This window comes from Erithacus rubecula (assembly GCF_903797595.1).
Source record: "Erithacus rubecula genome assembly, chromosome: 4".
NCBI lineage: Eukaryota > Metazoa > Chordata > Aves > Passeriformes > Muscicapidae > Erithacus > Erithacus rubecula.
This window is the reverse complement of record NC_136686.1, coordinates 26155404-26227492: the sequence shown is the minus strand read 5'-3', so window position 1 is coordinate 26227492 and position 72089 is coordinate 26155404. Positions and strand designations below refer to the sequence as shown.

Below are 72089 nucleotides of genomic sequence, written 5' to 3'. Positions count from 1 at the left end.
TCTTCTGGGGTTTTTGTTTCCATAGTTACCCTCTGTGATAATTTATGTTGGTTTTTTTTTCTTCAACATGCCCAAAACTTACCTTAAGAAATAGGATTCAATTCTTAGATCATGCCTCAAGAGAATTTCCATATGCAACCTGCAGAACTGAAACTTCCCAAAGACCACCAAGTGTTATAAGTTTAGACTAATATCATGAAAGCTGGCAATTCTTGAAAACTGTGATGATCATTTCAAATCCTACTTTTAGGGACCCCAAATGGAATTTTGCAAGGAGAGCATGAGGGGACCCATTAGAGTGTGAAATGATGTGTCAAATTATTAGTCCTAATACCACACTCAGCCAATTTGAAAAGTGATATTAACTTTCCTAGCCCTAATATAGCTGTCAGAAAACCTCTCTGAAAAACAAGGTATTTTTTTCTGGTGAGAAAATATCTGTTTGCTGTCACTGAGTCTTTCCACAGGTATGCACTATTTAAATAGAATTTAAGAAAGCCTTTTTATGTTCAGGATAGAATTGCTAATTAAGTGTGAAAGAGAAAAGCAGAGAGATCTCCCACACACACCCAATTGCACGATGGTTAGAGCACACATAGCAGTGCAAGAGCTTTGTGCTAGTCCCAGGGCTAGTCCCAAGTGATCCTTGAACTTGTGTTTGTCAAATGAGAGGTAACAGCCTCAGCTCTATAGAAAATCACTATTTTGGGATGTACTGATTTCTTCTATGGCTCTTTATCATAATAATAAAATATATGAAGTCTTAGGGCCATTATAAAACCTCAAGAAATGCAGTTCCACTCAGTTGTATTTCTGGGCTCGCAAATTTTGAAATACAGAAAGGAAGTTGACCAACCCAAGTGGCAACATTTTGAATATGTTATTTTCATGGAAACAGAGGAAAAGTCAAAAGTATCTTAAATAGGACTTTATCTTAAAATGTCTTAAGATAAAGCAAAGACCAGTACCAAAGCAGGTTTCAGGATTCTGGAAGAATAGTTGACAGAAGAATCTACAGTGGGTAACAGAAAGCACAGGCTTGAAACAGGGCTTAAATAAGGTATTCTCATATTCTGGAAAGTTGTAAGAATAAACATGCCATGGACTTTCACTTTCCAAAGACAGACAAGTATAAATTAGCTTCACAGAAAAGTGTTTTCTCTGCAGCAGCCTCATACTATCCCCTAAGTAAAAATACTAATGCAGATAATGTCCTTACCTAGATATACTGTATACCCTAGCTATATATATATATATATATATATATATAAAAATTATATAAATCCTGGACAGGTGAGTGGTATAATTGCTGCCTTCCTTCTATAAGGAAGGCCTGGTTCTTGTCACTGAATGGGTACAGCATGTGGAAAAAACAGCATGTGAATGGGAGGGGGACCTGGATACAAGATATTAGTGTTAAAATAGTGACTATTCCTCACAACTTGAAACTACCATGATGGATGGGATGCCAAGATGGTGGAAAGGACAGATTTTAAAGGGTTTAAGTACTTTAGAGATATGTTTGATGGGTCTTAGATATCCAACCCCAGCTATCCATCTAGTCTTCTGTGACCTGTGGAAAGAAATTGCACAGTGACATGGTCATTGAATCTTCTTAACATAGGTCTGTCTGATGATGTAGGGTGAATCACTTCCTGTAACATCTTAACCCTCTCCACGCACTAGAAATCTTGCACACAATATGATTACTTTGGATGCTTCAATTATAGATAATGGAAGTTAGATGAGATGAAAGTCCTTTCCCTTTAGCACTGCAATTAGTAATTGTGTAACTCGTGAACAAGGTCTCTCAGGCTTTGTAAATGCAATAATGCAAATGACACCATTTTCAAACTCCTCACACGAAGTTTCTTGTTTTGTTTTGAGGAAACTCGGGTGTTAAAAAAGAATGAATACAAGAATGAATGAAATCTTGTTGAGAACAGTGGGTTTTTACTGGGAGAATTCCCCAGTCATATTCCACTGGAAGTTGGATTTTTCTCAGTCCTTGTGAAATAGTGTCACATTTTTATTCATAGGGAAGTGTCTTTTTACTAATAGTTTCCCTCTACTTTAAATGAGATAGATTTGCTGCTAATAAGCAGCACATCACAACCTTAGAAAGAATGAACTTTACTGAAGTTTCTGGATGTTTTATATTGGTTACTAAGTGACCATTACTAAAATTCTAAGCAAAAGCAAGTAAAAAGAGGGTAACGCCTCTTTGAATTTCTACATATGTCTTTATTGAGTAAAATTATCCTAGATCTTGGATTGACAACTGGTCTTCTAATATACAGTTATAATATTATAATGAACTTTCAATTTCCCTTCCCTTCCCTTCCCTTCCCTTCCCTTCCCTTCCCTTCCCTTCCCTTCCCTTCCCTTCCCTTCCCTTCCCTTCCCTTCCCTTCCCTTCCCTTCCCTTCCCTTCCCTTCCCTTCCCTTCCCTTCCCTTTCCCTTCCCTTCCCTTCCCTTCCCTTCCCTTCCCTTCCCTTCCCTTCCCTTCCCTTCCCTTCCCTTCCCTTCCCTTCCCTTCCCTTCCCTTCCCTTCCCTTCCCTTCCCTTCCCTTCCCTTCCCTTCCCTTCCCTTCCCTTCCCTTCCCTTCCCTTCCCTTCCCTTCCCTGTTTATTTTAATGAGTATGTGGAAGCTAGGTGAACCTTTGTCTGGCAGTTTTAGGGACATTCTACCTTAAAATGCACAGAGAATGTGGGAATTAACAAATCAGAGCCCTAAATGCTGCACTCAGTATTGCAGTGCAAGCAATACTGCTGTTGTGGAGGAAATGCACCTTTTTGTCTGAAAGGTCATAGGAGGTACTGTGTCAAATAAATCACCAAGTGCTGTGTATCTCTGGTTATTACATATATCCTTCTGGAGAGGTGAAATTCGAGACCTCTGGTGTTTTGCTGTGTGCTTGGGGGATTCACAGTGCTGGGGCCCAACTGCATGCTAAAATTGGATGGTTTAAAGTCAATTCCTCCTTGACATACCTTTCAAGTCTGAACAGATTGGAAGCCCTCAGGGTTCTGAATGTGACCTTCTCTGGAAGCACTTTATGAGATTAACTCTCAAAGCACAGCTGGTCTCTGTCTCCTGTTATGCTACACATTAGTGATGCCATCAAACTCTATTTGGAAAAGCACAAAAATCTGCAAGTCTAAACTCAAATATGACTGAGTAAAACTTGCCCCAAATTCTTTATGTTTCCTTTCTCTTTGTTCAGAGTCCTTCATAGAAGCTGCTGCCAGAAAGAATTCCATGGGTTATTATCATTGTAAATTGTTTTGCAGAGCTCCTTGTAATTTTGGAGAGACTTCAGGCTTCCTCTTATGTACAGTGAGTCTCTCAATATCATGGTGAGGAAAAGAAGGTCATTTCTCCCCAGATTTGTGCAGAGACATTTTCTTCAGAGAGATCTGCTTCATAACACTGGCAGTGCCAGTAGTAGATGAACAGTTGTTAGGAAATAGGAGTCAGCAACTAAAGAAATGAGAAGTAGAAGCTTCCTTCTTGCTCACATCCTGTGATTAACTGCCAAGATCAATCCATGGAGATTTACTTTAAATTGAATATATTCAAAAGTCCACGATATAAACAGTATGGAAAGAATGAAGACTCAGACTTTATTAGTTACATCACAGTTCCTGTTTGGCATTTGCAGAAGGAGCCTGTGGATGTCAGAACCAGAATAAGAACAAAATTGATTACTACAACTGGCCAGTGTCTGGACCAAAATGGAGTGAATTAGAACCAAGTATTTGTCAAGACTCCTCTCTCTCAGTATGGTTTTAAAAATGGAAGCTCCTGTATGGTTTCCTTCTCCTGTGCTCTTTAATCTTTTTACCTGCTCTGGGACAGAGCTGCCCTGGGCTCTGGGATCCTACAGTGGCAGCACATGGTCCAAACACTGGAGTAGACACAGTGAAACTTTCCCTGTTACACCTTAAAACCATAACATTTTCTTCTTCCTTTGCTTATTTGCTATTTTTTATCTGATTATGAGATTACATGATGCCAAGGTTCATCACTCAAAAGACTCACTTCAGGGGAGTCTTCAGGCCAATAGTTTTAATCCTGAAAAAATCACACCCTATTGAAGGGTGGCAGCTATCAGGGAAATGATAGCTCAGGAGTAAATAAGCAACAAAATTTGGACAGATGACTGTAAGAGGTTTTGTAGAACCTTTGTAGAACCTTTTGTAGAACCTCTTTGGGGCTTCCAAATGTAAAAAAAAAAAAAATCAAGTTCCTCTCTGGATTTTGTATCCAGCTCATTCCTAGTATGAGAAGAAAGTCTGTATGGTTTTATTTTAAAAGCTGGGGTTTTTTTTCCCCTTTATGTAATTTAAAGTATAATGACTTTGAGGCCCTGGTGGAAGCACAATGAATCTATTACTCTCTTTTTAGAGCAAGCTGTCTTCTGTTTCACTGAGGCTAAAGGGTATGGATTAAATTTCTAAAACTAAAACAGGATACCTTCTGATCAGCCATGGAAACTCTACTGGAAAAAAAATACTAATAAATCATACTTATAAAGTGGGTGGAGTAGAGGATATGCCTCAGCCCTATTCTGTTCAAAGCCTGAAATACAAATTTGTGTTGCTCAAATCCCTGGAAAATCAGGTGGCTCCTATTTAGAACCACCCAACTAAAGCCACCCTTGACAAAAACAAACAGATAAACAAGCAAAACCAAAAACATATAAAACAAAACACAAACCCCAAAAAACCAAAAAACATTCTACATTCCAGGTAGTTCTGCATAACCAGAGAAATGAAGTATGAATGACACAGTAATAATCTTTGCAATTAGAGGAATAACAGTTCAGTTCCTTTTTGAAAATAGAAATAGGCAATATCTTTGGAACAGAGAAGAAAAAAGTATGGAAACTTTCAGAGAAACCCAAATAGTCATTGACAGGCCAGAAGCATTCCTATAAATGTTACTTATACAGTTCTTACAATTTGTAACATGTGATAGAGCAAATGAATGACTGCACTGGAGAAGGAGGACAATCAGAAAGGATGCAAAATTACACTTGGCACATTTTGTTTTGTCTTGGGGATTTCTAGAGAATCACTCTTTCATTTTAGCATGAGCCCCAAACTAGGGTTTTTTTTTTAAAACTTTTTATAACTTTTGTGGCTGGTTGCTAGAAATATATGTTAAAAAAAGGAACTTGGAACTACAGTACACATCTTCATTTCCAAAACTACATCACAATCTGGATTGTTCATTTTCCTGAGGCAGAGGAGAGGAACGGAGAAAAATAATTGAAATGAATATTTTCTTCTTTGCATTTATTCTTTGCAGTAAGATTCTAGATCAAAGAGGTTCTTTGTTAGCAGAATCCAAGTCAAGCCCCAACTAAAGACAAATCCAAATGGTGTCCTTTTGATCTTTTGCAGTTTCATTCTTGAAACCACTCCCTTAATTCTCTTCATACCTTTCATCATATGAGCTTGGATGGTGGAAGATTTTCCCCACTGTCTAATCAACACCTCTCAGAACAAGAATCAGGGGGATTTTCTTTAAAGGGAAGGTCTGCAATTTAGGTAACCTTCACCACTGTGTAAATCCAGCACTCTGGAGAAACAACAAGCAGAAGCCTTTATGGCATGAACTATGGACAAATACTAGACTGATGTGAAGACCAAGCATATGTTTTCAGCATTTTTGTGGATTACTGGTAGCCTTTCTTTATCTGCATCTCTAGTTCTGTGATTTGGCTGCTTAAAAGGAGTTAAATACATTAGTTATCAGGGTCTTTCTCTGCTCTGAACTTTATTTAAGGTATGTATAATTGGCCATGGAATGTTTGTTGTTTTCACATTGAAAACAAAACCAAACCAAAATCAGTGCTATGTGAGCAATTTAACTGCAGAAGTCTTTAATGTTCACTGCAGTTGTAATTAGAGTTTCAGCAAACATTTTCAGATATCCAACAACAATCAAGGAAACCAGATAGAAGGCAATGGGGGAACTGTACAAGCAGGGGTTTTGATTCTTATGCAGGACCTCTGAAAAAAGCTACCACAGCACTGTGGAAGCTTGATGTTTCTGAAAAAAAACTCAGAGTGCAGCCCTGAAAAAGATACATGGTGAAAATTTTGTTTTTTGATTTTATTTCTGGATTGACATTTAACAGGAAGTATTCAAGAATATTCTAAACTAGCCAGTCTCATTTGAGGATAATAATCGAGGTGGCTTTCTGAAAGTAGCTGAAGTGTCACAACTGTGAAATAAGAATATCAGGACCTGCTCGTTTGCATCAAGGCTTTCCTGGTTCTTTTAGAAATGAGATCACATCTGCTGTGGAAAGATGGCTGGATATGCTCTCCTTGATATGAATGGCCAGGTGAATTAAAGGGCATGAGGGAAGGAGGCCTCAGAATACATATATACATGTACAAACACATAGGCAGAACCATTGCTTTCAGATACCACTGCAAAGCATGACAAAATACAATTGGCAAACAGGCTGCAGCCAACTGAAGAGCTGTTTTTAATTAACTTAGTGCAAGACTGTAATGGAAGTGCACTTCTGCTTTTCCTGTTGAATGAAGATGCACTGATTCAGCAATAATTGAACCCTAAACACTTTGTAAACTTCTGGGAGGAACTGCAGGAAATGCCAGCAAAGTCATCTGTGAGTCATTAAGAAGGAGAGAGGACTCTCTTGAAGTCAGTCTTCCCAGTCCCAGATCACAAAGAGAAGGCAGTGATAGTGGCAGATCATCCTAAAGTATCCTACTTGGCATAACAAGTCCATGTTGAGAGTTTTCTGAAAGTAGTTGTTATGAGACAATAGGGCAGTCTGATGTGGTCTAAGATTTCTTAATCAAAGATTCTCTCATCTAACAGCTCTTTTACCCATTACAGCAAAACTGTTTTTATAGTGCTTATGTTAGAAGAGCAGGACTGCATTTATGTTTCTGCTTTGTGACTGCCAGAGCCCTCAAGTGCTTTATTTTAGTACATTGCCAGTTTTGTTGTAAGGTGAAGAACTCCTTACGTCTGCAAGTTGGGTTTCTTTTAATGTAAGACCATAAACTCTTTCTGGTCTTGTCTAGAATTTCTCATGATGCAAGATTGGCTTTGTGGTCCAGACCTGGTTCAATAAGCAAAAGTTTCTTAAGATACAACTTTCTGAATAAAAGTACCATGAAATCTGTTGCTGTGTCTTCACAGACACAGAATTGTTTTGCCCATGGAGCAAAGCCTGGCTTCACTCTTATTCCAGGATCTCACTGCAAAGCTGCTGCTTCCATGAAAAACAAGACTGGGAATGCCATATTTTAAAAATTAAAAAAATTAAAAGAAAAAAAATAAAAAAAATATGGCAAGGGGAAAAAAAAAAAGAAGAAAAAAGGGGAAGAGATTAGTCTTTGCAGAGAGTTATGCTTAGCTGTAAGGCACCAGATGAATCAAAGCGAGCACTGGCAGGCAGAATTTCCCAGCAAGTATCTGCCCACGAGCCAAGGGTTATATGAACTTAATTGCTCAAGGGAACATACTTTGGTTGCTGATTCCATGTCACACCCAAGCAATGTAAATCTGAACCTTGTTCTTGACTGAAATTTGAGAAACCTCTGCAGGCGTTTCACTAAAATGCAGCTCTGCTGAGGGGTGGATATATTCATGGAAGAGATGTAATCACAGTCTTCCAGCTAACTAGAAGCTGGTTGGGAAAAGAAAGTGCAAAATGTGAGTGCTGGATGGCAAGTGGATAAATATACAGCAGTAGCTTTGGGAAAGAAGGAGGAACTGAAGAGACACAAAGAATAATAAAAGGAATTAAAAGTCAGGGAACAGCTAAAGAGTAAAGCAGTGGGATGGGAATTCAGGGCAAGGAATTCAGAAAAAGCAAGGAACAAGGCGAGGGAGGTAGGGGAATTTCAGATGTGCCTGGGACCAGTGATCACTCTGCTCTTCCTTCCCAGATGTGTTCTGGGTTATGGAAACTGGTCAAGGGTCAACAGTGCCCTCCTCCTGTCTCCAGTTTTGTCAGAAACTGGGCTAGTTAAGAAACAAAGAGAGAAAGGTCATATGGATTTAATCATTAGAAAAGGAGGTCATTTAAAGGTAAGGCATGGACAACTGGAAGAATTCTGGTGTCCTTGATGACATATTTGAGCAAGTCCTTGGAGGTGCATGGATCAAAGAAACCATGCAAAAAGAAAACTGACTGAAAAAGCAGCAGCGATGTCCTAGATGTGCCCTGTTTGAATGACAGCTCCACAACCCAGGAAAACTTCAAAACCTGTGTTATTTCTAGCATCTTCTGCAACAGAGGATGCTGAAAAGAACAATCTCCTGTTATGTGCTCACTGGCTTCAGCAGAATTAATTGTTCAAGCCAGAGCAAAGGAAGGAGAGGGGGAGATGGAGGAAAAAGTGAAAAAAAATAGACAAATTGCAGTTAACTTGTTGGGAGGGAAGAAAAGATGAAGAACAAGGGACCATATATTTGTATTTTCCCTGTAGTATCAGCTTTGCAAAAATTAATTTTTTCTGTAAGTGTTTTGTATGAGTTGTACAGATTTCCTATCAGGTAAACAGCTGTTTGGTAGTGCTGGCAGATGAGATGTGGCTGCTCTCAATTAGAAACTCTATCCAGGCTGCCATATACCCTGATATCTCAGGTATGTTTTCAAGCAGCTACATGGTGCAATGCACATACATGGATCTGAAAAGCTCAGGACCCTCTTCATGTCTGCTTCCTAGGTGAGAAACTGGGCTCATTATCACTGTCCTGAAATAATCAGATTTACTCCTCAAAAACTAATATTGTAAAATGTGTATGGTAAGTAGATCAAACACATCTTGAGTACATCACTTAGCACAGACACCTGTACATCAAAACTGAAGGAAATGTGTCAGCCCAAATTACTCTTCCAAACCTTTTAATTTGGTATTACTATTATTTATTCTACACTATACTATCTGCATATTTGTGATTTATCTCAAAAACATTGTTAGAAAGTAAAAAATGTAGGCATTTCCCTATTACCTTAACTCCTTGTCACAGTGAAAGGTATACTGGAAGGAGTTAGAAGTAATTAGCAATAGCAATCATGTTGTCTTAGAAAGAGAAGCATCACATTAACACCCAGACCCCTGAAATAGCACAGAATTAACTGTGGTGGAAGGCACTCACAACCTGGGAGAAACTACTCTTGCCAAAATGGACACACTTGCCATTTACTAATCATGGTTTCTAGGCAAGAGCAAGATCAAAAAAATGGATTAAAGGTGTTCTCAAATGAGTAAAATTACACATCCTGATTGGAACTATGAAACAGCAAATGCTCTGCAATGCCAGTATTACTAACTGCTGACAGTAGTTTCAGCATCAATGACAAACACAACCCTTGGTGAAGCAACAAGTGCAATTGTGCCACAAAGTGTCAACTATCTCCTGTAAATGCCGAGCAAGACTTGCTGTAATATCTGAAACACTGGGACAGACTGAGTAGGAACCTATGAGATCATGCCTCTTTACAGCTTTCTGCTTTCAGACACAAGTTTCCCTTACTTCATGCAGCTGAAATTGTCTGGAGAGCTCTAGAGAGGGAAAGGAATCTGGAAGGAGAGATTATTTTTCACAATAGCAAACATGGTGTTTCCAAAGTTCCCTGGTATATTCACAATTTACCTGTTTGAAACTATGCAGAGTACTAAATCCCTTTGCACATAAGAGCTTTTTAGATGCTGTCAAGATATGAAACTCCCTTCTGAAATTTCTGGCACTTGTCTTGTAATGTTTTATATTACCTTGTTATTTCTAGTATGTAGATAATAGAAGCTTAGTCCTGGATTTCAAAGTTAAGCCTGTAATCTGGTCTGTGGTCTTCTATTAAACAGTCAGTCAGAAAGTAAGACTTATGTGGAAAAGCTGAGAGAACTGGGTTTATTTAGTCTGGAAATAAGAGGCTGAAAAAGCAAATGATAACAGGTATGCCAAGAGAGCTACATGGAAAACAGTGACTGATTATGTTCCTGGATCACAGGGAATAGGATGTGCAGAAACTGGCTTGTTTAGCATGAAGACAGATTTAGATCAGTCATTAATGAAGAACATGTATGGTTACTTAGAGAAATTGCAGAATCCCTTTAAACACCAGAGATATGTTCATTCAAATGCCCAGAGGTCTTTATGGTGTAGGTGTGCTTAAAGCTGCCCCCAAACACAAGGCTGAGCTGAGCATCTGTCCTCTTGAGGCACCTTCCAACCCTCTGCTTCGGTGATGCTGTCTCAAGACAGTAGTACAGGGACAGCCCCTGAAAGCTGCTGGTGCTGGAAGATGTCCTACTACCTGACACTAAGACAAGAAAGGGAGGAAACCATGGAAGCCATGGTAGTCAGAGCAGCCAGGATGGTCACCAGAGAGAGTGCCAGCAGCACAGCAGCTCAGTGACATGGGGCAGGCGTGGGGGAAGCTTTGCTGTAGGTGTGCCAGAGCAGGAAGCAGCTGCCTTGCAGTCCTGGGGTGCTCACACAGATATTGCTTCCTCTGTACTCTCCATGCACCATGGCAGCTGGGTAGAGCCAGCCAAATGGGGAGAAGCAAGGGAAGAAGGAGGATGATGTCTCTCTCCTTCCCTGACTCTCAGAGAGGTCTGACCAAATCTCCCAACAGTAGCTCTGGTGCCAGGCAAAGCAAAGACCTTCCCTGCTCCTGCTCCATCACTGCAGTGTCCCATCCTTCTCACATGCTGCCCTCTGCTCTCCACAGACCCCACTTTGATCATTCCAGCATCACTTCACTTTAGGAGGTCCTGTGGGGCCTCTGTGGAACAGCCCCTAACATTTTCTTTTCATGAATGCTCCAGATCCTGTCCGGATTGAAGTCCTCAGTTTTGTCCTGTTATGGATGGTGCTGAGCTCTTATAGTCACAATAATGAGTTAAGGAGTGCCATAGGAGACACACACGGTGTGAAAACAAAATAACTCAAAGTCTCAAACAATTTTGTGGTGCAGGAGTTTGGTAGAAGTTTCTTGAAACTCCTTTTTTCCCCTCCTGTGCTGATGATGACTGCATTTTCCAATTTTTGTGCAGAAGTGGAAATTCCAAAATGCTTTGGAATTTCCAAATCTAATTTCCAAACCCCTTCTACCAAACATGGAAGAATTTTACTTGTGGTCTATGACCAAGACATAGGCATAAAGTACTGGAACATTGTGAGTGCATTCTACCCACCAGCTTGGAAAAGAGTAGCAATATTTATTTATTTATTTATTTATTTATTTATTGCCTAGACCTGCTCAAGCATTTAAGCAGAAGGGCTTCTCAGACATTTATTTATAGCATATTTTTCCATTTCATAAACAAGAGAGTTCATATTTGTGATTGCCAGCATATCCTTCTGTACTCTGTACTGGTTCAGCATGCTCTCAAAAGCCACTAAATAAAACACCTTCCAAATTTCTGAACTATTTTTGCATTCATCAGGGTGCTATAAGCAGCCTCAGGACAGTATTAGCTCAACCAGCTAATAGTCTATATCATGAGATAAAACTTGGAAGTTTGCCTTCTGTCCCTTGAGTTGCTTTTTTCTTCTTCCTCTGGAACTTATTGACAAGCTCCAGAACTGTCACAGTGGTGACATTTGGTCTGTTTCCTTGGTTGTAAGTGTCCCTCATTCTTTGCTTAATGGGAAGCTCTTAAAATACTGCCTTGGTCAATTCTTAATTTGAACTTGATTTGCTGAAATCCTCAACTCATTTTTCTGGTCATTCTTTTCTTTGGTACTTGCCTTACCACTGCTATGTTATTTTTATCTTTTAATATGTATTTGTATCAAACATGAGGGTGATACCTTTCTGTACTAAGAGCAATTCAGAATTTTGCTCTTTGCTACAGAGGAACAAAGGTTTCAGATTTACCTTGCAACTGTATAAAATTAGACTGGTTTTTACAAATGGTAGGGCCTATATTTTTAATTTCTTTCTCATTCTGAAAAGTAGCCATTTTCAACCCAAAAACCACCCAGCTCTGTGTTCTTGTCAGTTTGTGGAGATGGTTTCCTAACATTACTGAACTGCTGCCGAGGTATTGCACACATCTGGAGCTCTGGCTTTGAGGGTGCCAGTCATCCTGTTCTGGGAAGGAGCTCAAGGGTTTCTTCCACTTGGCCAGAATGCAGAACAATTCAAATATTGAAGGATTATAAACTAGCTCAATAACTAGCAGCTCTCAGAATATCTTTGTGATTACTGAATGAAAGATGTAGGCTGACAGGTATAAAGCCAACATTTAATTTAGCTCCAAGAGAGACGTTTATGGTGTTTTATTTTCCAATAAAAAACTTCATTTCAGTTTCTGAACTGTTGATGAATGAATACCACCTCTGACCCCTGAAAGCAAACACTCCTCCACAGTCATTTAGAAAAAAACAGCAAAAAAGCACAAAGGACCTCAGCTTAGGGCCTGATTTTTGTTCAGATTTCACCACGTGAATTAAAAAATTACACACATATTTCACAGATGAAAAGAGAAAAATGTGACAATTAAGCATTTTAGTTTGGCAATCAAGGTTCTTAAAACCATGTTGAGTGTTAACAATTACAAGTCATGTTTAACTGATATTACAGCTTCCATCCCAGTGGAAGCAGCTCTCATTATAGGCATTGTATTGAATCATGCAAAGAGGAAAAGAGCTTGGGAGAAAAATTTATTTTCTCTGTGGAAAATTGCATACATTTCCTTGTATCCCAAAGAATTACACTAGCACACCCTGAACTTGCTCAAAAGAACACCTTTTTAGAATCAAATTTTGAATTTCATGTCACACCAGAATAACACCTCACCATGAAGTTTTCCAAGCAGAATGAGAATGCACTTCCAAGTGAATTTATCTCTCCTTTCTACAACATGCAATGTATGTTCTTGCCTCTACTGAGAACATCAAACAAATCTGCTGTATTAATGGGAGGCACTTATGCAGGCCTCACATCCCAAGTATTTTTATAATTAGCCTATTTTTGAGGGTGGACATAAGATACATTATTCTTCTTTCCAACATTAAGTCTCTACATATGTAAAACATCACCAGAGGTTCCTTCTTTTCTTCAAGCAGACTTTCCCTGCCTCTCTACATTAGTTTGGCTATTACAACACTTTTAAGGCACTCCACATGTTGATGAGTAAACCATCATTTCCCCCTTGTAATAAGATTACTCAGTGCTTGGGAGCAGATTTATTACCTACAGTTATTTCATGTCTAATCACAGCCTTACTCTCTATAAAGAAAATCAACAGGCATGGATTGCATTTGAGAGCTTGGGGTCCCAAATATTTGGATTATGTGTATGTAGACTTTGCTATATGGAAGGATACCAAAAGGAAACAATAAAAGAGGGAGGGAAGGCTTTTTACAAACCCAGGCTAATAATGGACTTTCTGCACATGTTTTAGAGCTTTTACAAAAGCTGAAAACACCTTCACCATGCATTTGTCCTGAAACAATGTCATCTGTTATGAATAAATGATGGGTGGGAACAGAAAAATGCAAAGGAGGGAATATGCTACAAAAGTAGGATAAACAGGCCTTGTAGTAACTGTGTGGTGAGAAGGAGACTTTGTGTGAGGTATAAACCACATTTCTACCAGATGGCATGGGCAGCTGTCCTGGAGGAGAAGGGACACAACAAGCCCCAGCTGTTAACTCTTAAATTCCAAGTATCATTCTGACCCTGGAATTATGCAAAAGGAGTTTTGGGAAACCTAAAGTTCAGGTCATCTTCTTCCTCTCCTACTCATCCTCCAGGGTGAAATTCAGAGACAAGATCTAGCCAGAAACTTCAGTGACAAGGGCAGCTCCAGATGTAGCCCAAGGAGGGTCCTGTGACCATTCTAACCTGGAATGACTCAAACTGGACCTGCAATTACCATTAATTCACCTCCATCTGAGCCACAGCTGCCTCTCCTCTAACACTGTTTCATTATGCCCTGCTCCTTTCAATGTCCCCTTTCTTCTTATCTTTGCTTTTACTTAGTGTTTTCCTCCCAAGTATCTCCACTCTCTCTGACACTATCAGCAATCTGTGATCTGCTGCCACTCCAGGGATAATGCTTGTGTTTTCAAACCATTCAGGAGTTTATCTTGTCTCTTTAGAGTAGATGCTTTTAGCAGAAAAAGCTGCAGCTGTGGTTCTTCCAGGGCTGCCTCCTAGGTTAGTGTTAATGTGTAGTCGTTCTCCATTGTTAATACATAGGAATCAATAGAAAAGAAATAAATTTCTTTTTCTTTCTCTTTCTTTCTTTTTCTTTCTTTCTTTCTTTCTTTCTTTCTTTCTTTCTTTCTTTCTTTCTTTCTTTCTTTCTTTCTTTCTCTCTTTCTCTCTCTCTTTCTTTCTTTCTTTCTCTCTTTCTTTCTTTCTTTCTTTCTTTCTTTCTTTCTTCTTTCTTTCTTTCTTTTCTTTCTTTCTTTCTTTCTCTCTTCTTTCTCTTCTTTCTCTCTTCTCTTCTCTCTTTCTTTCTTCTTCTTCTTCCTTCCTTCCTTCCTTTCCTTCCTTCCTTCTCATTTCCTTTCCTTCCTTCCTTCCTTCCTTCCTTCCTCCTTCCTTCCTTCCTTCCTTCCTTCTTCCTTCCTTCCTTCCTTCTTCCTTCCTTCCTTCCTTCCTTCCTTCCTTCCTTCCTTCCTTCCTTCCTTCTTTCCTTCTCCTTTTCTTTTCTCTTTCTTTCTTCTTTCTTTCTCTTTCTTCCTTTCTTTCTTTCTTTCTTTCTTTCTCTTCTTTTCTTTCTTTCCTTTCTTTCTTTCTTTCTTTCTTTTCTTTCTTCTTTCTTTCTTTCTTTCTTTCTTTCTTTCTTTCTTTCTTTCTTTCTTTCTTTCTTTCTTTCTTTCTTTCTTTCTTTCTTTCTTTCTTTCTTTCTTTCTTCTTTCTTTCTTTCTTTCTTCTTTCTTTCTTTCTTCTTTCTTTCTTTCTTTCTTTCTTTCTTTCTTCTTTCTTTCTTTCTTTCTTTCTTTCTTTCTTTCTTTCTTTCTTTCTTTCTTTCTTTCTTTCTTTCTTTCTTTCTTTCTTTCTTTCTTTCTTTCTTTCTTTCTTTCTTGTTCCAGAATCCTTTTGGATGTCTTATTGGATGGCTAGAGCAGTTAGATGTGATGAAATAGTACAAAAATATTATTTTCAAGGTATATTTGTTAATGTGGAAGTTCACTTTCCACTATTTCCCTTCTCTTAACAGATGTGTTTTTGCAGTTTTTGGGATTTAGCACAAAAAGTTATAAATTAGTTCAGAATCTCTTACTGGTTTGGAAGAAATTTATATATATATTTGAATATAGGCAAATGAACTGTAAATATTTTTTAACCATGGAAACCTGGGTTTGGTGATGACTTCACTCCTACAGAGCACTCTAGTGAGCTTCTCATTTTTCAGGGGAGGGTTGTACTCACCAGAAGATCCAGGCAGTGCTGTTGGGATTTATAGGGCTCATTGGCTGCCACGTCTGTCACACAGTGCCTCTGTTGCCAAGTGACATGGGTAAAGCAGAGCAGTGCTCCACTGCTTGACAGCATGCAATCGTGGTGCCTGCTAGACTTGAGAGAATCATGGAATATGTGGGGTGGAAGGGTCCCATCAGGATCATCCTCCTGGCCCTGTGCAGGGACACCCCAATCAGTGATACTACCACACTGATTTAATACATTAGTATTGAGATTAGAAGTAGGAATTGAAATGGCATTCTTTCCTCTACTGCTTGCAAAGATAGCTTGCAGTACATTTAAAAATGTGATTATTTAAATGTGATTCAATGGTGTAAGCATTGTGCCTCTTACCTGTGCCTCTGTAGCTACACAAGTGGAAAAAATGAAACCATGGTAAAAATATACTCAGAAATAATACAAATTGGAGTAATTAGTTTTGGATGGAAGAGCAGTGTAGAAATTATGCAGTTTATAGCATGCAGCTTTGTCCAAATCTGTTCAGATATGTGTGGCTACTGTCCTTATGAATGGCAGAATGCTCCCAAGAGCCAAAAAAGAGAGAGAAATTCCAGTATCTTATTAGTTACAGTAACAACGTGTGTTATCATGTTTTATTTACTTAATCCTTATATAAAAGTTCATTTTTGGATGCTTGGAAGTATATTTAAAAATTGCCCTTCTGATTGAAAGGAAGTGCAAGTAGACTGGGAATTTTTTTCAAACATTTTCATTTTAAAGTAATAATTGAAGCTAAAACTGGTGATTTTAGAGAATAGGTTTTGGTAGAACACGTTAAGAAAGTTAGCAAATGCAAGAAGACTGAATACTGTTAAGCAAACTATTGCCCCACTCCTACAATCCAATCAGCAAGAATGGCTCTTCTAACTGACAGGAAAATGGTATTTGCTAGTATAAAAAGTTTTAATTTAATTAAAATTTCAAAAATTAAAATAATGTGTGCTTGTGTCTCTGTTTAAGAATCTTTTAAGAATCTTTTCCTCATTTTTCTCTCCTCTGTTTTTCCTAGTTTCTCTACACTCCCCTGCACCATTGTTCAGAAACATTTTCCTTGGATTTTAAAGGTAGAATAAAGATCTCTGACACTGAAATGCAACATTTTTTATGTGGCAAATGTTCTTGAAACACGCTTCTTGTAACCATTCCATACTGGCATTTGTGAAAGCAGACAGCATTTTTAGAGGGAATTTTTTAAACATAGCTGCTTTTTTCTTAGTGTGGTCCAACTTCTCACTTCACCATGTAGCATCTACAAGCCTTGTGAAGTCAACTGGTAGCAGCCAGAGCTTGGCATCTTGGAAATTCTTGTCTCTTGCCATCTAACATCTATCCCTTCTACTCTTCCTCCTCTTCTTCATGTCACAATGACAGGTTCCTGGATTGGTTAGAGGCTCAAAAATCTATTTCTGTGTCAGTGATTTGATCCCTTCTACCACAATAGTCCCTTCTTAGAACAGGGTTTATGGTATAGTGAGTTCAAATTCAGGCTTGAGAAGAATAAATATTGCTAGCTTGAAACCAATTAAATGGGAATTCTTAATTTATAATTTTTTGCCTTTGCATCAAGTTTGGATTTTTTTTTTGTTGTTGTTGGTTGGTTTGTTTTTTGTATTTTCACTTAATATATTAACCATGACTTTATCTTCCAGTGGTTTTCTATCTAAAACCTCATTTCTCTGGAGAACTTGCAGTTTAGCAACTGTATGTAGGCAAAGAGCAGAAAAGAGGACATTCCTGAAAACAGCAGTAGATACTTCCCTCTTTATGTCCAGTACAAAAAATCTCTGCAAACCCAGCTGTTTGATGATAGTGTGGCATCTAAACCACAGTACTGTTTTGCCTTTTTAAGAGTTGAAATGCTGCATAAGTAGAGAGAGAGCAGTATACTTTTCCTTTGGGTTTGGATAATACTGGGTTTACAAGGAACTTGTGCCTATTTTGCTGTTTTTATTGGAGTTTCTGCCTCCATATCTACTGTCTTGAGATCTGACTACTACTAATATGCAGGAATTAGCTGAAAGTTTCATTTAAATGACCTTTTTGCATAAAGATATGATATTATTCCTTAGAGAATGTTTTCACATATGCTCTTGAAATTCCACATGCTCAGACAATCCTCTGACATCTAAGTAATTCAAAACAATGAATATAGTACTCATATTACTGAGGCACAAAATGTCTTTATATTTCATCAGGAAATATTTTAAACCAAAAAACAGGCAGAACATTCATAATTAAAGCTGCCATTTTGTCCTCAGTTCAGATAGTTTTTAAACAAAATACTATGGTCTTTTTTCAAAATAAAAAGGAAGAGCTGTGGAATTAGATGTGAAATCTGAAACATCTGGGAAGGAGAAGAAAGCTGGCTCTTCAAAATTAGGGGACTTGTAGAGTGGCTCTCACTGCTGCTGACATTCTCTTCCTCCTATAGGCTCAAAAATGCTCTTGGTCTTACTCTGAAAGGAATGCAGCTGCAGTTTCCTTTGAGGCCCAAGCTTAGCCTCTTGTGTTTGGATAGTACTATTATCTTTATTATCCTTAACTCCTTTCTGGGTAAAGGAAGAATTTGAACCTCTGATCACTATACTCATTCAGAACTCAGCACAACACCAAGAACTATTTCACTATATTAACTACTACAAATGCTTCACCTTGCCTGAAATAAGGAAAATTGTTGATCTTAAAGTGGCAATATTCATTTGTAGTTCACTCAGATTCCAGAAAGTGATTCAAGACAGCCAGCACAGCTTCACCAAGGGCAAGTCCTGTCTGATCAACTGAGTGATATTCTGTGATTGAGTGACTCCATCAGTGGACAAGTGAGAGGATGAGGATATAATTTATCTGGATTTCTGTAAAGCCTTTAACATCATCCATTCCAACATCCCTGCCTCTAAGTTGGAGAGCAGTGGATTTTATGAGTGGCCTCTTGGATGGATAAGAAAGTAGATGGATGGTTGCATCCATAGGGTAGTGATCAGTGGCTCAGAGAGATGGACATCAGTGACAAGTTGTGTCCCTCAGGGGTTCATACTGGGACCAGTGTTATTTAATATCTTCATTACAGATATAGACAAAGAGATCGAGTGCTCCCTCAGCAGATTTGCTGATGGCACCAAGCTGAGTGGTGTGGCTGACACACCTGAAGGATGGGATGCCATCCAGAGGGAGCTGGACAAGCTCAAGAAGTGGGTCCATGGGAATCTCATGAGGTTTAATAAGGCTGAGTGCAAGGTGCTGCACCTGGGTAACCCCTGCTATCAATCCAGGCTGAGGGATGAACAGATGGAGAACAGCCCTGCTGAGCACTTGGGGGTGCAGGTGGGTGAGAGGCTGGACATGACCCAGCCATGAGCACTCACAGCCCAAACCAAACGTGCCCTGGGCTGCACCCAGAGCAGTGTGGGCAGCAGGGGAGGGAGGGGATTCTGCCCCTCTGCTCTGCTCTGTCAGACCCCACCTGCAGGGCTGCATCAGCTCTGGGGCCCCAGCACAGGAAGGACATGGACCTGCTGGAGAGAGCCCAGAGGAGGCCACCAAGATGATCAGAGGAATGGAGCATCTCTCCTGTGAGAAAAGGCTGAGAGAATTTGGATTGTTCAGCCTGGAGAAGAGAAGGTTTAGGGTGACCTAACTGCAGCCTTCCAGTACCTGAAGGGAACCTACAAGAAAGATGGAGAGGGACTTTTTACAAATCTTCAGGGCCAGGTTGGATGGGACTTTGAGCAACCCAGTCTAGTGGAAAGTGCCCCTGTCCATGGCAGGGGACTTGAAATGAGATCCTGTTAGAGATCTCTTCCAACACAAACCACTGTGAATATATGAAATCGAAGTAACGTTTAGTCCTCTTCCTATTTTGATTTGAATTTTTTTCATGCCTAATTTATCTTTTCCTTTTGTCAATTCTAGTTGACAATTTAAATTGTTCCATTTCCCATAGCAACACAAAACAATGGAAAGCTGTCTGTGTACACACTGGAAAAGGTGCAATGGTAGATTTTGCTGTTTTTGACAGAACTCTGAATCACTAATCAGTAACAAATTTATTTGTCATTAATGATGAAAAGCTCGCTTTCTTTGGCAATGGGCCTAAAAATGACAAGATGGGGCAGACCCCTACACCCCTGCTGATATGCACATACGAAAAAGAGTCCCCCACTGGAAAAAAGGACAATAGGACATCTCCATACTTCTGGCTTCAATTTAAATTCAATTTTTTTTTAGTTTTACAGTTTCCTGACTGCAGTTATATTTGTATTCATATTCTCTTATGCATAAATTGATTTGTTCTACTCAATATTTAAACAACTGTCATAGCACAAGAAGTATTTTATGACTCTCTGTAGCTGAGATGCATTAAACTGCTTTTCATTTGCTTTCTGTTAATCATTCCCAATTTTTTATCTTCACTATTAGCTTGCCAGCTGTCTATTCATTAATTAATTAAGCAGCACATAGAATGCTAACATGATTTTAGTTAGCAAGCACGAACACTTTTCAGTAACCCAAACACTTTCCTTTTTAGTCTATTTACAAATTATGTCCATGAAGATCCAGTAGAATTACCAGGAAAACACTTCCAAAGGACATTTATAAAGGCAGCATATTTGCAGTGCTAAAGGTGTTAAAACAGGCTTTTTACTGTCTGTGACATTTATCAGCAGGCAAACCATATATTTTGTGAAATCATGAATAGTTTGCAGACTTTTATATTTTTTAAACCTACACTGATGTGGTCACAGCAATCTGAAGAATGATTCAATGGCTTTTAAATAAAATAAAGAAAAAACATCCATTCAGTGTTGTACTCAGCTGCTGGTAAATCATCAGCAAGCCCCAGTAAAATGTCCTAATTTTCAGATTTGAACAGATATAATTCAACAGGTTTGTCTAGTAATGAGCAAACCAGTACTGGGCTAAGATTTCAGACAATATATCTAATAATATGTGAGTTATGTTTTAGTGTTTAGAAGAAGAAAATTATTCCCTGCTAATAATTTCAATTTCATTTTGCGTCCACACTTGAGCATATCTACAAGGTGGATCAAGAAATATGAATGTGCATGTCAAAACCAGTATGTCACCTAATATTTACAGTGAGTGGATTGACTAATATTTATGACCATCTTATAAGGTATAATTTTAACCCAGACTAATGTAAGCAATAATTTAACTGTGGGATCCTAGGGGTTGCCTGTCTCCATAAATCATATCCAAAATCTCAAACAGCTGTAAGCATATTTAGAAAATGTGAAGGTATTCCTAAGATTCAGCACCTGTCTATAGAAATCTCCATCTGAAAAAAACATGAGCTGGAAATGGCCACACCTATGGGAATTAAAAAGTATTTAACCAAGACTGAATTCTGAGTTAGCACTACATTTATATGTGTATAAGGGCAAAAATATATTCAAATATTCAAATGTGTTGTAAACTATTTTCCTTTTTTTTTTTTTGTGTTTGTTTTTACTGAATTTATATACATACTGAAGTTGGTTCAAACCAACATCTGAATGTTACCTCCTGCAGAAATTGCAACAACTGTCAATATATTTTAAAATCACTGAGAATGAACAATTCAAAGACAGAAATTATCTATCTTAGAAAGACAAGTCATATGCCAAGAATGTTACTCAAGTTCAGTGATTTTTGCTGTTTTATCGTTGCTGCCTTTGTCATTATTCCTGTATATCTATGAGTGCTGTAAAATGCTAAGTACATATTCCTAAAAGGTCACAAGGATGAAACATAAAAATCAGCCTTTCAAATGTCACTTAAACATATATAATTTTAATATTAAGATTTGTACCATAGCTCCTAGAGAACTGAAATGACAAATAAGCCTTGCTTTCATTACTAGATAAATACCTGATAAGAAACACTTCCAGTCAAAACCAAACAAAATTTACAGCCTTAGATTTTCTATTGTTTCAATTTTTAGGTGGCAGAAATATGTTTTCTGGCATAATAAATTTTCCTACTTGATATTTAGAAGTACTCCTAATACACTGAAAAGCAGTAAGCAGAAGAGCAATGCTGCCAAGAAGACTGTACATTCTGTCTGGGTAATTTACTAAATTTGTTTTCACCATAAGTGCCTGGTACTCTGCACATGGTAAAAACACACAATTCACCATCAGGAACACACAGCACTATATTACATGCTATTTCAAATAGATTCCCTACATGAAGAACATCAGGCTAAGGAAGGGTAATGTATTAGATACTGGAGATATTAAATGGTTTCTTAATTATTAGTGGGGAAAAATGCAATCTGTGCTAAATCCATATTAGTGAAATTAATGGGGTTTCTAAACATGATCTGCAGAACTAAAAGCACAAATCTTTATTAAAGTGTATGGAAGCCAACACTTTTTCAGTACATTAAATATCTGCTCACTCTTCCTGAAATGCTTTATTCATACATGATTTCATAGTGGCTTTAATTTTCTAATACAATTTTCTAATACAATTCCCAAAATATATGCTAATATCCAGTTCTGTGGTCTGATTTTAGAAGTACTGAATTTTCCCACATGTCCCACTAAATAAGCACAGCTGAGCTGATGTGCAAAATCGACCTATTTATATATGGTCTTGTCCAAGATCAATTGAAATAAAAGAAGAAAATCTCTTGTGTGCAATAAGATGAAGGAGTTTGCCATATTCTTTAAATTTAAGCACTCACACAAAAGTTAGTGAAAACAATCTTTAAAATGCAAGAAGAAGAATTTGGCTAAAGAGTTTGGGTTTTGAGGAAAATTGTTACTTCTGATCTTTGACACTTATTTTGGGAAATGTGTTTCTAAGTCTTTCCTACTGTAATTTATTGTTAATAAAAAATGGTGGCAAAAAACCTCTATATTACTATATTTCTTACTCAGAATATCACACTTGCACGAAAATTTTCCTTCCAAACAATTTGGGAGGAAAAGAGTGTTTCAGTGTTCTACAATAAGGTAAAAGAGGTATATCTGGAGAATAATGAAAATATTCTTGAGCAAATGCACAAAAATTGAGTAAATGGACTATAATAATACTATTAAAACCATCTTAACTTCTCAGCCTAATAATGAGGGAGTTTTCTCACAGCCTCTCATATAATCTGCTTTGTGTTTGTCTGAACAATATGTGACTGAGAATGGTATTTACTTTACTTTTACATCATACTGGGAAGCGTTCATTGCCCTCTTTTAAATAAGCATTTGGAACTTCCTGTGGCTTGTGGGAAAAAAAAAAGTTTTCTTTTAAATTATGTGCAAAGCTGGATGAGTTTGGAGAAAAAAAAATGCTTTGTGAATAACTTACTCCAAAGAGCAGGATTATTTGTTAAACAAACCAAATAAAAGTTGCTAAATATAGGAAATAAATATTTGAGGAAAAAGCCTTATCGGAAATTAAAAAAAAAATCATGCAATGCCTATCTAGTAAACAGAATTGCTTCCTAATTTATGAATGTCTGCTTCCCTCAGGGTCCATCCTACACAAGCTACAAAAGCTTTCCAAACTGCCTCTGACAGCTTCTTACTCTTCTGTTCTTATCATAACTGAGAAGCCCAAAAACTGTGACCAGGCAAGAGCTGAAGTGTCCAGCCAAAGCCCTGTCCAGCAGTGGCCAGGGACACACAGGCTCCTTTTAGTGCCTCTGTGCCACATGCAGGCTTGAATGGAGTCTGGTGCTTAATGGTATTATTCCAGTGTTCATTCCACTCTATCAGTTACCTGCCATTTAGTGACTTTCAGAAAGTCCACTTTTTAATTAAGAAACTTGGAACATAGAATTTGCCTTGCAACAATATGGGTTATTTTTTCTAGGACTGACCAGAGAAATTTGTCAGTGTGAGAGAAAGCAGAAAGAAATATTACCCTGTGGGAATGTTCAATTGTACATATTATTAAAGTCTAATTGGTGAATAATGGGAGAAGAGATCAGAAAAATAAATGTTTCAGGGGAGGAAAATTTTTATTGGTTCAGTCTGTTAAGCAATAGGTGTAGCTAAGATTCTAATCTTTCTTGATCTAGTGCTCTCCTTCCTCCTTTTTCTGTCTTATCTTCTGATTTCTGCTTTTAATTAATTTAATATTTAAATTTATTCCCATTCAATTATCTTCATGATGCACTTCTTTCAACAGAGATGTTTATTCCCAGGTACTACTTATTATTTACAATGCTATGAGCTACAGCATAAACTTTTCAACATTCTTGCTTACTGGACTGTGTTACATTTATTGACATTTACTACTAAATATAATAAATACAACTACTTGCCTTTTCCATATCCACCCTCCAAGAAGGGCTTTCACAAGTAAATATCTGGATTGCAAACAGTGTTTTCAATGCCAGAAAAATAGCTGTGCTGTCTTTATGATCCTACAGTCCTGTTGAGTTGCAATTTTAAAGTTTTCTGGCTATATGTTTGATATTGGGAAAGTTTTGCTAACCATCAGTAGAGCTGAGTAGATGAATTAAACAGGGATAAAATAAACTTGCTTGAACAGGAATTACTCAGAATCCAGAAGAACCAAGTATTGAATGAAATTTTTTCCACAGAATTTTTACACCAGAGAATTTTTACATGGAATGTAGAACATGGCCTGTAGTAAAAATGTAATTTTTCATTGATTTTTCCATTTGATTGTGTTGGTTATTTTAAAAATACCACACAATCTCAATTTTTATTATATTAAATATTTTTTTACCTTTTTAACACACAATTTGGAAAATCAGATTTCCTCTCTGATTATTTTGTATCTTTTTGTCTTCAAAGAGATGGATGATTATAAAGACAAAAAAAATTATATTCTGATAAAAGAGTTTAATTATTCAGTTTCCAAAACAAAATACATGCTAATACAAAGCCATTTTCATGGTGTTAGAAAATATTCTTTTATCCAGTTGCCTATATGGAGAGCAAAGAGATGGAAAGAAGAAAAGGATGCACAGTTTTCTTTATCTTGTGTAATCAAGGGTTCATGGGTCTTAGATTTCTGAAAAACAAGCACAAAAAGCCAAATCTCAGTAAGCAGTAGATCTAAACCAAAATCAAGCTCCTACACCTAAGATAAGCCTGGGAAGTCTGAGCAAAGGACACGCTGTAGGTCAGAGGTTGGTAAAGCCATTGCACAGGTCACATCAGTCACTTCTGTTCACCAGCTTTATACAAACAAAATTAAACTGGGGGAAAAGAGGGTAAAGTACTCTGAATGTCTAGAAATGCCATATTTAATTAAGCCACATTTTGTACTAATTTACTATAAAATTGCCAGCTGCCCTAAGTCAGGAGTTCATAGTCACAGGAATCATAGGGTCAGCACGATATATTTCATATTCCACTTAACACCCAACACAAGGCTTATCTATCCTCACCACCAAAACACAATTCCTTCTCATTTAGTCTACAAACTGGCAAGTCCCTAAATGCACATCACATCTTAACCAGACAGGATGAAAATATACCCTTACAAGTTGGTTAAAAACTAGAGTATGTAAAAAGTAAAGTTCACATTTTTCAGAATAGGCCCAGGAATTCTCAGACTGGTAAATATTGTACAAACTTTCATCACAAATCTGTAATTTGACTCTCCTTTTCATCAATGAAAGATATCTAGTATTATTTTTAAAAGGTTCTGACCTGAAATACAGCAATGTAAATTTTCATCATCTACAGCCACTGATCTTTTATTCCAAATAGAAGGTCATATTATGGCTTTGGTTTGTGAAAATAAAATATACTAAGATATACCTTTAAAAAAAACATAAAAACATTGTAATCTAAAACAGGCTCAACTTTCTTTTAAGATTCAAATACTTTTAAGAACTACAAAATCCATTTTGCTGTCTCTAGAGTATTTGACAATTAGGTTTCATACTTTTTTGGCATCATTAATATTGTTCTCCTTCAATCTGAAACATACTGTAATAAATTACAAGCTCACTATTTCAAAAAGAAACCATACAGAGAAGCTGCTTGATTTGAAAAATAGCACCAAACTGTTTAAATGAACACTAAAATGGAGAGGCCATGGGGAGACTTGCAGAAATTGAGTATGATGGTTCCAGCTCCATAATTTTGTATTAAATTAATATAAAATGGCTGACCAGCAACATTTGTGGATGGGAGTCCGAACATACTCAGAAACGAGTCTGTGTGCTGTGGTGACAAGGGTGAAATTGGGATCTACACACAGAACAATGTTTTGTTGTCATTGTGGGTGCATACCTGGGCTCAACAGACAAATCAGGTCTTTGAGCCTCCCAGCCTGGCAATGCTGGCTCCTGTGTGTCCTGGGAACAGTTTTAACAAACTGGAGAAGAGATCCCAGTTGCTTCAGGTCTAGCACTTCAAAGCCACAAAGCAAAATAAAGATGTATTAAAGTAATCCTAAACCTAAGTAACTCTAGCTGGTCCCTGCCAGCCTGCTGTAGTCCATAATACAGAAATTTATTCTATGGAAGCTGGGTGAATGCAACCTCTCTGGGACACAGGAAGAGAGAGTTGCAAAATGGAGTCATATATGCTTCCATCCTGGATATGCCCTAGACAAATAGATGGTGATTATTAGTCAGGTATTTCACACCAAGTATCAGGTGTCCTTCAGGCTAAAATATGACCTAACCTATAGCCATAGTGGAACTTGTGGGGAAAAAACCTCAACCAAACAAAATAAAGCCACAAAAATAAGGATTTTGTGAGGCCTAAAAGGTTCTACAGAGTTTACAAGTTACTAACATTTTCTTGGATGCATTTTTAAAGTTGCTTTTCTCATATAATAATAATTCTTCTAATTTTATTCTTCTAATAATTTGTATAATGATTCTTTATTTTCTCTGACTTAATTCCATGTTTTCTTTTGTAAACTCTTTCTCATTTTAAATTGACACCAGAATGAATGGCTTTGCAAGCTGTGAGAGGGTTAGATATTGTGTGAACTCCTCAGAGGGATAAATATTCCAATTGTGACTGAAAGATAGGCTATTCCTCTTGTGAAGCTGATTCAAATTATTTGAAGGAGATACAGTGTGCAGGAGCACAGTGAACATTATGAGCTATAACTGTTCTAACACATCCAAGTCTCAAGATCCAGTTTGGAGTGGGTTTGGTTTTATAAGTGAAGAAAAGTCTCTGAACAGATTTTTCCTTGCAGGCACATGTGGCTGCTTCAGAGGCAAACTTTCTATCTTGCAATAAAAAGCTGATACATTCATTTTGAAACATCCTGTGTGATTTTTACAATTAAAGCACAATATGTTGATCTTTAAATTTAATAGGGAGTTTCTAACTATCAAAAAAGCTTTTCAAAAGCTGTTAGTGTGGATGCCTACCTAATTTCTGTGTCCATCCTCCAGTGCATTATGCAGCACCTGATTTTCAGAAACTGCACTTTGAAAGTTTCTTTAAAAATCAGATTTATCAGAGCTGTTTTGAAAAACTGTTAGTCACTTTTACAAATCTTTACTTAGATGTCTAAGGGTTTGGATTCCTTGTATATTTTGATAAGTAAGATGAGTCAAGAAAATCTGAAATGTTTGTTCTGAAATGGCATAAAACACAGGATGTTGCAATTTCAATAAGATGATATGATTTGTGTCTTCTGGAGCTGAGTCCCAGCATGCTCATAAATTCATCTATTACATATGCAGATCTAAAAAACAAACCAATCAAAAAAACCAGAAGTGAGACAAACAAATGCAAAACAAGAATATTTATAATAGGTGTAGTTTAACTTTTATTCAATTAGAACACAATGGATATGTGCTATCCTCCAAACTAAAATGTAGCCAGCCTTTTTGGAACACAATAATCCCAAAGGTAACTGAGAAACAAATTGTAAAGCAGGAAATAAAACAATAAATAATGTAGAAAAAGGTCTAGAAAAAGAAGAGCCTTCATTTTTTTTCTGATTACTAATTAGCATTCCACTGTAATTCAGTAGCTGAAGGAATTACCATCACATTCGAAGTTTTTCCATGTAGAATTAAACTTTGTTTCATTTAGCAAACCTTACTGTATTTTATCCAGATTGCCTATGGAAAACTTTTTTTTGAGGAACATCAGCACAATTTCTTAGTCAGCACAATCCTTTGAAGAGCTTATTTACAAGGATAAAAGTTATATATATATTTTTTTTTAAATAATAGTCAAAGAAAAGCTCATATGTAATTACGGCAAGTTTAAGTGGATGACTCTTCCATTGCTTTAAGGAAATACAATGAATATTTTAAAGAGTCTTCCCAAAACATCCGAGACTTTTATTTTTCAGTCATTATATTGTGAAAATCATTTTGAAAGCTTCTACTGCACTCTTTTACAAACTTTCATTTCAGCCTTTTATCCTCCATAATGATGAAGTACATTCCATACAAAACCAATGAGTTTTGTGTCAACATTGCTTATATCTTCAAAGTCACCATTTTGTATGTTTAGCTGAAGTTAGTATTTTCTTCCTCAACAGATTGCCAAAATTGAGCATTTTAATACAAAGACACAAAATCTTATGTAAATATCTTTTTTTCTATTCCACTCCTTTTTCTGGACTTTACTTAGTAAAACAGTCATTAGCTGCCCCTGAACAAATTTACTCTCTGTGATGACTAAATTGGAAATCCAGGCTGAGCCTTGTATTCACATGTTTTTCATAATCTGGGAATAGGCTGTTCAGAGCTGCACAGGATGTGCCTCATTTTGAATGCTGGTTCATAACCCATGACTAAAAGAGTACATGCAAGGAATACAGTTACAACATTTGCATGAATTACTGTCATCCTTTCCTAGGGCATTGTGTAATTCAGCTGGGATGACGAAGCTGGTCCAGAGCATGATCTAAGGGCCATCAAAAGGATAATTAAGGTTTGGATTTTTCATCTGAACCTTGGAAATAGTTGGACTGCAACTCAAGATACTGCAAAATATAGAGAAAGGCCAAAATCTGATTAAAAAGCTGCTCACTGGAAAGAAATTTAATCTCCTCTTACCTAAACTAATCCTCTCTCCAGTAATCACTTCCTCTTTCACAGCCCACACTCCCGAAGTGACACACTTTTCTGGGAAAGTGTCTTTCAAGGGGACTTGGGGATCCCTGGAACCCTTGCTGATGTCAGCACACTCTATCTTTTGTACAGGAGTTTTTCTGGAGGACAGGAGGTTGCTGATGCTCACCTAGAAACTAGGCAGAAACAACATTTAATGCTAACTGTCACTGGAGCACAGCAAAGGGAGCACCTGAGTATCAATATTCTGTCTATCAATGTGTGTGAGAACAGACATTTTTTGCCTAGGTTTTCTTCAATTTCTTGAATTAAAGGTCAAGACTTAGAGTCAAAGGGAAGTTCTGGGATCCTTGGTCCACAATCACTTTAACTTTTCCATCATCCTTTGCTTGTGGTACAGCCAGGAGCTGTTAGGACTCATAAAAGTCTAGTTTTACCTATTTCTTGCCTTTTTGAGGGAGAGAGGTAAAATCAATCTCAAAATGTACATCTACACAACAAACACGTGAGGATTAGGTTAGAAGTTAAGTTCAGAGAATTTGAAATCATAGTGAGCAGTAAGGCTACATCAATATATGATTAACTTCTACAGCTGCTAGATAGACCTGGACAACATAATTTGATTCAGGAGAAAATAAAAAAGTCAGTGGAAACGAAAGCCAGGGTTGAGTACGGGAACAGACAGACCTTTCCAAAGAAAAGAGACCAAAGTGAAGGATATGATCATGTCAGATACTTCAGCTGAAGAAAATTTGAATTAGTTTCCTGAAGTGACCTGTAGACTCCTTTCAGCAGAGAGAGATGATGTGCTGGTTTCACATGGCAGGGGAAGAGGGAGCAGCATGAGGGAAACCACACGAGGCCAGGGAACAGGAGGGTTGTCCCATCTCTGGGGGCTTCTCCTGTGAGCTGCTGGAACCTTTTTTGTGGGGCTATGAGAGGATTGTGACTTCACTAAAATTCCTTTAAATTGTGAAATATACTTGGGGGGTTTGGGTTCTTGAGAAGACTTTTTGCCTCAGGGAAATGGAGCTCTCTGTTTTGGGACTGGTATATGAACAGAGACATTTGATAGAGAAGGAGATGAAGATAATTTTGTTTTTCAGCAGCCTTCCTTAAAAAGTAGTACCCCCAATGTGTGCATCATAACCCATAGCACAGCTCTGGAAGGACTGTGAAAATGAGAGGATATTCAGTTTTGTAGGTCCGGGTGGATTCAGACTGTGAAGGTGAAGACATCCCCTAAACCTAAATCAAGAAAGGAACTTTTCTTTCTAGAGTGAACTGAAATGATTATTTGGGTGGATAACTGACTTAAGTGTTTTCTGTATGTTGTTGTTAAGAAATGTGGAATGAAGGGAGAGGGAGGAGGAAACAACCTAGGAATCTTATTCTGAATTCTTTTTGTGTTATTAATAAATTTCTACTTATACCCTTTTATGTTTTAAGCCTGCTTTGCCTCTGCTCCTGAATCCCATCTCTAAAGGAAACTAAATATAATAAAATTGGCAAAACCAAGTCACACCTTGACAGATGACCATCAGAGTAACAGTACATGCTCTTGCAAAGTGGAAGACAGACAGTTACAGAAGAGGCTATTCCTCCAAAGAGAGAACTGTCTTTTGAAGTTTGAATGCATTTTGTTCAAACAGTTGTACAAGTATTGCTTTTCATGGAAGCATAAATAAAATGCTACTGGTAGCATATATCCAAAATGCGATACATTAGCCCTTTTGATCTGTAGAAAAGTGAAGTTCAGGCTGATAATTTCTGAGGTCACAGAGCACTGAAAGAAACTTTCATTCTCAGAATATCCAGAAATTGCATTTCTTCTCTTTAACTACCTTCTTAGGCTGTGCCTGGGTAAATATTTACCTGGATCAATGTTTACTAAGTGGGGGTGAATATTTACTCACATTTTTAGTAAAGGAACTCCACTGCTAACTGTGAAGAACAGTTTACTGCACTTAATTGCAAGAAATTATTATGCCTATTGCAGAAAGAAGAGTCATACTGTAGTGCTCAGTGAATGTGGAAGATGAAATGCTAGGAAGCTGTTCATAAAAGCCCAGGTGTGAGACACCAAGGAGGTGGAGAGGGGTTCCCATGAGGCAGCCAAGCAGCAGATCTGTTTTCATCCCTTCCTGATGGGGATTGGCACTTACCTGATGGGGGCTGGCACTTAACAGGCTGTTTAACGAGGACTTTGAGGCAGACTTGCCTGCCCTTCTTTACCACAACAACCACAACAATGCTAACCAGTCTTTGATCATCAAAACTGGGATTTATTAGGAGGCAGCCCAAGAAAATGCCTTATTCTCTAGTGAAAACTTGGAATTAGTAAGAATCTGGAACATGGACACCATTTTCCTGCAGAACAGATCCTGTCCTCCTGCTTCAGTTTCATTCCAGTAGCTTTTTGGATTGCACTAAATGTTACCCATTATTTCCTAGCCTCCCTTAAAAAAGTCTTCTTTCCACGCCCAGGGACAGATTATGTCAGCTCTTCTAAAGAGTCTTCAACCTGTTCTGGCAGCACTGGGTGCCTGCTGGACATGCCTCTCTCCCAGCTCAGCCCCATGCTCCAAGGAGCAATTTCCCCAGGAAATGCTTTCTCCTTGCAGGGCAGTGTTCATCTCCTTCCTGCAGAGACTTCCACTGGACCCAGGCAGAGCATTCACCAGCAGGCAGGCTTCCTGCCTTCTTTCCCACCACTGCCCTTTGAAAGGTCCACAAAATAATCTAAGAGCAAATGAAGCAGATGCTATCCATCAAAATTTAATAAAAATACTGTTATATAAATAACATTAACATGCAGTTGCCTGTAACTTTCTGGGAACCAGTGTTTGAAGCAGCATGTAGCCCTAAAAGTTTGTTAAATTGGAGTCATAAAATTGCAGAGAAACCAAGACTATTCTAATAATGACTTTGTGCATTGACTAAGCAATAGTCAAAGTAGGTCAGACTGAGAAGGATAGCTGATTAATGCTAGGCCCTGTGTATGGTCAAGGGCCATGAAGTTACATAACGACTTAATATTGTTCTTTGGTTGTTAGTTTTTTTAAGGTTGTTTATCTTCTGAGTGACACAGCAGGGGGCAAAGAGTGAAATTAAAGGAATACTTGTATCAGAAAGGTTCTGCATTCTCATGAAAGCATGCAAATACTGTGTGCCCAGAGATGGGCAATGAAGTTGGTGAGGGATCCAGAGAGAAAGTCCTAAGAGGAGCAGCTGAGGGAGCTGGGGGTGTTTAACCTACAGAAAAGGAAGCTCAGGTCTGCCCTTGTCACTCTCTGCAGCCCCCTGAAAGGAGGCTGTGGCCAGGTGGGGGTCAGCCTCCACTCCCAGGCAACCAGTGATGGGATAACAGCAAATAGCCTCAAGCTGCATCACGGCATGTTCAGGTTGGACATCAGGAAGAATTTCTTGATGGAAAGTGTGATTAAGCATTGGAACAGGCTGCCCAGGGAGGTAGTGGAGTCACTATCCCTGGAGGTGTTCAGGAAGAGCCTGGACATGGCCCTAAGTGCCACGGTCTAATTGACAAGGTGGTGATCAGTCAAAGGTTAGTCTCAACAACCTTGGAGGTCTTATCCAGCCAAAATGATTCTGTGATTCCTTTATTCAAAACAATTAATATGGCATTGCATCAATATACAATGTCACAAGTCCTCTCCCATTCAGTTCTGTTCCACCTAACTGCACTTTGCATTTCAGGAAGGGCTGGGCATCTAACACATACCCCTTCTACCTCTGGGTAACAACAGGTAGCATGACTGTTTTCATCATTCTTAAAGCTGGCAATATTTTTTCCCCTATGAGCTTCTTGGAATGGACTTAATGAAAGAAAACTGAGCCCCCAGTTCATCCAGCAAGCACCCTGTGCTCTCCCTGTTCCCACCTTAATACTTTGGTTTGAATCTCCCTAAGGCCTAAGACAAGGAGAAGGAGAGATGGCTATTCATCCCCCCTCTGCCTCCAAAGAAATTACTGAGGCATTAAATTACAACACCTTTCAACCCTATAATAGACATCAGAACAAATGTATTAAGGCTTTTGCTGGGGAAGGATATGAATGGGTTTCGTGAAGCAAACTGACAACAAGTTTACCCTGACCTGTTCCTCATCAAAATCTTGCTTTGAAATGTTTTTAAACACCAGATGCAGCTGGTGACCAAGGTTCAAATAACTGACATTACTAAGATGCAGCCAAGATTTCAGCAAGCCTCATGGTGACACTTCTGGACAAAGATAAGGCTTTGTTGTAAGCATGAAAGCTTGGAACACCACTAATCATATATAGCAAAATGTCACAACAAAAACCATTACCAGCCTTGAGTGCAGTGGAGAGGCAGGGAAAAGAACTTAGCTTAAGGACTAGGGGTGAATAACTGATCCTTTACTTTTAGAGTCAGCTATATAGGGAATCTGTAATGTAAGATGCCTGATTACACCTTTGTTCTACAGAGACCAAAACTAACAGACAATTATTCCACCATGCTGTCTTCCACCAAAGGAGAGCAATTTTAAGATCTATTCTAAAGGTTCTTCTTGAATTTAAATGAGGACAGATAAAATTTCAAGAGTCTATTGTGTTTCTAAAAATTCTGACTTCTTTTAAGCATAATTTTACAGGCTTTAATTTCAGATTTGCACCTGGCCTTTGCCTAGGGGCAGAAATAAAAAAGATACAAGTCAAAACACAGAGAAACAAGCCTTCAGTATTTAGATAGGACAGCAAACAGCACAGTGAAACTACACATGTGCACAATGTGTATGGATTACTAAATAAATAGTAATTATTGTATTTGCTCTCATTTCAGTTCACCAGACTTTCAGAATTGTGCAGGAATAAAGAAATTGCATTTTAGCTTCCACTGACATTTGCATAAAACCAGAAATTACTAATATAAAATATAAATCTAAACAATAAGTCAGATACATTTTTCCTTCCATGTTTTAAAAAAATTTCCTCTGACTCTAAAAAATCCCTAGCTAAGAAAAAAACCAAACAAAAAACAGCAAAAAACCCTAAAAGAACCAACCAAAAAAGGGGGGGGGGGGACGACCTTAAAAAAACCCTTAAAACCACAAAAAACCACCAACACAAAACCCAAACAGTTAAAGCTAATTTCCCCTCTGTTTTGCTGTCCTGGTGAGAAGGCAGTGAAAAAAAAAAAACAAAACAAAACCAAAAAAACCCCCAACAAAGTTTATATAAAGCAGCTCTAACCACAAATGTTACAATCCTTTTACTAATGAAAACGTGATTTTCATATATATCAAAACCATGGTGTCATTTGAACAAATGCATACAAAATCTATTATTAGGCAAGATAATAATATATTAAACTATATATTACTTAGTTTGACAATGATTATAGCATAAGCAAAGACAGGTTTATATCTGTTTAAATAGTTTCACTATTAAAGCTAACCCTTTTGTTCTGATATTAATCTCCACTTTGCCTAACTCAAAGATTAATTTTATATCATTTCCTTGATTTCCAAATACTATAAACAAGAGGGAGAGCTGAACATTTTTTTCATTGAATCAAAAAACCTCCATAGTTAAAACCAAGAAAACTTTCCTAACTATATGCTGTAGGGACATAAATAAAGTAAGTAGGATGAATTACAGCTAAGAATCTGTCTTATAATGTACAAGTAGTTTGGGATTGTAAACAGATGAAAGAGAAATAAAGCAAATGAAAAGGAAAAAGGAGGAAAAGAAAGCAAAAGAGCTGATAAAGTTTCTGGCTACAATACAGGAGACATATCATTACCATATGATCTAATGTGGGTGTCAGCCTGGATTGTGTTCATTGAGAGAAACATTTTTTAACTGTGCTATGGAATAGAAGCAGGAGGGTTTTCCTCCAAGTGACAGTCACTGAGCTGAATTTACCCCCTCCTCCTTTCCACACCTGCAAAGCCTTCTGCCTGGGTTGAATATTTAGTTTAATTACATCTCAGCTTTGAGAGCTCCTGTTGCAAATCCCTGGATTAAAAGGTATGGTTTTTAGTAATTCTCCTGAACTATGCTGCACTAATAAAACTTCGGCAAGTCTATGGCAAGAGCTATCTGAGTTTTAAGAGAAGCAAGTTAAAAATCCTACTAAATGTTTAATAATGTTAAGTTTTCTATGCAGTACTTTTGTTTCTTGGAAACATGAGAATACATTCTCAGACTCTGCAGATTTCCTACTGTTTATTTGACTGTTCTGTCTCTTGTTTTGATTTGTATAAGCACTGCTATAGTCCTTTCTTTTTCTTTGCTGTAAACTTTTGCAGCAGTATATTCTCTGTAATCCAGGGTTTAGAATCTGTGATATAGAGAGTGTAAAAAATGTGTGTATGCTTACATTTCTGCTTTAAGCTGCACTCTGATTTCTTTCTCGTGTGTTTCTTCATATGTATTTCAGACACTGATGAATATAATTTCAATTTTAGAGAAAAAAATGCATAGTACTAAGTTAAACAGCTCAGTGTATGTCTTTGTAATGTTAGAAAGTGCTATGTTACAGGGTACAAACAAGGGAATCATGTTTAAAGAAGGTTCTTATGAATGAAATAGTAGAAAAGAAAAGTCAGTTGAAACTCCTGTTAGAGTTTTATCCTCTAAAACTTCCAACTCTTATGTTTGCATATGTAGACTTTATTGCACAAAATGGATAAAACATAAAATGGAGGGGACTTTTTTGAAACTGCAAAATATTGTTTAGCCTGTCTTTGTGGAATTTTGAGAGATTTCTGACAGTAGATAGACTAATAATTTACCCTTAATATTAAGGTAAACTGACAAGAAGACCACCAATACAGTGGTGACGTGAACTGATGAAGCATATTTTCAGTGGTATTTTAAAATGAAATGTGCCAAGCCTATGGTATAGTTTCCTCTGTTTGTGGAAAACTCTTCTTCATTGTAAACACATAATTAAAGGAATTTTAAACAGTTATGTCCTGTAGACATAAATATTGTGTCACAGAATTCAGATTTTTTTTGTCCTCTCCTTTTTTTTTTTTTTTTTGTAAGTGAAGTGTAAACATTTCTTGGTTGTACAGTTTTGTGTATATCTTTTCTTTTGTTTATGTTCAATTACACATGCAAACAATAGGAACAGATCCATGTGTCTGCAGAATGAATGCTCATATGACTGAAGATATCTGTTCCTATATCCTGATTAACACGTAGCTTGTGTCTGCTGTTTTCTCTGCTGTATTCTCAGGTTATATATATACATGATATCCTTTGTTGTCCTACAGTTTTCCTTTATAGCCAGTTCTTTCTGGTTTCATTGCAGTTTCTGCAAAACAGGGACCAAAGGAAAGGCCTGCTACAGGGTTTAACTGAGATAAATTAAGACATTAATATTAATGTGAAGGAGAAGCAAAGTGTCTTTTTTTTTTTTTTTTTTTGCCTTTTTTTTCTTTTCTGAATGGTAGTAATTAAACTCCAGGGTATGATCCTGATTGTGCATTCTTGGGATGGGTGGTACTTCAGCAGTGACCCTGAGAGGGAATAAAGAAATTTTAAATATTTTAAAAGATTTTAAAAACATATTAAAACATAAAAAAAGTTGAGGAAAGACTTTAAGAGGTCCTGACTACCACTACCATTCAATGATTAGTGTGCAGCATTCCCAATGTTTATTGTTATTAATATATATTCTCAAAGATAATTTGTACTGGGGTAAAGTTTTATTGGTAATTTTCACAAAGCAGCTTGTTGTGATGAATGGTGATCATTTAGCAATTTTTTTTTCTTGTCTGACATTATTAATAAATTGCATTGTTATTTTACAATAACTTGCACGTGACGATCACTATTCCAAAAATCATGTTTTATATTTAACCCTGGCAACAGCTCCCTAGCATGCATTAACAGCACTCTGCTGTGACACCCTGACATGTCCCTGTGCACTCTGTGCTGGCAGGGGTGCTGCAGGGAAAGGGACACAGCCCCAGGTCACTGGGGAGCCAGGGCAGGAGGCAGCCCAGGAGGAAGATCCACATGGGGACACAGCCTGCCCCTGCTCCATGTCATGAGTTTACACAGCCCTGGCTGACAGGAAATACTAAAACCTCTCTAGCTGCTGGGGTCTGTGCTCCCCCTCAGTGCATGCAGTAGGCAAGGGTCTGTTCCAGCAACAGAAGGACTTTCATGTGCAACTAAGAAAACAAATATGTCTTAAAGAGACAACATAAACAGTGTTTTACTCTATGTGATTTCACTTTGTAGTCTTTGGGATATCTGAAGGTCTTAGATACAGGGCTTCCTGTCAGGTAGGTCACAGGAATGTAGGCTATGAATTTAAGACACCAGCATATTTTATTAGGTAACCTAATCATCTTCTCAAGAAACAGACCTAAAGGTTTCTGGAGAATTGTTTTATTGGCACCTGTATGGAGAAACTCATAAAGGAAAATGAACTCAGGCACAACATAAATTGTATCTAAATCCAGTCTCATGGCTTTTTTACATATTTTGCTTTTTCTTAGCACTAACCATTCCTTTTAGAGTACCTGGTTGTATAATGTTAGAAAACTACTGTCACCTGATATCATCTGTTCATTCTTGCCATCTACCTGGTAGGTTCCATATGTCAAAGTAGAGAGGGAGACAGTCCTCCTCTTCTCCCTCTTCCATTTTTTTTATCCAACAATGAATATGGAGCTGAAAAATGCTCTACCACACCCCTAACTGATAGATAACTTCTTTTGGAAAAAGAAATAGTCCCAGCTAGCACACAGGCAAGGTGTTTCTAAGATATAGACCTGAAGAAGTAGAAGTAAGTGGGCATTTTTGCTTTTATTGCAGAGCAGCATCTGTACTTAGGACTGTACCATCCATTTTAAGAAAATGCTCCTATATAAATGAGAAGTTTGGCATTGTGTTACTTGGAATTTTGAAGGCAGATTTATTTCCTTTTTTCTTTTTTTTTTTTTATTTTCTTTTTTTTTTTTTTTTTTTTTTTTGTGATTTTTTTTTTTTAATCAATTAAAACTAGCCAAGTATGAACTTCATTGTATAAAATACACAGGAAAAGATAATAATTTTCAGAAAATTAGCTGGTCTTTACAGCCTTGATTCAAAACCTGCAACCAGTAGTGTAATTTATCCTTAGTGCAGAACAAGACAGGTAGCTCAATCTGGAATGTGTTCAAATGCATATAGGCCTAAGACCTGAGAGCATGTATTTAAGCAGCTTTTCTTGTTAATATCTATGGCAATGCATACTTGTGTAAAGTTCCTCCTGACTGAAAGTCTGCAGAATGAAGCCCTGAAGTCCTATTAGAATGTGTGCACACTGGAAGCATCAATTCAAAGCTTATGGAGAGCAAAGCAAAGGATTCTCAGGGTGGATGTCAAAATTTAGAAAGAAAGCCAAGAATATTAAATATAACACAACATTGTATTCTATTTTATTGTGCTATTTAAACTAGGAAAGAAATATAGTGCATTTAAACAACCAAAGACCTTCCCCTCACTTTCCACCCTGTCACTAAATCCTACTCTTTCTCAGTCAGTTTTACTAGGCTATAATTTAAAGCACACAGCAAGCTGATGCTTAAAAATATTTCTCAGTACATGAAATGCTGAATTACAGTGAGTTTGGGAACCTCAGGTTTGTCCCCAGGGGTCAAACCCATTGCTATGAAATAAATGCTAATGAAATCAAATAGACTGTTATGTTGGCAGAAAACAGGCACATGGAAAATGTAGCTTATTGCTTTGACTCTTTTGCATAACAAAGTTGACAGCCCTGCCTGTTCCTAATAAATATGGCTCTAAATATGCAAACAGATGTGTTTACAGTTGCCTTCAAACTACTTTCCAAAAAAAAAAAAAAAATAAAAGGCCTATTGACAAGTTACCAGGCTCCTATCACATAACTGTCCTATTTTTACAATTCAGTTTTCTTTTGTTGAAAGGAACAGTTATGCAATTGGTGGGTGTGCTGGACCTCCTTCAGGAGGAACCCTGCAGCAATGGAAAACCGCTACCCTTGTTGTTAACGCGCTGCTTTGAACCCTAGGCTGTGCTGGGAGTCGATGAACTAAGCCATGAAGAGGCTGGCTCTGCTCTTTGTGCTGCTGCTGCCAGCATGCCTGGCCAAGCCCTTCCACCAGCAGGGCCTCTTTGACTTCATGCTGGAGGACGAGGGCTCGGCGGACATGGCTCCCACGGACGATCCCGTCATCTCCGGCTTCGGGCCCGTCTGCCCCTTCCGCTGCCAGTGCCACCTCCGCGTGGTGCAGTGCTCCGACCTAGGTAAGCCCAGCCATCCCCGGGGCTCTGCTCCCATCCTGGCACCAGGGCTGGGGCTGCTGTGGACTGGCACCCCCTAACTGGCTTTTCCCGAAGAAATACGCTGTGATTAACCAGAGTTTGCTGTACAAAGCGGGCTGCAAAGCTCTGGAAACATGGGCGTTTGTTGTGACCATGAAGAATGTTTGATTTTTGAATGTGTACATTTCATCATATTTCTCTTGCAGAGAAAGCAACTTTTCAAAGCTATTCCTTCAGATGAATATTAAATAAAGGCAGTGAGGTCGGATGTGGGGATGGAAACTTTTTAAAAGGTTCTAAATTGCGTGGTCCAAGGTTCAACACCTTTAATCATACTGTCTAGTACCTTAACACAGAAGTCATCCCGTTTCCATAGGAATATATGAGCATGAAATGACTGGCTGAATCATATATCCTGGAACCAGCTCTTTGGAGTAAAGAGCTTGGAAACACTCCAAAATAATGAACACATTATGGAGTCCCTTATTAAATATCTTTCTTAGACACTATATAAATTGAAAACATGAGAGCATTTCTCACAAACCTTCCTTACTCCCCCATGTAAGGGAAGGGCTTGTGTGCACAGTCAGAGTAGCAGGATATGAAGCCATGTCTGCCATCACTGTATTTGACTTTTCCATGCAGAAATCTCAGCTAATGAAGTTGACTTCAGTGAGACTGCTCTTAGTTTAAACTGGTATTATTCAATCTTGGTTAGTGTACAGTGCGGAAATTCAATTAGAGTTGGTTTTTCTCACAAGGAAAAAAATATCTTCTCATGATTTTATAGAGCTTCTTTTTCTTTAACTCTTCTCCTAGCTCTTTAAATGTATAGCTGGTGTTTCCATTTTCTTATAACATTGGCTTTGATAATTCCTTTAAGTCATGGCACAAATCCACCAGTTAGGATCTGTGTCTCATTGTAGTGGGGGTTGTATAATTACAGAAAGGAGGGGAAACTATAGCTACACCCCTAGAAACTTCTGTAAATTCATTAAAGTGAGCCACATAATTACACAACAGATATGTTTGGCAAAGACCCAGTGAACAATGCAAGCCAAGCTGCACAAAGCTGTGGGCTAACCTAGCCATGCATTCATAAAGCTTCCACAGTACTGTCCCCTCTTAAAAGCTATTTTCTTTTTTTTTTACCATTTAGGTGCCAGAGGGAGCAAACATGGAGTGGGGACCTGGGGAGGAGGTTGCCCCACATGCCATGAAAGTCTTAGGTTTTATTGTTGTTACACTTAGTAATGCTGATGGAATTTAAGTTATTTTGAGAACTTGTTCTCATTCTGCTTCAATTCTGCAGCATATAATGAGCTTTCACTTGGTAAAAAAGCAGAGACACTCACACAGGGACCCTTTGCTCCTATGCTTGCTCCTCTATAGTCATGCACTTCTTCACACACATGTGGTTTACAGTCCATTGCATAAGATACTTTTGGGTTAGTAGCATCCCATACTGACAAGTACACTCAGGAATACAAAAATTAAGGCCCCAGGTCAGTGTTTCCCAGATAATTTCAAGTGGGGTGAAAAAAAAAGAGATGCATTTTGAGCTTTCTTTAAACCCCCCTGCTGCATATCAGACAATGAAAAAGTGCTTTTGGATCAGCTGGGCTGATAACATCCAGCCCTTGGGTACAAAGGAAAAGAGATCTCCCTGGGCTCAAAATATGCAGCCCTGGGAAATAAATAAATAGTGCTTCCCTGGCAGAGCTCAAGGAAGTAATCATTAAGCAGTGCCAGCCTTGGCCTTAGGTTTCACCCATCTTTGTTGCCCCCCTGATGGGACAATGCCCAGCTGGGAGGCTGATGAGGACTCAGGACTGCTGGCTGCCCTGCCAGCAGGGACAGGAGAGCTGTGTGCCACCTGCTCACAGGAAAACCTGCCCTCTACTCTTCCCAACTCACTCCTGTGTGACAGACCTAGGAAAAGCCATATTTACCTGCTGACTTGAGACAAGGCAGCTGCCGGCCTTTCATTGCAATCTGTGGAGGTGTCCCCTTGTGCTCCTGAGCTGTGGGATGAAGGGTGCTGGTGTTCAAGGATCGGGAGGGTAATGTGCATACAGAAGGAGTGAAACTAGCACTGACAGTTCTGCCTTCCTGTTAACCTGTGCTCCTGGCCTGCCTCTCCCTTCAGCTCTGGGCATTTCCAACCCAACCAAATTAGCTACATCTGTCCTCCAAAATTATCAATTTAGTCATCTAGTCCCATGGATACTAGTTGAAGAAAAATTTCAGGCAATAACAAGGGTCTTCACAAGGGCATATTAAGACCTTCCTAAATAAATTCTCACAAAGGAAAGTTGAAACCTGAATCAGGATCTTTCCCCCCACTCACTCTCTAGCATGGAAGTTGTGTTTACAGCCATGAGCCCAGGGGACATGCCAGAGCAAGGCAGCTGGGGGACCCTGACATGGGCAACATACAGAGAGGCCTCCTCTTCCTCAGCCTGTTTCTTTCATGCCTAAATGGGCATTTGCTATTTGTAGATTCTTACTTCATAAGGAAAAAAACAACCACCTAACACAAGGTTATGTGAAACCACAGAACTACTGGATCCAGAATCCAGAGATCAGGTTTGCCCCTTTTCTCTTGAGCACTGGATGGGAATAGCAAAAAAAATAAAATCCAAGTTCAATAAAAACAGTGAAAGAAAAAATGCCCAGTGGTCCAATTACGCTCTTGTCAGCTGAATTTTTGCATTCCTATAGTCTTAAACTTCAGTTACATCTTCCTAAGCACACACCTACAAATTAATTTATTTTGCTTTCCAGCCAAGAGCTGAGTTGACAAGAAGGAGAATGCTGCCTTCTCACATCCTGAAAAAGAATTCTCTCTAAGTTTTGGTTACTAGTGGATCAAAAGCAGAACCTCATGTGCCTACATTTCATGAGATATGTTACCTTTGTGAACAGGCTCAATGATCTCATCAAGGAAGGCCATTGTACTGTATTTATAAAAGTCCTGCCTTTTATCAATCTGCCTCCTGTTAAAAGAGAGCCACAGGTTCACTTTTTGATCATGCTTCAGGATGAGACATTGCTATGCTATATCCAAGCTTTCCATAGAAATCACAAACATCTTCCTTATCAGAGCACAGCACAGTAACTGATGTAGGGGAGTAACTGATGTAGCTGCTCAGAGGCCACTTTTCCTGTTTTAAAGGAATATGTACAGGGAAGATGTGCAGTCAGCTGGCCAGGCAAACATGCTTCTCAAAATCCCTAGCAAGGATTAACAGTTCCATTTAAAGTCTCGTCCTCCCAAAGGGAGTCTCAAGCAGAGTTCATCCCAGATGCCCTGGTAGGCAGGAGGATTTGTGTGTGATTACTCATCCCTGCAGCAGATGCAGAATGCTTCATAAGCACCCTCAGAGGTGGTGGTCAGAGCATTATTTCACCTTCAGATAAGTCTGGCAGCCCCTTCTAAATGAGCAGTGTCTCTGTGCAGGATGGAATGATTACCCTCCATGGAGACCTTACAGGATGTGGTGGGGATCTCTCCATCTCTCCCACTAAGCATCCATGGAGGTTTTGTGGTTTCCAAAAGGTGTGCAAGAGAGAGATGTCAGCAAAAAAAGCTGAAGCAGTATTACAGCTAAAATTCAAATTTTGCTCGCAGCTCAGAAATGCAGGGTGTGTCCAGCTTATATAGAGTACATTAGAGCTCAGCATGGGTGTTGGAGGGTGTGTTTGGAAAGCACTTTGACATCAGGAGTTGAAAAGCTCACAGATATGTAAAGTATTATCACTGGGATCTGGTAACATGAGGCAGTTTTATCTGAACAAATAGGGTGTCTCAATATATCAACTGATGGCTCTTCAACACTTGAACCATTGTAATATGGCAATTTATTTGTTGGCAAAAGATAATTTATCTCACTGTATGAAATATTTCCAGAAATATCTGAACACCCATTTTCTGATTTTTACTCCAAGTGAAAACCTCATTTTTCACTACAAAGGAAACTTTCTCCTTTAATAATAATCTTTAAAGATAAATGTTTGGCTTAAATCTTATAGGTTACTAAACATGCAATGAAAGAAAGTATGAATCCTTAGCCAGGCATTAACAAATACAGTTTTTAAATTTAAAAAAAAAAATGTGTATTTACATTGTCACTGATGAGCCTTTAGGACAAATTTTTTTCTTTTCTTTTTTTTTTTTTTTTTTTTTTTTTCCCTTACAATGCAGCTTAAATTCTTGTTGCTTTTATGTTTAATAGAAGGTGATATTCTCATGAAATCCCCTGGCTTCATAGAACTTGATCATTTACCAAAATTACTATCATTAAAAAAGGATTCATGAAATCTGGGAAAGTAGTCTGTCACTTATACTGAGAATAGAATCTGCATCAAAAGACCTTGGCCTTAAAACTGACATTCTTTAGCCCAACATAACTTGGGCTGTCAGCAAGCACAAGCCACTGGGCATTCCACAGGCTGACTGGGTGCATTGGGATACTCTTAACATGTTGGAGGTCAGACTGGAGGATTTATATGAGTTATCACAGCAAGGTCAGAATCTAAGAGTGGTCTGCTTTGCTTTCACAGACATGGGGTGAATTAGGCTGCCCTTGCAGGGGTTCATCTTGTCTAAGGTGGATGTCAGTGATGGAAAGGATGCATCACTCTTGGAGAGTGCCAGGACAGGGCAATGACCACTGCAGCCTATACAACTTACTATCAGATTAATTAAGTTATGTGTGTGAAAATTAAGGCAAGGAAAAATAAACCCATGTTGCCATCTTTGTTTTGTGATAAATTTGGCATGGATTATTAAATTTTTTGTATTAATTCTGCTTCAATACAACTTTGGGGATGCCCTGGAAGTTAAAAAAATTGATTAAACCCTATGCTCAGTACACTCTGAAAAAAATTATTAAATCAAGAACCCAAAAATTAGAAAACACTCTTGAAAAATTTTCAAGAAAAAATATATTGGCCTGGATGTAGACTACTTTATATTAACAAAAAGCCACTATCTTTTGCCAGTAGGGCAGGTGTTCTTGCACCACCACCTGAGTTACTTATGTTCCAGTTTCAGCTGATAAACATGATCTTAGATGAAAATTAATCTACTCTAAGTACATCCCTTCCTTATTTGCTGCTTACTCCAAGGTAACAGTGACCAACTTTATATGTTTTCTTTTATTGTTTGCTTGCTTTGGACTTGGAAATGCCATTTATGAAAGCCTAGTGGCAGGAATGGAAATCCAGACTGCCAAGTCCAGGTGATACAAGAAGTGACGGTTTTCTGGCTTGTTCTGTCACAATGATTCATTTCAAAAATCTCCCAATGCACTAATAAATAGCTAATAGATAGCTAGTAAAAGGTGAGTCAATTATAAGTGATTATAGGTGATTACAATGTTTAAAATATGCTAAATAATCACTCCTTACATGACCCAGTGTTATGGACCATCAGATGTGACTGGTATGTGTATTATGTTCTTAACACCTTTGTAGGGAGTGTTACTTGGTAAGACATATAACTATTTTTAAAATACCTTTGTTTTCACAACAAAAAGCCTCTGGTATTTAATTGTGGAGGGTTCCCAGCCAAGGAAGAGATAAAGAATCAGAAAGCTCCTTCCCAGTGTTCACTGAGAACCCACAGCAACAGGGGAGAGATCTAGGAATTCAGGTCCTGTGTGAAGTCACCAATGATAACAGCAAGAAACTTCTGGTATTAGCACCCAGCTCTCCAGGAAAACTGTTCACACAGTTACCATGGTATTTTGTTTTCAAAACATCAGCTTCAAATCCAGACTGGAGTGTCCTAGCCTTATCAAATTTGGACTCAGAGGTCTAGTTTGTTTTTTTTTTTTTTTTTTACACATAACCTGAATCTTTGATTAAAAAGAAGTGGCCCAAAAGGAGATAATCAGGTTACAGGAAAATAAAGTATTTTTCAGAATATGCTTTAGTCTTTTCCTAAAGTGCAAACCAAAAACTGTATTCTTTAAAATATATTGCCATTTAAAAAAATGTATGTATCTTGTTTTCAATGTCTTCCCTGACATATTTTTAAAATATTTTTATATTTTTATATATTTTTTATAATATCCTTTCCTGACACTGCTTCAGGCCATTCCCTCGTGTCCTGTCACTGTCACCACAGAGAAGAGATCAGTGCCTGCCCCTCCTGTTCCCTTCACCAGGAAGTTGTAAAACACAATGAGGTCTCTCCTCAGTCTCCTCTTCTCCAGTCTGGGAAAAAAATAAAAAATAAGAAAAGAGTAGAATTTGCTAATGGGCTTCTCTGCAAAGATAGAGGTGGAAAAAATAAACACAGGCACACAGGGACCTCAAAACCAAGGACCATGTCTGCATGGTATTTTGGGAAGAAAGAAAAAAAAAAGAAAAAAAAGATGGGATTTGTGTTGTAGTTTTCAGCTTATGGAGTCAGTTATGAGATTCAAACAGCTCTCTACAAATGACCCTGATTTTAGTAAGATTGCATTTTCTATATAGGCAGCTCTACTGCAAACCTCATAGGCAGCCAATAGGAAATGAGAAAAGGGAAAATCAGAATTTACAGTATTTATGTACTCTCTGCATGCATACTGGGGGCGTCCAGGAGAGCATCCCATACCATCCTTGTGTTTGTTACCAGGGACTTACTTGGAGTCTTTTTAGTTTTTAAAAAAATCTGTTAAGGAGAGGATGCTTACAGTTTTAATTTTAATAAGACAGTGAATAGCAGTTAAAGCGAGAAACACCTTCTACACACCTGATGGCAACTTTAAGGACTTAATGGCAAAAACCCCAAATGGACAAATTATTTCTAGAAATTTCATAGCTTTTAAAACATGTACAAGTGTAAATGGGGCTACAATCTGGTCCTGAAATACAACATTAGTGCAACAGAAATATTCAATGAAGCATCCCAGAACCAGTTTCTGCTCCGACCTCCTCTATCACCTATAATGTGAAAGCCTAGAATGATTTCAGTTTCTATGCTAGAGTATATGTTTTCCCTTCTACTGCTTCAGAGTGGACCTCAGAAACTAAAGAGTTTCTCAATGAATTCAGATTTTAGGACAACATGGAAGAGAAGTGTCTGTAGTGGTGCAATAATCCAACTCATTGCTGAGTCTCTACCTAAGAGATACAGAGCAAAGGAAAAGAATTGAATTTAAATCATAATGTTTTCAGGATTAGGGGAAAACATTTACTTTCTCTTCTTTATTCTTTCACTCTGTGACAGAGAGTTTACATCTTCTGGGCTAGAGATGGCTGTTAGAGCTACAGAAGACCTGGGGAAGCTTTATCACTACATGTCTGACAAAATAAAAGAAGTTACAAAGCAAATATGTCTAAGAGGTATGAGGGTATATATAACATCCTATAGTAGAAGGAGTGAACTAGCAGGTCTGTAGATTTCGTGATTCAGTCAGGAAATTCTCTTCCAAAATTTGTTTAATTGTTATTCATTGTCACAGACATGACCACAGCAGCTTCTTAAATTTTATGTTTGTGTGAGAGTAGGTTGACAACAATTCTAAAATATTTATGAGAAATGGCTGTGTTATGTTTAGAAGTACCTGAAATAACCAGGAACATATCTCTGCCCTCAGGTTATAAACTAGGGCTGTGTAATGACCATGTGGTCAGAACAGGAAGGGGAAAGTTTACTTGAAACCAGAGAAGACCACCCCCCACATGATTGTTTATGATATTATGTTAGAACAAATTCTGGTAAATCCCAAAGTAAAAATTGAGGGATCTATCCTCAAATTGTCATCTATTGCCAGTTGCTAACTTAAACTGCAGCAGAGGCAAACATCAAATTACATTACTCCAAAGGGTCATTCAAAACATAATTTGTTAGACAATGCTCACTTTTCTGAGCCACTGAAATGCTCTCTTATGACTACTGAAGGAAAAAATGTTTCACCTTACTTCATGAGTACTCATGGATAGTACATCTGCATTGCATCCACTTTGAGTACAGTCATTATGCACATGGTGCTGGCAGATTGCACAAATCACACGGGTCAGTTGCTGCTCTCTGATGGGATGTTTTTTTGTCTGAAACCATGGCATTGGGAAATGTAAAGCTGATGATTCTAGGAGTTAACTAGAAAACTCATAATACTTGATTTTTGTTTCATTTAATGTCTTAATCTCTGAAATCTAAAGATTATTTCAGAATATTTTTCTGCCTATCAAAAATGCTGGTGTTCTTCAGAAGGCATATACATTTGAGATTATTGCAATTAAAAGTCAGAAGTAGAACTTGCTTGAGCTTTCAGCTTCAAAAAATATATCATTGCTCTTAGTTATTAACTTTTGGAGCCAGGAGAATAACTCTGTCTGTACCAAAAATGTGACTAGCTCTCAAAAATAATTCATAACAGCTGTGGCTTGCAATATCCGTTATGCTGTGAAATATGTGTTCACTACTCAGAGTGGGTGGAGGTGGAAAAGAACAGATAAAGCCATGCTTTCACTTTTATACCTTTGCTAGGACTTTTGTAATTATTAGCAGTGTCACAATGGAGAACTTTGCATTTGATCAAAATGCATGTGAGTTTGTTTTTATTCCTTTGTGTTACTCACTCTGTTCTGAGAAGCAATGTTATAAATGTTAAGGAAATAAAAAAAACCCAGTGTGGTAATAGGTCAGTGGGTCTGCCCTTGTGAGGGGCCACCTCAGCAGGGAATGGCATTTGTTTTCTTGTTCTTTCCTATGGGAAGGGTCAGACATATACAAAAACAATGATCTGTGATAAAAATAATCCCAAAATGGATTTTACGAGACTTTCAGGCTGCCGAACAGGAAAACGGTCTAAAAAATGGTTGTCAATCACCTTCAAGAATATATTTTTTAAGAATCTTATGCATTCCATAATGATTTTTTATATCTGTTAGAAAAAAAAAAAAACCTGCTGATTTCATAGCAAGAGTGGAGAAAGTAGAGAACAAACTTTAATTTGAAAGTGGGATATAGAAGGAGGCCATGGATACTCGTCTGTAGAAAAAGACAATTGTTTCTTATTTCATGGATGCAAATAATGAAATTACTCCTATTTGCAAATCCCACACAATAGAGAACAAATTTCCAGTAAATACTGTAGTACACAGCCTGGGAAAGTACCAGTAAACTTTTCTAAGTCAAAGCATTCAAAGCAGTTCCTTGCCATCCTTCCAGAGAGCAGTCCTTGGATCCAGCTATTTTTCCGTGACTAAGAATCCTGACCCTGTAAACTTGCCTTTAGCCTCGTTTGCCCCAGAGTCCACTGAGGGCATTGCTAAGGTCATTCACCCCTGGGAGGATTGCTGCCCATCAGAGGGATGCAGCAGAGCTGGGCTGGGAGCAGGAGAGCAGAGACAGCCCAGGCAGCTGCTGGAGAGGCTGCCTCCACTGGGACTGCAGCCACTGATGATCACGGCTGGGAATTACATGGAGCTCCATCCAAATTCCTCAGCTGGCAGCAGCTGTTTGCAAAAACGGAGAGAGTCTTGAAGCAAGCCCCATTTTATGGCCCCTGTGATAATAATCCTAAGTGTTGCAATGTAATAACACATGTACCCGAGCTACAGCGTTCAGATGTCTCTCTGCCTTTTAGCACATGCTCTCCAGCTGGGAAAGCAAAGGTTTATTCAGAGGAATAAGCCCCATCCCTGCTGCTTGTAAAACAGATAGGTGGAGGAAAAATCTCCCAAAATACTCTAAATGCACCAAAAAAAAAAAAATCAAACCACAAAATTGTAAAAATTGTTTATCACTGTCACTGTTCACATATTTGTTACTTAGACTTCATGGTCTCAGTGTGGGAAAGATGCAATTCTCAGGAAAGCCTCCTCATCTCTGGGCTGCAGACTCAAACTTCTACTTGCTTAGTCTCCCTCACTGGCCCCATAAATCTTGCATTCCTTTTCTGCACAGTCGTATGGCTTCAGCAGAAGTGTGGCTCCATGCCAGGATGCAGGATAACTTGTGGCTCTCTCTGCCGGGAAGCTGGAGCAGCGGATTGAAACCTCTGCATAGCCAGGGGGGCTCAAAATTCTCCCTTCTCCTTTGTGGGTTAAACAATCCATGACCACTTGAGCACAGCTCCTGCAGCTGAGCAGGTTATTCCTGCTCAGAAACAACAAAGCCTGCTGTGTACACCAAAACCCATAACGTCCTCACACTATCCCCAAATTCCTGCTACATCTCCTACACCTGCTTGGCTGGCTAAAGAGCAGCATGTGCTGGCTGGGTTGGTGCAGTGCTACACAGGAGGTGGCTAGCCACTGATTGATTCTCTCTCAGGGACCAGAGAAATGATGGGTTATACCAGCCTTGGCCCTTTTCTGCCTAATTCCCAGTGTCATAAAATCTCCAGACCCAGCAGCCTTCTGTCCTCCCCAGGAGGTGAGGCAATCACAGATAAACAGCCAGACACTGCCATTTGCTTAAGAAATTAATATAAATGGCTACTCTCCCAAGGATGACATCCCACAGAGACAATCTTGGTTTCTGCAAAGTTACCTTCTCCAACCTCCCACTCAGCAGGGATTCCTGGTCCAGGTCACATCTCCCCACCAAAGGTGACTGTGAATGAGCCTTTCTTGTGTGACAAGGAAATTGCTGAATGATCCAATTATTCTGGCTTTTAATGAATACATTTTGATAGTGTATGCTGTCCCAAAAATCTGTTGTGTAACAAGGAAGTGTGCAAAAAGTTAGAAAAACTTCTGTCATGAATAAAAACCCCTCATCCTAAGAGAAGGAAGTCATTTACTGGAAGTCATTTGTAGGTGGATGTGTGATCACACTGAACAACACAGATTCAGAAGTACTTGGACATCACTTGAGTTTCTCAGAAATGAAGAGTAAGGACAACCCACAACTCCCCTCTAAACTTCTGTCTCCCAGACAGAAGAATGAAAAGAATCTTTCTGGGATGTAATAACTCTATCCTGGGAACCATTTGAGCTTCCAGTGGGATTGAAATTTTCTCCACTGGATTTAAACTCTTTCACACTGTCAGGTCAGTTCAGGCTCCCCTACTCATCTGCACTGGCTGCTGTTGACCAGAAAGTTTTGGGCTTTGCTGTCCAGGCTGGGAGCTTCAGCATAGGATTAGTTTGCAGTCCACCAATGCACCTCCCACTTGCATCTCCCTGGAGGTTCATCAAATTATACAGAGACCTGGAACTGCAAGCCAAGCACCAGCCAACGTAGATGTGGATCTGGTTTACACCTCAAATGCAGTTTAGTCCTGAATTATTTAAATGCTGATTTACAAGTCAGATTCACCCATTTATAAACTCTTCCTCCACTGGAGAGCTTTAGATGATGTAGGTTTCAGCTAGAGGATGTATTAAATTGCTTTCACAGATGATGCAAGGTCTCCTCAACAGTTGTACTCATCTACACTTTGCTCTTCAAAACCCACACAAGTCAAGGAAAAAAAAAAAATATGTCTATAGCTGATTTTGAAAACTTTTGAAAAAACAGCTTCAGGAAATGAATGACAATATACATGGGATAAGTAATAAAAAAAGTTCAATCCTTCATGTGATGGCCATTATACTCTATATGCAGAGCTAATTATTGTATTGTACATTCTTCTAGTTTCTAGTACAAGACAGGAGAATGATGTTATAAATAATTTTCAGAAATTATTTCTGATTATTAAATTTGTCTTATCTTTATAATAAGAAGCATTAAAATTCTAACTTTATTACTCTGAGGAATAATCAGTTCTACAATATTCATTGATAATACTTAACCTTTTAGAAACTGAAAATTACAGCTGGAAGTTGTGTTTGAGGTTTAGACTTGGGCAAATTATCCCTTCAGTGGCAAGCCTAGTGTTCCCCAAATGCTCTTACAAATTATATTTCCAGGTCATCACACAAAGCATGACTGCATAGCTTTTGCACCCTGTTGTCTGCCACTTATTAGAGGTACCAGCCCACTGATATAAAAAGGCTGACAACCAGAACATACTAATGCCACTTTGAATATAAGTAATTAAATCCTTGGGTTTGATTTTGGTTTTTTGGGTTGTTTTTGTTTTTTTTCATATGTGAAGAATGCTATAGATGTTGCTAGACTGTAGGAAGTTATGATCCTGAAAAGGCAGAGTTTGGGAAAGAATATTTTAGTTGCTGACATCAGTCATGTTCACTGAAGACAGAAACTGTCCAAAGACAAACAATATACAAAGTACACAGTATCACATCCTTATATATTTGGAACTCTGGTACTGCTTCTGGAGGCAATGAGGGTTTTGGAACTGTTGAAGTAAGAACAACGTCCATGCCTAAATGAGGAAAAGTTGTTTTAGTAACATGAAGAATCTTAATCTGTATCAAATATTTGTGCCCTGAATATCAGTAAGGTAAACAGGATGGGATGTGATTTTTGGCTGTTGTCAGTTCATGAAACTTTTACTAATTCGTCCCAGGCCGTGCAATTCTGCTTTTTAAAACTCTTGAATTCTGGATTAATTAAAACTCTAGTAAATTTATATTGCATTCAATTTTAGTTAAAATCTGATCCAAATATTTTGTTATTTTTTTAATCTTACCATATTTTCCTTTACATATAAATGCATATATTCAAAGAATGGGTTGAAAGAGGAGTTTTGCTACACCTAGGATTTTGACAGATAAATCTACATTTTTGTGAGTGAAAACACACTTTTGATGAGCAGTAGGTATCACAGAATCACAGAACAGTTGAATTTGGACATCAACTCTTGAGACCATCTAGGCCACACCCCTGCTTAGGGGATTGCTTGGGGCTGTGTCCAGACAGCTTTGGAGTATCTGCAGGATGGGATCTCCACAGGTGTGGTGGGCAGAGCATCTTATCTCTGGGAATCATATCTCTGCAATGCCATGCTTGGGATTAATGAGTAGCTTTAAAAATAAATTTGTATAGGTATATATCTTTCCTTTGAGAAGAATATCATGCTCTGTACCATTGTTCTGGTGAAACACTGGAAATACTTACAGAGATCTTTCCCAGAAGAGTTCAAATATTGCTTCAGGAATACTAGTTAAAACCTTTACTGGTAAAAAGACAATATTACCCAGAGAAGTCCACTTCTGATACATGTCCATACAGAGACTTTATTAGTGTCTAGAAATTTTTCCCTACAAACTATTCATTTAGCATTTCACATTCTGTTTAAAAAAAAAAAAAAAAAAAAAAAAAAAAAAGGCTAGTTAGGAAAGAACATTTTTAATTTTGTGGTAAATCAGAATAACTATAAAAATTTTGTTTTATTCCAAGTCACAGTATGAAAGGAAAACTGGGTAAAGCAAGTGTTATTTAACACTAAATAATTTCATTTCCATGACTTCATCAGACTTACATATCAGCTATTCAGAAAATAGTCCCAAAGAGAGTCTTTAATTTAAACTGTCTGATGTTCTTTTGGCAGTTGTAGTGAAACCAAGAGATTTGTTCTCCAGAAAACTTGGACATAGTTTCAGTTCAAAGAAAAGGGGGGAGGTGGATTGGTAGTTTGGGGTTTTTTTAAGGTGGACTTTACTGCAATTTACTCAGTTACTGTCAAACGAACTGTATTTTTTTCTGGAAATTATTATAATTAACTGTCATACTTCTTTCAAAAAACCTAATACCTTTTAAAAGCAGGAAAGGTTCTCTGTCCACAAAAGCTAGCACCCAGTGAAAATAATAAATACCATATCTCTTTCCAAAAGAATTTTTATTCACACAGTTCAGTGGAATATAACATGTTAGAAACTATTTTCCCCAAACTAAATCCTTTGCTTCAAGCTATACTTCAGACATTTTCTCAGAAAAGGCATAATGGAAATGTGAATAAATAAATGTTGATTCAACTTAGCAAATAAAACTCTCTTTGACTGGCTGGAGACAGAAACACATTCAAATAAGTCTTCATAAGCTGCTTCAGGAAATTAGTTCTAGAAATGGTGTTTACTGAAAGAAAAATGCTGCTAAGAAAGGCACTGTTCCTTATTTAAAGTTTCTTTTAAAATTAATTGTTCTTTTCACTGTCACTAGGTCTGGAAAAGGTGCCAAGAGACCTTCCACCAGACACAACCCTGTTGGACTTACAGAACAACAAAATCACTGAAATTAAAGAAGGTGATTTCAAGAACCTGAAGAATCTTCATGTAAGTGTATAAACGAGCTGGTATTTACTAACAAAAATGGGGGAAAAAAGTGGTTTTGGCCTGGTGATGCATTTTTTAAGGAAAACTAATTAAATATTTTGTGAAATTCCTCCACCACCCTAGCCTATTTATTTCCGTTTTTATTCCCATTTCTCTCCTGCAAGCTTTCTTGTGGAACTACCGAAGTTCCTCAGCTCTTTTCAGCTCTGAAGACCTGTCTCCTGTCCATTTAGTCCCCTGATCTCCATCATAACTTCACTCACATACTTATTTACCTTCTCAGTCTCTTTGGCTCAGTTCCTTGGTTATTTCCATCTCAACCCTGCCACCTCACTCACTTAGTGTACTCCTGCCCCTCCTACATCTGAGCTCACAGAGATTTTTATGTGCCACGTTTGTCAGTAGTTTCTGTACTAATTTTAATTCAAGAATCTTTCCAAATTACTCTTCTGCCCCCTGCACTACAATGAAATTGTGTTTTTGCAATATCTTTCTCCTAGCAAAGCTCCTCATCCTTCTTAACCTGCCAGTCTCTTCTTGACACTTTTGTCTGGTTTCCTCTTTGCTGGAATATTTTCCTTCCTGGTTTCTGAGACTATTTTTTTTCTGGTTCACCTCTTCTTTTCCAAGTTTCCATCAGACAGCTACCTTCCTCTGTTTCTAAATTTTTTTTGCTTTGTCTGAGGTTCTTCTACCCATCTATAGTTTTCATCAACATTTTAAAATGCATACCCCATTCTTTTACCTAAATTTTGTTAAAATATTTTTCTTTGCAAAGCAGAAAAAGGATATTCTCTGTCCTTAAAAGTAATATCCTAATTCAGGCATATGTCTGGAAATATTAGTTTTCTAGCCTTTCAACAATCCATTTTATTCTCTATATTCCTCCATTTGATAATTTATTATTATAAACAATATTTTATTTGGCTTTTCTTATCAGGCTCTTTACAGTCTGTTTCTATTCTATTCTATTCTATTCTATTCTATTCTATTCTATTCTATTCTATTCTATTCTATTCTATTCTATTATCTTTCACAATTTAGAAAGCAACACCCACTTTTTATCCATTACTGGTGCCAGTATCATCACCCAAAGAATCACAGTTTCAAATAATAATCTGCAATCAACCACTCATACTTGGAAAAAACCTATAAAATTTTGCTTCTATTAATTTCTTCCAAAGTCCATCTTAAATATTTGTTACAATGCAACATCAAGAAGATAATTTTTTAAAAAATATGAATGCCAGACTGTACACCGTAAAGGGATCTGCATGAGTGAATCATGATGAGGTTCGTGTCATCTAATTTTAGCAGATGTCTATAGTGGATGTAGTTCCATAGATGACCTCTAAAGTCAACAAAACATGTTCTTCTACATCACATTTTAGTGGTCTAGTTTAAGAATGAGATAACTTGTTCCCCAGATTTTTTTTTCCCCAATTCCCTTCTTTGGCTACAGGACAGATTTGACACTGTAATTTCTGCCCATTTGTTTTGGTTTCCTTCTACCTTGGAAAGAAGTCTTGTGTTTTCAGTAAAGATGATCTACAAGGTGATAAAAAGAGACAAAATTCTTATCACTGAATAATCTTTTGGGAAATGAGTCTGCCTTACATGAGTCAGAGCATGCTATTGCAGATGAAAATCACTGCTCCCAGTGACTTCTACCCACTTGGCACTTGGTTCAGGTCTCAGTTACACATCCTGCTGTGAGTGATGCTGTTGTGAATTATTCTATCTCATTGCAGTTAACTCTAAGGGGTTTTCTTTGTTTTGCTTTGTTCTGTTTTTTCTTTTTTCTTTTTCTTTTTTTACAAAAGATACAATTTAATAATGAATTAAATAAGTAACTCCTCAGGGAAGAAATTATTTGTTTGGCTTGCTCACAAAAGTACACAGTACATGCTTAGGGACCACTGGAAATAATATATTAGCATAAATTTTAACAAATAACCTTCAAAAGTTCAATTTTCCTGGATTTACTCAAGAGCAAATAATGATTCTCTCAAGGTCTCCTTCCAACCCAAACCATCCTACGATTCTGTGATCTTCTCCCCAAAATAATAATTTAGTCATACAGTATATTTATGTAACTAGGCACCATCTTTGCTCTCAGCAGGAGCATTCCTGTGTAATATCTGGGAATTATTCCCATTCCCCAACTTTCAATTAAATATTTTTCAGAGGGAATATTGTTTTCAGAAAGTAAAACTCAAAAGTATGTTGTTGACAGAGCTCTATTATGACATTTATTTTAAAGATGTATGAGTGTGTGAGATACATATATAAGATGTATGTACTTTTTAATCTTATTTCCTGAGAAACATGGCTTGGGTTAATATCACACTTTACAGTGTGATGTTCAAATATTTCTTAGACATTACTAAACTTTCTTGTACTTTATTAAAATAAGATTTTAAAAATTAACAGTATTATTGCTCCAAAAATCTAAAAGGAAAAACTAGAGTTAACCTTTTGCATGAAATGATCCCTTAAGGAAAAATTCTTTAAACCTCAGTTTTCACAGGTCTTGAAAAAATAAGCAGTTTACACAGTTTGTTACTTTTGAATAATCCATTAAAATACCTTCTTAATACTTATAGCTGTCACCAACCACAAGTACATCAGTTTTAGAAGAGATTTTCATTAACAAATTGGGCCAAACCTAAGGCTGGTACTAAACCCTAGAATAAGTAGTGAGGAAATAAAGGATCTGACTATAACTTGTTCATGGCTTCTCTTCTAGTACACATGTAGCTGCTTATACTACACAGCACTGGAGTACACAACACTGGAGATGAAAGAGAAATTAGAACCTACCAAAATATTCTTTGTATTGAAAATTTTCCTAAGTAGGTTTCCCAAGAGCAGATGAAATTTGCAGCTGTGGAAATAAGGCAAGGACTTAAAAGAGGATGCAACTAAAGGAATATTTATCTGCAAATAATAGATTTCTGCCAAGAAGCATCAGAGTCAACAGTTGTAGTACACTCAATATTTTTATGTTTTTTAATTATCTAGGAAAAAATTGGTTAAACTATTAATATTGTGCTATAAAAACACAGTGAGGCTTCCCTCTATTTGAAAATGAAATATTTTTGTTTGTGTGGTTTTGATTTTGTTTTTCAGACCAGGACTTGAGAATAGGGGAAAACTTGAAGACTTTTTTAAGAGCTGAGGACTGAGTTTCATGTTTTCAGAAAACGGTCTTTTTATTATATAAAAAACTTGCTTATGACTTAGACCTGTGGCAAAAAAGTCAGACAGGAAAGCTATTGGAAAAGCCAGGAAAAAAGTCTCTATTTCTATGAAACTGTCAGAATTTTCCAGACAGACCGACATTTCTGGATGGGGTTCAGTACTTTGACCCCTTGGACACAATAAGGAATCCAAAATTCTCCATGAGTAAGCCCTCATGCAAAGCAAAGGAGGAGCCTGCACAAACAGCACATGGAGTTGCAGGCTGTGTGGCAAAGCCAAAGCAAACCAGCAGAATGCCTGGCACCTGGAAAAAAAGGTGAAAGAAACTGCTCTGTGTTTGATCACTGTAAGAGCAGCACAAACAACAGAATAGTGACTGCATGCTTTTCCAACAAGGATTTTTCAATTGGCACAGTGCTAGTATAGTGAAAAAGATGAATGCACTATTGGCCTGAAATCAAATGGAGCATTACTTAATTGAAGCTAGCAGAACTGTTCAAAGTCATGGCTGTACATACAACAATGCTCAACTTTGCTTAAACTGAAGGAGAAGACCTGACAGACAAAAGATTTTAACTTGGAAATTGAAGTAAGGACCATATCCACACTAGAGGGTTATCAACACTATTGTGCAGGCAGAGAAACTGAAACCCTCTTTGTAACAATAGGAAGTAGCAAAATATCATATGGCAAGAGAAAATTTCATGCCATCCTTTTCTAAAAATATGAAACAACAGACAAAAAAACCCCTCAAAACACCAAAACCAAACAAAACAAACCTGAAGAAAAGTCCAAGAAGATGTTTCTTTACAGAAAACCCCCTGAGAGATCAAAAAATATTAATTAAATAATCCACTCTTCTGATGACTCATTACAGCTTCAGTTCCCTTTTCCCATACATAAAAAGAAGTTAAGTAAATATTTAACTCTCTTAAAATCACAGAATGAAGAATGAGTTCTCTCCATCATACTGTGAAAAAACAGACACATATCTCTGTCCAAGTTTTACCTCTGAATCCACTTCCTGGTATCATCAGTGCCAGGACTGAGGTGCAGCTTTAGGTTTCTAATAAATTTTCAGAGGGGGGAACAAAAGGTTAATCTTTCTGAAATACAACACTCCCTTAGAGAATTTTCATTTCCTCACACTCACCTTTGCATTGTGCTTAAGAAACAATGGGATTTTCCACTGAAACAAGTATAAAAGAGACCACATGAACAGAAAGCATTTTTCTTGTACAATGGGTAAGGATTTTTCATGTGAGGAGAAAAACTGAACAAAATATTTTGAGGTCCTTAAAGTTTTTGAGAGAGTCAGCATACTAGGCTAATGAAGAAAAAGGAAATTTTTGTAGAATATAAAATACAAAATTATCAGATAAATTGTAATAAATTTAATGCATGACCAAAATTTCTTGTCATAGGAGACAAAAACAGGGATGAAAGAAAAAGGGAAAATGCATAACCTCTTGTTTCCTCCTCATCTGTGCAAGTCATGTTGCATTAGATGTACCAGTGAGAGCTCAAGGGCCAGGCAAACTAAGTCTGCAGCAGGTTCCTTTGCTTTGTAAGATAATTCAGCAAGTACTGTATATGTGATCAAACTGTTTTCTGCAGGCTTCTTTTGTTTGTACTGACAGTACAAACATCTCCTTCCTTCTTGGCATCTCCTTCTTTCACGGTTCATTCATCTCTTCTCTATTGCTTCCATGTCATCCCTTTTTTCCCTCTTTGCTATGTCCTATTGACTCTAGGTTTGGATGATTAGAAAAGAATGTCAGGTTCTGGTTTTTGGAGGGGTTTATTTGTTGTTTGTTTCATTTTGTTCTTTACTTGTTTGGATTTTTAGTTTTTCCATAAATGCACATACATCCTTATAAATTTGGAAGAAAACCTTGACTCTGTGTCCAAGTTATAAGCATGAGTTGACTGAAAATGTAAGATAAACAAAAGGGATGAATTTTATTATTATTTTTATTGGGATGCCTGGCTCCTGAGGTTAAAGTTCTTAGGATATAACTGTTCCTAGCAGAACTGTAATAAAAAGCAGGTAATAATGCAATACATAACTCAGGAAATTAAAGAAATTCCATTGGGTCAGAGATTGACTTTTTAGTTTAAACCCTGAAGGATGCATGCATCAGTAAAGAATTGATGTTAGATAAGAGTACCATCCCCAGCTGGCTAAACAGGTGTATCACTGTGTAATATGGCTGATGAAAGTTTGCTGGTAGTTTTCCATTTTAACTCTGGTTTTGGCAAGGCTCTCACTCCAAACTACACTAAATTAGGATGAATGGAGATTGAAACCCCTCAAAACAGTCTCCTGAGATTCTCATATGATGAAATTACACCAGAAAAATTAATTCCCTGCTTCCCACCCCTAGACAGGGCAAAATTTGGAAGTTTTAGTAACTGCAAGAAGAACAACTCAATGCTAATTCCAACCTAGCTGCCACACGCTGCCTCTGCAGTTTGTCAGGATGCATTTCAACAAAAGTCTGCCAACAAGGGTTCCAAATTTTTTCCTGAATTGTGAATCCTCCTTTTTGTGTTGGGAATAAATATTTGAGGTAGAAACCAGGTCAGAGGGAGCTAAATGGCCAGACTCCCACTGACTTCAACATAGCCAGCATCTATTCCTGTCATACAGTGGTTCTTATTTTTTCTCCTGACTACAGAAATACCAGAGTTGTTTCACTAAAAAAAGAGTCATCTTTGGAGTAAAACTTATTTTTTTTTCCTGTCTGAATGACACTTAAACTGCTGGTCATGTTAAGGTGTTGCAGTATCATAACTAAGTCAATGTTTATTAATCACTTTACACGCTATATCATGACGAAGGAAAAAAGCTTTATCTCCAGAAAATGAGGGTGGAAGTTGAATTTTCTCCTATCTGTGGGAATTGCTATGAAACTTCTAAGACTAGCAATCTGATGTCTTAATACTTACGGGATGACCCTTATTTTACTCTCCAAGTACTTCTTGCCCTGTACAAAAATTTCATATCTCCTTTAGCACTCTGTCCCATCATGCCATCTGGGCTTTATTCTGGATATCTGGTCCATGTGACCTCTTTTTTCCTAAGATCCATTCCTCTGTAACACTGCCTGCAGATGTTTTCCCTAGGTTTTTGTCCCCTAGTTCCTGTTTTCATTGACCTCTAAATCCCCTGAGTTTTTAATTTCATTTTATTTTGGTTTGGTTTAGCTTTTGTTACATGCAAACCATACGGGACACATTCTGAGGAAAGTAAACAGCATTGCTGCAAGGTTAATAACTTAGTTCTTTAAGTATGGGATATAAAAGAGGTATTGTGAAGTGGGAAAGGAATCCAGGGTTATGGCTTGCCAGGTGCTATACCGATGTGTTATACTCATCATTTGCTGTTGCTCTGGGAAACAGTGAAACATCTCTTACAAATGTAGTGTGGGTTTGTTTTTCCTTCTTTACAGCTGCACAATGGCAAAATAATGCAGGTTTAAAATACTGGGAGCAGGGACTTGCAGAGAGGGGTCTAAGTGGGAAATAATATTCTGGTACAGAAAAAGGTGTAAACTCTGACTTTCCCACTTTTTGCCACCAAATACCTGTTCCCACTGTGAACTTAGTGTTTTTGCACATACCTTTGATAAAGCACCATCTTTTCTAAGTGAGAGACTCCTTGAGTGTTTGAATAAAGCAACAATTCCATGTGTTTCTCCAAGATAACATTAACATATCCAGGAGAAAGCATTGGGAAAGCATAACAGATTAACCCTAGGTTACCCAGATAACTTCTGGTTTTGGTCAGGGGTATCAGTTCCTCTCTGAAGAGATATAACAACCAACTACTCAGAGAATATTTACAGTGCCTAGCTGAATGTGTGCCTACTTATTTCCATCAAAAAATATTTCACACTAAAGCATCAGCTGTGAGTAACACTGCCCAGAATTTTTTATTTAAAAGTAACTAAGTTAAAATAAATTTTAAAAAGGTAGGCTTTTAGCCGAAACAAATGTTTAAGCAGTACAATGCAAGATGCAGGATAAAAATGTCAAATACTCATAACATGAACCCAAACTCATTGAGTTTTGACTTAGAGAGTTAGGAAAAATACATTGACAAATACGTAAAAAATAAAGAACAATGTAATTAGCAGTAGCACATTCAACTGTTGAAATAAAAATTATGTAAGAGGCTAATCACCATAATTTCAACTATACCACATTTAAATAACTGGATTGTTTGCCATGCCCAAATACTCTACAGGTAGCTGAATTTCACCATGTGCAGAATCTACATCTATACCACAGATCTGGCAACCATGAATCAGAAAACCACTCCCAATGTATATCCATGTGTTCCAGGCCCAATAAAAGAGAACTGGGACATGGCTTCCACTGACCCACATATCTATTTTGGTATAGGCTTATTGCCAGGGAAATATTCTGCTGAATTGTGGGTGACCTCTTCTACCTCCTCTTGCATATGAGTTATTTCTAGCTACCATACAAAATTAAAAGCAGATATGTTCATCTTCATATGCACTCAGTGAAACCATGGACTGTACACACTGCTGGTTTGCTCAGGGTGATCTTCAAGAGGAGTCCATTAGGGGAAAAACACATCACCATTTTCTTTCACTTCTCTTTCAAGTTTCCATGATGGAGATGTGCTGTCACAGAGGCTGATAGTCTTGCCATTGTTTTAATGCTAGCTGATTATGGAATAAATCAGACAATCCATTTTCCTCCAAGAAACAGACTAAAGTGTAATTCTGAAAATATTGCAAGTGTATGAAAATGCTCTGAGTATTCACTATGGTATTTACAGCAATTATTGTCTTCCGTTTCTGAAACTAGTATAATGGAGAAGGTGAAAAAGGTGCCTTAGTAATAAATATAAGTAGAGATCAAAATGTCCCATTCTACCTAATCTACTGCACAAACATGCAGCACTGTAAATTTGATGAGTAGATAGAAAACTGATGCAATGATAAGAGTCATTCAAGTATCTATTAGATATGAAATACTCTCCATTACTGTGTTATGTCCTGACAATAATGAGACCTTCTCCCTTTTGTGACACAGTTGATTAATCCATGAAATTTAGAATTAATGTCAAATTTCAGAGGCATGCAGAGAACAGCTATTACAGATAACAGTGCTTTCTCCCTTGGCTGCATAGAGAGATGATCTCAGAGTTACCATGAGTCTAGATACCACAGTTGTGAGAACTGGATTAGGCACTGACAGGGAAGGCAAAGTAAGTGTGGTTCATGATCCCAGCTGCAGGTCTTGGAGCATAATACTTAAGATTTTTCTCCTTCCATACAAAGTTTTGCTTACCAAAAAGATAGCTCATACCTCTGGGGGGGGGGGGGGGGGGGGGGGAAATGCTATTCATCAGAAATCTAGTTTTTATAAGTCTAAGAGGAACAAAGCAAAGTTATTCATGTTTTTATTAAGCTGGGCTGTGCCTTCACTCTATTGAGTAATAGAATTTCCTGTTCAGGAGAAACTGGTTAGAAAGGCTGTGTGATGATGGATAAGATATAATAGTATCCCTAGGATAAACAAAATCAGGAAAAAACCACAACAAAAATTATGTAATTTTTTGTGACTGTGCTGTCCTTCACAGTTTTCAAATGGAATGATTGTATTTATTCTTGAACATAAACTATGGATTCTATCAGAAGCTGCATTGAAATCTCAGCAATGAAGTAACACTTGTGTTTGTTCTATAGGACTTATCTTTCACTGTTTCAGAAGCTTATAATCTTTTTTTTTTAGTACTGCATTGGATTTTCTTCAGCTCACCAAACTTGCCATCAGAAGACCTCAAAAGGCATGAGACAATAATAACAGCAACAACAACAACAATAATAAATAATAATAAACAATAATAATTACAATGATAATAATAATTTTAAAATGTTTCACCACAAATAATTTTCCATGTGATATCTGAGATCTCCTTGATTGTTATTCCCCAGGCATTGATCCTTGTCAACAACAAAATCAGCAAAATTAGCCCATTAGCTTTTGCTCCTCTGAAGAAACTGGAAAGACTTTACCTGTCCAAGAACAACCTGAAGGAGCTCCCAGAAAACATGCCGAAGTCTCTCCAGGAGATCCGGGCTCATGAGAATGAGATCTCCAAGCTGAGGAAAGCAGTCTTTAATGGACTCAATCAAGTGATTGTCTTAGGTATGAGCATGTTAAATTATAAAAGACACAACTGAGTGTTTTTTCAAGATGTTTTGTTTGGTTTGATCAGTGATTATATGTAGAAAGCCAACAGATGCCCCAATAAATTGTGCCTCCAAATTAGCTTTGTCCTGAAGAATAGAGGTACCTACACTGCAGCACAGTTCACAACCCTGTTTTGTTGGCAGAACTAGGCACCAATCCAATCAAGAGCTCAGGCATTGAAAATGGAGCTTTCCAGGGGATGAAGAGGCTCTCCTACATCCGTATCGCAGACACCAACATCACAAGCATCCCAAAGGGTAAGAAATTCAATTAGGATTCCAGAGATTGGCATGGGTATATTGTGATAACTTCTACCCAGTTGGGGAAAAAAGATATTGTGGAAGCTTTTTGAGTCTGTCCTTAAAGTATCTATTTTTAGACCAGATGACTTTTTTTTTTTTTTTTTTTTAGTTTGGAAAATTTTGGCTTTTGGTTACAACAAACTTCATGAGAGGTGTACTGTAAAATGCCATTTTATGTTATTTTGTGTTTCTTGTCTCGGAGCTGAAATATAAAATGGAAGAACATTTTCAGCCTCCAAGCCTGGTTATTGAGCTTAATTAACATTACACTATTGTAAACTCATGTAGAATTAACTGAAGTTGTACAAGCATAAAATTAGCCCTCCACAAGTCTGTGGGTTTGAATCCAAAAACATTGTCCCTATAACAAAACAGAAATCTTTTCTATTTTTCAAAGTACTTAATTGCAAATTCCTACAAAATGAGAACTCTTTCATTGTAATTTGTTAAAAACAAAACAAACAAACAAGAATGATTCCAATTCAGAGGAAATTATATTCAATTTATTCATACTTCAGCCAACAGATTGTTTTGAAATGGCTGAAAACTTTCTGAAAGATAATACTGGTTGGATTTTTTTCTTTCCATTTTTCCTGTTTTGTATTTTCTTTTGAGGGACCTCAGATACGTAAAATATGTTTCCTCTTTTTCTTTCCTGATAAACAAAATTTGTGAAGTAATATGCACTCTAATTAAAATAACATGGAAATTATTCTGACTCATATTTACAGTTGCATTTTCTGCTGCAGTTTCTTGTTAAATATCTAGATGCCACATGTTTGCACATTTATGTATCTGGATAGTCTGGCTAAAATAAGAGTTCTTTATATGTCCCATTTGCATAATCATGAAGGCTAGAAGTAATAAATGAGAAGAATTTAATTTAGGTATTTTTCAAGACTTAACTGTTTAACAATGACTCTAGGAGCTTGGTCTTATTTCATGCTAAATAAATTCTCACTAGCTGTTTTCAGTTTCCCTTATGGTGAAAGTTCTTTATGTCATTTAGCAAGTCGTTGACGGGCATGCTTAGAAAAATGCTTCTGCCAACTGTAAAAGAGCCTTGATATAGTGCAAGTATTTTTAAAAAATACAAGAATCCAGTTTAATCAAAAGTAATTTAGTGGTGTTCTCTCTTTCAGGCCTTCCTCCATCCCTTACTGAACTTCACCTTGATGGCAACAAAATCAGCAAAATTGATGCTGAAAGCCTCTCTGGACTCACCAACTTGGCAAAGTAAGAACTAATTTCTTCTTTTTGCATAAAATATTAGTAGAAATTGCGATCACCACACACACAATTATAAAACATCAGTCCAGGCTTCATGAGCATTAGAATCATTGAAATAATCATAACTTAGCAGGAAAGGATTCTAAGGATTTGTGTACTGATTGAAGAAAACAAACACTTCCTTTATTTTCTTGACAAAACTTTTCATCTGTTTTCAATTATGAGTGCTATATGCTCAGAACTTTGCTTTGATTTACAACAAACCAAAACAAACTCAAGAAAACAAAAACCCAAACAAACAAACAAACAAGAACAATTACACTTTTATATCATGCTTCTTTCATTGCACATCCATCTTTGGTTTATACAATTTTCTTGGAACACAGCAATGCTCATGCAGTTTGCCTGGAAACTGAGGAAAAAAGTACACGGGAACCAAAACTTCTTTCAACAGTGGTTCCTTTGTTTCTCAAGGAAGACAAGTCTACAATGAGTCCAGGAACATGATTAAAAAAAGAAAATCATAAAATCTAATTGAAAAAATGTTGTTGTCAGAGTGACTGTTGTTGAGTAAATTTCTCTAACTATAGGAAAATAAAAGGACAATTCCCAAAAAGCCCCTGCACAGAATGATTTGAGAATTCATTCACATCAAAAAACATATCGAAGTGCAAAATGGATTTTTACTACAAGTAAATTTTCTAATTTAATACTTTAAAAATTTACTATGAAAATAGCTTTAAAAAAGAATTATAAAGTTTTAACCAGATTACTGGATCTAATTAATGGATTTTCATCTTCTTCATTCTGCTTGTCATAATAAGGCTTGAAATCAGGGAAAGATTACTAAGTAACAGGAGGAGTTTACTGCTATTTATGGTAGCTTGGACAGCAGTTCAATGCAATGAAGAATATAGTAACCTAACACTTATTTTGAATCTGAAAATTCCAAGATATAAAGCTTAGAACAGCTTTCCAGAGCTTATAAATTAAGGCATTTCACATTACATTTTATGTTAATGTTTTATCACAGACTCAAAAAAAAAGTCTGTCCTAGATTTTATTGAAAAAATAAAAATACTATAATTATGGATTAGAGGACTATATGAAGCAGTTATTGTTTGTTACAGAGGTTAGAATAGAATATAACATTCTTCAAAAAAATTATGAAGAAAACTTCCAAAACCAAAACAAGATGATGACTACTCAGGTAGAGAGTAATTTACATTGCTGGAGGTGGAGATTGTGGGACATGTTGGCTGTCCTGCTGATGACACAGTTTTTCTGTTTTTCTCATCCACACTTGGAAAACAGCACAGACAACATCACATGGACAACATTGTTGGAAGTCTGCCTTAAGACATAAAGTTTTAAACAGCAAGTGCCAATGGACTCCTAAAAATATCTAAACTTGGGCTGCTTCTATTGTGGCTGTTCTGTATGGAAAAACAAGATATTCTGTCGACCATGATGTGGAAATATAGAGCTGCTCAGGGCAGGCTTAAGTTTTGAACCACTGTCTGCTCTGTGCTTAAGCAGGTAGCCTAAGCATAGTCAGAAAAGCTCCTTTGCAAAGGGGAGAAGTTAGGAAAAGCACAGATTGGTGAACAATGAGCACAATGCACAAAACAAGACAGATGAAGAAAGGAGGGGACTGTGGAAGAGCTCCAGCCCAGCACAAAACCCCCTAGCTTTTATTGACATGCCTAAATTTTCAGAGATATTAGGACAGGTCAGACAACCTCATTCATGCCAACTCAAGCTTGACAGTCTAATAGTTGCCCTAAAGCATGGACAAACTTTGAGAAACAGGTAATTTTTCTGACTGTGTTAAGGAATTTTAAACTACAAAATGTTTCATGCAGGAGCTTGCTGTTTGTCTATTGCTCATTCTCGTTTGAATTTTCTGCATTCTAGTAGATGTACAATATTTGTCCTTCTTGTTTGTTTTCCTTGTAAAATTAGTCTTAAATCTTTCAAAAGCCTTCATAGAATGCTTCAGTGAAAAAACAATAATCTTATGAAAGTAAACCCAACAAAGACTTTGCTGATTACATGCAGGAATGAGCTTCAGAGGACATTCACATTACACATCTGATATTTCTGATGTCTGTTTTCTAATAAAGCTTACTGAAATGGTCTGGGTCCATACAGTGAAATTTGAAACAAGCAAAAGATTTGATATCAAGAAAAATTTCTTCACTGAAAGGGTGGTCAGACACATCAACAAGCAGCCCAGAGAAGTGGTGGAATCATCATCCCTGGAAGTGTTCAAAAGGCATGTGGATGTGGCACCTGGAGACATGGTTTAGGCGTGAACGTGGTGAACATCGCATTAAAATTTGGACCTGGTGGTCTTGGAGGCCTTTTCCACCCTTATTCAGTCTATGATTCTAAGCCCATAATGATAATATTGGTGTTGAGCATACTGACATTTGTTTTAGAAACATAGTGGAAATGGTTCAGCAGGGAACAATTTTTGGAGAAAAAAGGTGGAAAAGTATTTGAGAATTTCTTCAGTTTTGAGATAGGTTTTTGATTATGCCTTTATGATGCTCAATGATTTAGAGAAGTGGGATGAGATCTACTGAAACACTGGGAAAATGTTACTTATTCACTAATAAAAAAGGAAGTAATATATCAATGTATGAAGCAAGAGTGATTTTTCCAATTCTTCCTTTTTTTCCCTATGGGAAGGGCAATGAAGACCTATTCTTTCCAAACACTCTTAATCAGCCTCTGTTTTACACAATAATATTGACTTACTTCATGTGTAAGCATAGCCCCAAGTGACTGAGAGTTTTTCATAAGACATTTAGAGGATATGTGATTGCATATAATTTCACTCCTGGGATTTAGGTCCATTTCACTACAGACTGCTATAATTTCATTTTTTCCCTAAAAGACTGTGGAAAGGGACTATTTCTCTTCAACAGACTAATATGACAGTCAGAACTGCTTTTTTTCACACTGATCTCCCAGGTTTGACACATCTGCTTGCAGACCTTAACACATAGTGAGCACATATTTAGATATGTGTCAGACAGGAATTTATATCCCTCTGACAAAATGTGGAGTTTTTTCCCCCAATCCTTTCAAAGACATTCACTACTAGTACCCATCCAAGTCCTTTGTAAGCATTCTGTAGAACTTCAGACTGAATTGCTCTGTAGGATCCTATTCCCCCAAACTTTCCTAAATCTTGGTATCTATTCAAAAGAAAGTTCATAATAATAATTAAAATTCTAAATAGGAAATGGGATACTGTGAATTGATTTCTGAGTGAAGTAGCTTCATGTTGATGGCATTCTCATTAAACTCTCCTTTAATAGTTTGAAAATATTACAATACTTAAATTAGTATAATAAGACTATTTGCATTATATATAATACTAATTAATACTAAGAAACCTCTCAGCTATAAAAATCAAACAAGGATTTTCAGTTCTGTGATTTAATTCTTGTTTCAGACTCTGACTTCTGAAACTGCTACAAGCCACAAAGAATTATAGGTTATTAGATAACTGTGAATAAGACTGAGCTCCTGTTTCCAGTACATAACATGGTTCTAACTACTCTAAGTATCTTAGAAGGATGTGGTGGAATTTTAAGCTTAACAGTTGTGGGAACATGGGTTATGTAGCTTGAATAAAAGTTTCAGACTGTGCTCCTAAAGCTACAAATATCATTTATTCAATGTTTCAGCTTTTAAAGAAAATCTGGTGCCTATGGAGGTGCACAGTACATATCTACACTAGGATTAGTCATATGGCTCATCAAAGTATGCAATATCATAAGCACAAGCTGAATGATATAATGATAATTATGATTGTTCACATCACATGTCAAGCTTATTTAATCTTTTTTTTATTTAAGCTAGTTCTAAATAGCTCACACATAATTCTGAAAATTAGCCTGTCGGTTCTTCAACGACAGTGTAGAGAAGCAATCAACCCAAGAAAGATAGTAAAGTGGTCAAGTTTAACACTTTTTTTTTTGTTTCCTCTTTTTTTGTTTTGTTTTTGTTTTTGATTTAACTTTTTCAGATTGGGTCTCAGTTTCAACAGTATTTCTTCAGTTGAGAATGGCTCTCTTAACAATGTACCTCATCTGAGAGAGCTCCACTTGAACAACAATGAACTTGTCAGAGTACCTGGTGGACTGGGTGATCACAAATATATACAGGTAAAATTTATCATACTGTGTCAGAGAGCAATAGTTGAAAGATTCCTAATGGTATTTGTGTGCTTATTCAGTCTTGAACAGAAATGTGTGCAGTATTTTTAACTTGATGCAAGTTTCATAAATGCTTGAATTATCATGGAATTGTTGAATATAATAGGAAGACTCTTACTCTGATTTTTGTGTGGAAATGGTTATGGAGGTGTACAGATCTGGAGGTCCATTTGTTGTCTCTGTGTGTCTGAGGAGGCACAAAAAATATGGGATTATTTGTGTGCTTTGGTTTCCTCTTTAGTCAAAAACAATTTCTAAGAACATTTCTCCATTTTTTTCCCATTTCTACTAAATGACATTTTGCAACCTTTGCCAATAACCATTCCTTTGTTACGTCACAAAACAGTGTCATCAGGAGGGCAAATAGACAAAATAGGCATTTCACATCACCAGTATTTTTCAGGTCTTTTTGGCTGGATATCTAGAATTATTGCCTCTTGGGAGCAATTTAAATCTCTCTTCACCCAGACTAAGATTTTACAGGAAAGAAAGCTCCCAAAGAATGAAGACTCTCAAATGTAAATTACCCCTGCATGTAGCTTGGAAAAATTCTCCACAAATGCTGAATCTGGAGCAAAATTATATTAATCAGCTACTTTAAATCATCATTAGTGGTTCTTTTGGCTGTGAGTCCTGTATAGTTGCACTCATGAGAATGAAAATATTAGAGCTGGAGAGAAAACAATTAGAATCAAATACTACATTCTCTGTTTACAGTGCATGCTCCTGAGCCACAGTGCTGTGTTAATAATTTTACATCTTTGGCTCCTCTTTTGCATACAATGCCACCAGCTGACTGTAACATTATTAGCTCACCTTGCACAGCTTGTGCACCTTCTGTAGAAATTATGTCAGCTGGGTGTATGCTATGTATTTCAAAGGGTAAACAGAGCCAAGGATTTGTTTGGAAAGAAGACATATTTGTATCATGTTGTCAAAACTCATAGGAAGAATTTAATATGGAATAATTTATCTTATTTGCCACGATATCTCGATTTCTCACTTCAGTACTTGTATGCTTTTCAGGTGGTCTATCTTCATAACAACAAAATTGCTTCCATTGGTATCAACGACTTCTGCCCTCTTGGCTACAACACCAAGAAGGCCAGTTATTCTGGAGTGAGCCTCTTCAGCAACCCCGTGCAGTACTGGGAGATCCAGCCCTCTGCTTTCCGGTGCATCCACGAACGCTCTGCAGTACAGATCGGGAATTACAAATAGAGTCCGAGATGGGGTCGGGTCCTGTTCCAGCTAACGTGTCTGTCCTTATAGGCCTGTTCAAAAACACTGCTAACAATTAACACCAAATGCCAGGAACTTCACTGTAAAGTGGAGGAGATCCATTGATTTAGGATAAATGAGATTACAGATGTACAAGAGCGAGCATACCACCAATAAGAATTGCCAACTGTGCTTTAAACTGACTTATTTCAGCCTCCTTCTTTTCCAGCATGCTTTCTGTGGCATTTTTCAGTTTGCTGAATGCTACAGGTTTTCAGAATCCACTGTATATGAAATTCGGAGTAAATATTTTTCAAGTTATGATATAAAAAAAAAAAAAAGAAAAGATAGTGATTGGGGTTATTTTTATAGCCACACACAGAGAAAAATAACAGAGGGGAAAAAAGACTCTCAAATCATCTTGAGACTTGAGAAGGTAAGAGTTGCCTCCTTTAAATTTATTTCAAGCCCTGGAGGTTTAAAAATATTCACTATAGCTCTAAAATAATTCTGAATGTATCTATTTAGCAGAGGCAAATAAAGTTGTTGCTAATGTCATTATTTTTGGAAAAATAAAATAAAATCGTATTGTACACATAGTTCTTAAAAGTTTGCCATTCTTCTAGAGCGATGCTATTCAGAATTAGCCTAACATCATCCTAATGAACAAAATATTGAGTAGTCTGCAGTAAAAAACTTGTAACCTATATCTGGAGCTCTATGAGTAAATTTCTCTAATGCAAATCCTTCTCACCTTAGTCACAAGAACAGTTTTTATGACTGTACTGTCTTGCAGAGTATGGTATAAGGGTTTAGTAATGGTTATCAATCCATGTATTTATCTAAACCAAAAAAAAAAAAACATAGCACTTTTCACTTGTTCTGCATTCTACACTTGTCAGCATCCTTTACTGTTTTTTTTTTTTTTTAAAAAAGGAATTAATTGTGAAGTAGAGATGTGCAGGCTCCTCAGTCTGACAAACTTGTGGAATTTAGACTATAGAAGCAAAACCATAAGTATAGAAATATATGAAGTGGAATAGCTGCAATTGTGGACATTGTTGGGAACATCATTTATAGATGTATCTACTTAGAGTGATTTGGAGCCCTCTGTAAATTGGAATTCTTCAACCCACACCAGCGAGTAGCAAGCACATCAAAGGTAGGCTGCACATTCCTACTGTCAATCTTCAAAGCTAAATGCATACTCAATAAAAACATCACCTGGAAAGAATCTTCTGCAGACTCTTAATACTCCAAGGTCAATCTCTCTAATTTGTAAAACTTATATGTCATTTATATTAAAGAATAATGTAATACAGGCAAACTCCAAAGTGTTTGTCTTTCTTCTTTTGTTTTGATAGAATAACATCAGTGTGCCAGAACTTAATTTAAATATTGAAACCTGAGTATCTTTGGCATGGTGATAGCTAAAGTAAGAATAAGTTGTGTAAATTGTTTTGCCTTAAGGAACTTTTTCATGCCTAAGTCTCACAGGTATTTTTTTAGGAGAAAACAAATATAGTCTTTTTATAGCTGTCATTTATTCAGCAGTAAATAATTGGAAACAATTATGACTCACTATAACCACTACACAGAAAAAGCATGTTTGCACTCTTCTGAGCTATCTTCTTCATATAGTAGCCAATGATTTCTCTGCTTTCTGTCTGTTTTTCTTTTGGATTTCACATTTTCAGAGAGTTATTTTTAAATAAAACAAACAGTATTTGATATCTTTCTGTCACAGGAGGGAAAACCCTCCAGAAAATCATCAGTTATGGTTTTTTTTCCTTTTGGTTCCAGTTTTATATCAGCTATTGTGCAGACAGAGACTTCATGGAGAAAACCAAGCACTGGCATTTCAAGCAAGAACAAAGGCATTTTCTTGGCCTTAAAAGCTCCACAGAGTTTGTATGTACATGGTTACAGAAAGAGATTCAGACACAAAAAAACCCCAAACAATTACATAAAGCATCATGGAAACATATACACACCCTTTCCATTTCTCCACCCATAGTTTTAATATCTCCCATACTAAGGATTTTCTTTCTAATTAAAACAAAATTTAAGTCCAGAAGAATTATCTGAGTCTGGTCCTCCTCTGTAATACCCATGATATGTCCCCTATCAAGCTTGCTGCTTACTGTTAAACCATAAATTATTCCCCAAAAATGCATCCCTTCTAACAACCAAGGGCTGCAAGGTTAGTAGGACTTTCCCAGTTCCCAGTCTTTCTCAATGGAATAGAATAAGCCAATCCTATAACAAGAGACCTAAGCAAGATCATGGCAAATTTAAAAGGTAAATTCAGTGTTGGTTTTCCATAAATTGTGCAGCCACACCAACAATGTTTGGCTGATGGGATTCTATCCATGCACAGCATCTGTAGAGACTTCAAAGCAGTGGGAAGCCCAATACTTTTAAAAATGCTTTTAATATAAATAAAGAACAGATGGTTTTTCCACTTAAAAACAAAACAAGGAAAGAAAAAAAAAGAACAAACACAAACAATCTATAAACAATTGGGTGGAAAGAAATAAGAGAATTAGAGTAGAAAGCCTTTGGGCCTTGCAATGCATCCTCAATTTCTTTGTAAAGTATGCAGACAGTAAATGGTCACAACTGTTGGACTCAAGTGCATAAAAAATAATATCCTTGTTTCCTGGTGCAGCCTAAAGCATCTTATCCCTTACTGCCAGCAAAGGTGTGGCCATCTCTTAGTCTGGTTTCTCCTGCAGTGCACCAGGTTATGGACAGTTATCATAAACTCAATTGCTGATGGATAAAT

The 72089-nt window shown here is 37.4% G+C and overlaps 1 protein-coding gene across 1 annotated transcript; it reads left to right on the top strand.

The window, feature by feature from the left end:
• Positions 1 to 34291: 34291 nt before the first annotated feature.
• On the top strand, positions 34292 to 69647 carry DCN (decorin). The gene is made up of 8 exons (XM_079305234.1): positions 34292 to 34461; positions 38489 to 38724; positions 52760 to 52872; positions 62055 to 62268; positions 62457 to 62570; positions 63758 to 63851; positions 67891 to 68029; positions 69107 to 69647. The coding sequence occupies exons 2-8, from the start codon at positions 38517 to 38519 to the stop codon at positions 69299 to 69301; spliced, it is 1077 nt and encodes a 358-aa protein (XP_079161360.1). The 5' UTR covers positions 34292 to 34461; positions 38489 to 38516; the 3' UTR covers positions 69302 to 69647.
• The last annotated feature ends 2442 nt before the right edge of the window (positions 69648 to 72089 follow it).

Excerpts from the sequence above, each read along its gene's own strand:
- DCN (XM_079305234.1), top strand. The coding sequence starts at position 38,517 with ATGAAGAGGCTGGCTCTGCTCTTTGTGCTGCTGCTGCCAGCATGCCTG. Across the intron at positions 62,269-62,456 it reads CAATCAAGTGATTGTCTTAG|AACTAGGCACCAATCCAATC; the intron begins GTATGAGCATGT and ends TTTTGTTGGCAG. Across the intron at positions 62,571-63,757 it reads CATCACAAGCATCCCAAAGG|GCCTTCCTCCATCCCTTACT; the intron begins GTAAGAAATTCA and ends TCTCTCTTTCAG.